This window comes from Eschrichtius robustus, chromosome 13, assembly GCF_028021215.1.
Source record: "Eschrichtius robustus isolate mEscRob2 chromosome 13, mEscRob2.pri, whole genome shotgun sequence".
Classification (NCBI taxonomy): Eukaryota; Metazoa; Chordata; class Mammalia; order Artiodactyla; family Eschrichtiidae; genus Eschrichtius; species Eschrichtius robustus.
In genome coordinates this window covers 97367553-97435771 of record NC_090836.1, presented here as the reverse complement: position 1 = coordinate 97435771, position 68219 = coordinate 97367553, and the positions used below count along the sequence as shown (strand labels likewise).

Here is a 68219-nt window from a genome sequence, read left to right as displayed (position 1 = left end):
GCCCATTTTGAGGCCTTCAGCGACCTGTCCCCTCACCATTGCTCCCTCCCAGAGGTCTCCCTTTTTAAAAACTTTTTATTGGAGTATAGTTGATTTATGATGTTGTGTTAGTTTCTGCTGTACAGCAAAGTGAATCAGTTATTCATATACGTATATCCACTCCTTTTTTAGATTCTTTTCCCATATAGGTCATTACAGAGTATTGAGTAGAGTTCCCTGTGCTATACAGTAGGTCCCTATTAGTGATCTATTTTATATATAGTAGTGTGTATATGTCAATCCTAATCTCCCAATTTATCCCCACTCCCCACTTTCCCCCCCCGGTAGCCATAAGTTTGTTTTCTACATCTGTGAGTCTATTTCTGTTTTGTAAATAAGTTCATTTGTACCATTTTTTTTCAGATTCCACATATAAGTGATATCATATGATAATTGTCTTTCTCTGACTTACTTCACTCAGTATGACAATCTCTAGGTCCATCCGTGCTGCTGCAAATAGCATTATTTCATTCTTTTTATGGCTGAGTAATATTCTATTGCATATATGTACCACATCTTCTTTATGCATTCGAGAAGTCTCCCTTTGAGGCTGTTCCGCAGTGGCCCGGGGTGGAGCCAGGCTCTGGGAGTGGGGTCCCAGCAGGAGGAGATGCCAGCGGGAGGAAGCACGTGCACACCCGGGCATACTCACACACATATACCTCTTGGCTCTACCACGCACGTGATAAGAGCTAATGCGAATCAGTCTTCCCAGCAGCCCTTGGAGACAGGTCATGATCCCATTTTACAGATGGGGACCTGGGTAGTTGCCCCACCTAAAGACTGAGCCTGACCGCAGAGGGCCAGGATCTGAAGCCGGGCTCTGGGGTCTGGTGTCTGTGGCTCTTCGTAGAGACCAGCAGGTACTGGGGACACTGGTTTCCAGTGTCTCCTGCCCATCCAGAGACCCTGTGTCCCACACGTGTGCAGCACCTCAGAGCTTACAAAGCTGTCTCCCACCCTGAGATGGGAGTAGGGTGGGTCGATTACCCGTGTTCTGCAGAAGAGGAAACTGAGGGAGAAGGATGGTTGTGGGTCTTGCTCAAGGTCACGTGGAGGTTGATGGCACAGCCAGGACTAGACTCCATTTCCCCGCCTCCTGGTCCATTGCTCTTGCCCCGCCCTCCAGGAGTGCTGAGCTGCTGGTCACTGCCAAGTGCACCGGCCTTCTGCTGAACAGACTCAGCAGGAGCTTTCTGGAGAGCTGTGGCAGAGGGAGGTGTGAGTGGGCACTGGTGGATCACGGGCACTGGGCGGGGAGCCTTTCCAAAGATGCAGAATGCCCAGCCTGGTCTTGAGGGGGCTCTGGGGTGGAACGGGAATCTGAGCCAGCCCCTGTGAGGCGCCAGATGTCCTGGGTCCTACAGTCATTCTTGGGACTGGCCCTTGTGGGGACCCAAACGCAGCAGGGGTGCCTCATCCAGGCCCATCTGATGGTGGTGGCTCGTCCCAGCCAGGGGAACAGGGACTATGGAAGACTCTGGAATCTGGACCCCTGAGGGAGAGCAAGGTCAAGGCCTGGGGCGAGAGGAACCCGAGCAGACTCTGTGCCTCCCTCGGTGGGAGGACCACGTCCCCTTGGCCCCTGTCTGGAGGTGAGCATTGCCGGCCTCGGAAGTGCGGCTTCCAGCCTATCCTTGCTCTCTGTCCTCTGCAGGAGGCCGTGCCTGGCCAAGCATTGTTTGCAGGTTTAAAAATAAAGGCATCTTGGCTTGGGCTTTTCTGGTAGAGGGGAGGAGGGGGCAGCCCTGGCCCAGGCCTGAAGGGCGTCTGGCTGGAAAAGGAGACCTCGCCAGCTCCACCACCAGCAAAGCTGGGAGTGCGGGGGGTCCCCAGAGAATTGCTGGCCCATCAGCTTTCCTGCCATGAGAGGCACTGGAGGGTGGGTGTCTGGGTGCTGGCTGCTCTCTCCGCAGCCACTCAAGTCTGCCTCTCACCCTCACCAGATGCTTCCAACAACCTGGGGCTGCTGGGGTACACTAGCACCCCAATACCCTCTTTCCCCTACCCGCTAACAATGATAGCTATGTCCCGACAGCCCTGGTGGGGAAGGCACTATTATTATTACCACTGGACAAGTGAGGAAATCAAGGCTCAGAGAGGTTTAGTAACTTGGTCAAGGTCACACAGCTCATCAGTGGAGGAGCCAGGACTCAACAGAGGTCTGTCTGACTCCTGAGCCAGGACCCTAACCAGGTGCCGCACTGCCCCTGGCCACTCCGGTGCTCCATCTCTCCCGGTCTCTGGTCCCAGCACAGCAAAGGAGCTTGCTATTCCCTCTAGGCAGCCAAGGGACACAGGGATACGGAAAGGAAACCGAGCAGGAGAGGGGAGAGGAGGGAGGGAACCAACAGACAAGGAGCGCTGGAGAGTGCCAGGCCCTGGGGGTGGGGTGGGGGTTACCTTATTACATTCTCACCCCAAGTCCTTGTGCAGGGGGATCATCTTCATTTTGTAGATGAGGAAACTGAGGCCCAGAAAGTCCATCACTGTCAAGATGGGATTTGAACCTAGATCAGCTTCGGCCCAAAGCTCTTTTCCTCACTCCTGGTGTAACAGGAATCTCAAAGAGCGCTATCTCCCCTCACCCCCAACAGGGTTGCAGGGTAAACCTAGAGGCACAGCGGATGTGGGCCTGGAGGGAAGAGTGGGATGGGGGCACTGTTGCTAGGGAACCAGCTTCCCTGCCCCTGGAGGGATGGTGAGTAGAGAGACAGCAGGTCAGCAGTTCTGGGAGCCCCGGGGGCTGCTCCAGCGCAGGATGCCCCCCACCTGAGAAGCGGCAGGCAGGGCCCAGCCCTCGCCTTGCTCGCGGCTGACAGCCACCCCATTCCAGACAAGATCCGGTGATTCCCACATCCGCCCCCAAGGCCTCTACCAAGGTTGGCACACTGCTGCTGGCACCGGAAAGCCACATTCCAGAGGCCCTCACAACTCCCTGCCAACGCCAGAGTCTTGGCAGAGCAGGAGAGCGGGGGCTTCTGAGAGGGGAGAGGACTGCGGTGGGGGAGGACTGTGGGAGGGGCTTGGCCATCCCTAGTTTACTCACCCCCTCCCCAACCAGAGCAGGCAGGGGCCACGGCACAGCCTACAGACTGGGAGAACTGGGCAGAGGGCAGCCTCTCAGACAGGATGCTCTTGAAAAAACCTATCCTTTTCAGGTGGCAAGGCACCTCTTACTACCTCCTATAAAAGGTTTTCCACGCGGAGCTCCAACTTGCTGTGTGACCTTGGGCAAGACACATACCTTTTCTGGGCCTCAGAGACCCATGAGAGGACTAAAGCAGGTAAATTTAGAAGGTGCCCTCTAGAAAATAGCTTTTATTGTGCCAAGATGTTAGGCTTCAGCATCCTCCCTGGTCTCCCTGCTGTCCCGTCTCTACCCAGCAGCCAACAGATTCTCTTAAGTCTGTGAGTCAGGCACGTGGCTCATCGTCCTGGGTGAGGGGAGCGCCTCTCACACAGGGGATGTTACCCTCGCTTCTTCTCCATCTGGCCCCTGTTGCCTCCTTTTCCTGCAACTGCCCACCCTCATCCCTACTGGGAGTGGTCTCCTGGCTCCCCGGCTGCCCCAACTCTACAAGTTTCTTCTCTCCGAGGCATCCGCCCTTGTCCTTCCTCTAGCCTGGAGGTCTTGGCACCACCCAGATCTTCGAATAGCTCTTTCTGGTCATCCAAGACCCAGCTCAAATGTCACCTCTAGAGAGGCCTTCCCTGCCCCCTTTCTCTAAACCCGGGCCCTCTGCCCACGTTTTGCGATCACATCTCTCTGATTTCTTTCCTTCATAACATGTGTCACAATGGAGACGATCTTGGTCACTTATTGTTTACTTGCTGATTGTCTTTCTTCCTCTGATCTGTTTACTCCGGGAGGGCAGGGTTACCTTCTTTCCCAGCACTGGGCCCAGCACAGAGCAGGCACGCAATACATCTTTTTTGAACGGGGTGATGAGACTTTGTGTTTCTTCCAACACATCCAGGCCCCTGGTTTGTCAACGTGAGCGCCTTCCCCGGGTACTCGCTGCTCCCTCCCTCCGTGGCCTCCCCCAAACCCAGGCTTGTGGTAAAGTTCCTGGAGACTCAGCTCTGGACCAGGCAGCCTGAAGGGCTGGGCAGGACAGGAGGGAGAGAGGGAAGTAGGACTCATGACCCCTGATCCCCTGGCTTTTCGTTCCCCAAGAGCAAAAGCGCAGCCCTGGACCTGGAAAACCCCTGGGTCTGGCTGCTGGGCAGGCGGTTCCGGGGTGACCTCATCGCCTTGAAAGGAGGGCAGCAGGGGCAGGAAGCAGAGGACGCATCAGATGGGCTAAATTTAGAGCATTTGATTCAGCCCAGGCAGGACAATATTCCTGGAGTCCCCATTGTTTGTGAGGGGCCAGAGGGCAGGCTGTCCACTGAATGGCTGGGTCTGAGCCATGCCAAGCTGTCTGAGCATGCAGGGGTGGGGGGGCGGCGGCCCCCTCCCTGCTGGAGGAGAAGCCAGGCCAAGGGTCAGCAGGGCAGAGCCAGGTGGGGTGCAGACACTGGGGGTGCTGCCCTTGGGATTAAGGCCAAAGGTGGGAAGGAGGAGGCGTCATAGATGAGAAGGGAGCTCTGGGTGGCCCTGATCGCAGCTGTTCCGCTGTGCGACCCTCTCAACAGCCAGGACAGCCATTAGTCTTCCCCACTGCTCTGCCATTTTGCAGCCAAGGTGGGGCTCAGATTTTAGGAATGAGTTGCTGAAGGCCACAGAGATGCCCTGTATCCTGACTGCCATCCAGGGTCCACAGCAATCCACTGTGCCCCCAGCCTGTGGCCCTCCCACCAGGACAAGTGCCCTCTCCCCAGCATAGCCCTCTCCCCAGCAGGCCAGGCAGCCACAGGGGGACAGGAGAGGGTGGCTCAGCCGGCGCAGGCTCCAGAACCTGTTGCCATGGCAACATGGGGTCCAGGCCTGCCCTGCTCTGGAGGTGAGCCTGAAGCTGAGGACTTCCTTGGGCTAGCAGGCAGCGTGGGCTGGGGCTGCCTTCTGACCCCCCGCCTGCCAGAGCCCGGGACTGGGCCAGCAGCCTGGCCTAGCTGCCTGGACTGATCACACTGGCTAAGCCGGTGATCCTTGAGGGTGTCCTGTTTCTGAACCCATGCCTCATGTCCACACCGCGGCCGGGCAGCCAAAAGAGGGTGGGGCTTGTCTCTCGTTCATGGCCACCCTGGTGGGGGAAGGCTCAGCAGCCCAAGTGTCCAGGAACCTTGTGCTCCCGTCTAAGCTCCCACCACCCATCCTGCAAGTCCCATTGAGGCCCAGGGAACTCCTTGGGCCACCTGCCTTGGAAATGGGGGAAGGGGACCAGCAGTTCCAAGAGACCTGCTCGTCCCACTGACTGTGACAGGTGAAGGGAAAGGACCCAATGCTTCGATACTCAGAACGTGGCCCCTGCTCCCCGTCCTCTTCCCAGCTCGGGGGGGGCTTTGGGAACGAAGCCCACCCAGTCCTCCCTGCTCCGTGTTCCAGGTGAGTGAACTGAGGGTCTGAGCTAGGAAGAGGCTTGTCTGAGACCATGCGTGGGATGGCAGCTTTGCCCATCCTCCTGGGCTCTGCCCACTGTGGGTCTGCGGGCACCAGATCTCCTCTGCCTGCAGCCCCACTGCCCTGCCCGGGGCGGCGGCCCAAGGCTGTTCACTGCTCCTCTTGATTTCACATCATGACTCATGTTATCATGTTCTCAGGAGCTGAGTAACCACCTGAGTTATTTATACCCTGGCTAAGCAGGCTTCCTTCCCTCCTCCCAGAACTCAGGCAGGCAGGACGGGTGGGGGTGGGGAGGAACCTGGGAGGGGGGATGTGGACTGGGAAAAGACAACTGAGCCCCCTCCCACCATATCCCCTCCCCTGGGGTACCACCCCCATAAAGCGCCCAAAAATAGCGGTGACTATCCCAGCACAACAGGATGGGCCTGTATCTATGGCATCGATTTATAGGTATTATGATGGTTTGGGGAGGGGGGAATTCCTTTCCAGAGCGAGTCACCCGTCTGGAAAAATAAAGAAGGAAAAAGCTGAAATTTTTTCCTTCCATCAAAACAGGAAGGAGCTGGGAGAGGTGGGGGATGGACGGAGAAATGAGAGGTGGAGGCCGAGATGCTTCCTCCACCCTGTGGTGGTCTTCTGGGAGGGGAAGCCCCCCGGATGTCTGCACACAGGGCCCCAGTGACCTTGGGGGCTGGTGCTGAGTGTCCCCCATGTGGGCCATCGCCGGCGGCCCAGGGCATTTTCGTCATCCCTGACTCCCAGGCCTGTGTGCTTTCATGGACACACACGGATGCCCACATGCACACAGACCCATGTCCTCCCCCGACATCACACAGACACACACGCCCATCTCCGTACGCCCCCCCACCAGAGCCCACAGGAGAAAAGATCTCACTCTGGGTGGGTGGAACTTGGGGAGGGGTCTGCCTTTCTGACCTTTGTTTTTCCCTCCCCTTGAGCACTGCCCTGGGAGTCCTGTGACTTAAGTTCAAATCCTGCTTTGCTCCAGCTCTAACGGGCAGGGTGATCTTAGAGAAGTCAGTTCCCCTCTCTGAGCCTCAGTTTTCTCATCTGTAATAAGGGTATGGTCATCCCCCTGGTGCTTCCCTCTGGGGCAACCTGTGGGGACCGCCTTGTCCAAGTGAGGGGCATCACAACCACAGCTCCCGTTTACCCAGCGCTCTCTCTGTGCTAAGCACCTACATTCGGTCGCTGGATTAACCTCGTGAACAAATGTGGAAGGTTCCAGAATCGTCCTCATCTATGGCCCGGAGGGCAGGGACTAGCCAAGGGTCACACAGCTGGGATGTGGTGGAGTCTGGTTGTGAACTCTGGGCTCCTCAGCACGGTTCACATCCAAGGAAGAATGAAGGGGATCCTGTCAGAGCCCCGAAGCAGGGGTGGGGGAGGAGGAGGAGAGGGAGGAGGAAGGTGGCCCAGCTTCCTTGGGCCTCAAGTTCCCACTGGGTCCATTGATGACAACTCCGTGGCTTCAGCAGGGATGTGCCTGGTGGCCAGGGATCGTTATGCCCACTGCCATGGTGGTTACTATTAAGACGATTAGTCACTCCCGCCGGGCTGCCCTCTGTTTGCTTGTTGACTTATATAAGCACTGCCTGAGGGTGTTTGTACTGTTGTCTCGGTCTTTCTGTCTTCCACCTGCCTGCCTCAGCCTGTAAGCCCCTCAAGGGCAGGGGGCTCCAGAGAGGTGAGCTGGCAATGCAACACCCAATTCCCTGTGAGGACAACTCCGGGGCACCACACGGGGCACGTCTGAACATACTCCCCACAGCCAGATTGTGTTGGGACCCCATTAGGCAGATAAGCACGTTGAGGTCTTGGACTGTTCTCCTCCAAGCCCAGCACTGGACTGGCCCAGGACGGCTACCCCAGCAGGTGTAGCTCTGAAGCCCATAGCACTGGTTTACATCTGGCTTGGCCACCTCCTGATCATGTGAATCAGGGAAGTTGTGTGATCGCTCTAGGACTCAGTTTTCTTGTCTGTAGAATGGGGATAATATACTTTGCTCTCCCTGGATTGTCAGGTGGTTCAGGGGTTGAGCAGTGAAATCACAATGTTGGACCATTTTGGACCCGTGCTTTAAGTCAGTGCTCCTCAAACTGTGCACATGGATCACCAGGGGTCTTCTTAAAATTCAGATTCTGACTCAGCAGGTATAGGCTAGGCCTGGCACTGTGCATTTCTAACAAGCCCCCTGGGGATGCGGCTGCTGGTTGGTGGGCCTCATGTGAGGAGCAACGGTGGAGGTCTAGACCACGATGAAAAGGTACTAACTGCGCTGCGTGTTAAGCAAGCGCGCGGTGCCGGGCACTGGGCTGGCGCCTTCACAGCATTTCTCCCATTCCATCCTCAGGGGAGCCCTGCAAGGCAAATGTGGCTATCCCAGACTCCAGGCGAAGAAACTGAGGCTCAGAGAGGTCGATGCCCTGCCCAAGGACACACAGCCAGTAACTGGCACCTGCAGGGTCTCAAAGGCAGGCCTGCGGGGCTTACCCAGCTGGGTCCTTGTCCATCAATCCAAACCCTTCCCTCCCGCACCCAGCACCCACACCCCCCGGCTCACAGCCCCTGCCCTCAAGAAACTCACCCTGGTGAGGACCTAAGACACACCTAAGGACGTGGCAATAGCCTCAAGTGGCCTCCAGGCAGTAGTGGGAAGGGACAACGTGCTAGGGGAAGGGAAGAGAACTCACCCCCAGGAAAAGCTCCCAGCGGGCAGGCAGGCTGGGTGAGGAAGTGGGTGAGACCTGGGATGGAGCGGAGCATGAAGGGCACTGTGGGAGGGGACACCACGAGTAAAGGTGTGATTTGGGGTCAAAATAAGCCATCGGCTATTCCTTGTGAACCCCAGCCTCACCCAGCCCTTTCCCTCCCACCCATGTGATTCCGGCCCTCTCCCATGGAACACCCTTCCAGAATCACCGCCCTGGGGGCCTTCCCCACTGCAGAGGAGGGCCAGGGGTTCCTGGAGTTGGCAGACTGTCACCCATTTCTGTCCCTGACTCACTGCGTGACTTTGGGCAAGTCACATGATGTCTCTGAACCTCAGATGTCCCTTGTGAATGCCCGCGGCTTGTACTGAGGGGTCAGGGTCTTGAACATCGAAGCCGTGTCTGACCTCCTCCCAAAGGGGAGCTTCCTAATGGCGGTGGTGGGAGATGGGGATGCGGGTGGTAAGCTGAGGCAAGGGAGAGAGGAGGGCCAGGACAGGACCATGCATGCCTCCCACGTGCATTTCCTTTCTAGCAGCCTCTAGGGTCCCCTGCCCGGTACGGTGGGGCATCATTCATGAGGCTCCTTCAGGAAGGGGTCCAGACCAATGCCCACCAGAGGGCCCTCCCCAGAGAGGGGTGGAGCTAGGCCAAAATCTGTGGGTGAGTGAGGGCAAGGCTCAGGTGAGCTGGGCACTTGGGTGTTTTCCTCTTTGCCTGGCTGGCAGATGGGCGTAGATATCCGGAGAGTGATGCTGGCACCAGCTGCCGAGGTTCAAATCCCAGCTCTGCCCTCACTCATCCCTGACCTTGCAGAGCTGCCCCAGGCCTTGGTTTCCCCATCTGTAAAATGGGGGTGATCACAGCTCCCCTCTTGAGGCTTAACTGAGTGAATACACCTGAAGGGCTTGGAGCAAGTTGCCAAGAAAGTGAGTGCCATGTAAACATTTGCTCTTATGAATATTGATGAAAAACTTGTGACTTTTACATTGTGGCTGGGTTCCCATTCTTTGGACAGGCCCTTTATGTTTCCTGCAGTTCCCAATATATTCCTCTGGAAAGCTGGTAAGGGTCTGTGTGCTGTCCTAGCTGGACCCCCACCAAGGGGGGCTGCCTGTTACCTGCCTGTCCCCATCCCTTCCAGAATTCCTAGTCAAATCTTCAGCACCCGGCAGCCAGGACACCCTGATTTGGAGAGGGACGGCTAATCCAGATCTTGCAGGCAGTTTCCCGGCCCTGGGGTGGTGGGCGGGTTCCGGGGGCCACTGTGTCCAGCCCTGCACAGTCTCCTTCATCTAGCTTGCGAAATTTGTTTACTTTTCTGCATGCAAAGTGACATGAAAAGCTGGGCGGCTCTGATCCAGGCCACACAGGGAGGCATCATGTAACAGGTAGATGGCAAAAGTGTGGGTTTTGGCATGACAGCCCTGGATTCAAATCCTGGCACTGTGACTTCCTTGCTGGGTGATGCTGGGCAAGCTAGTATCCCTCTCTGAGCCTCAGTGCCCCCTCTCCCAGGTATGAACATGATGACAAGAGCACCAGCCCTCCAGGAAGCGGGTAAGGACACAGCCAGCCTTGTTCCTTTGCTGCTAAAATGGTAATAATTGCTGTACTTCTCTCAGTGCTGTCAGTTCCGGTAAAGCTCTTGGCCCAGGGCCTGGCCCAGGGCGAATGCTCTGGAAGTGAGGTTGTCACGATTATCAGCGTGCTCCAGGCCCAGCAGGTGAGCACCAAAAGTTTCAGTGAGAATGACCCTTCTCTAAGGCAGAGACCACCAGGTCCCGGATGGGGTCATCTCCCAGCCTGTCTGGCCCAGCTCCCCTCACCCTGGGGCGCTTCACTCCATTTCCAGCCAGCTTCCAGGACAGGTAGATCAGAGCTGCCCGTCCAAACATCCTCTTCCTTGTCTGGAGACTGGAGGAGCTAAAAATGCATCGCCTTGGCCCCAGGAAAACAAACATGACGCTTCCCTTGCCTTTGTATACAGGACACGAGGCCCAAGGCCGCAGAGGCAGTGTGGTGGGCTCCTCCAGGCTTCCCTAGGCCTGGGGGCGGGGGGGTCTGTCTATCTGCCTTCCTGGGGTCTCTTCTGCCTCCTTGTTACTCACGGCCACAGTGGCCAGGGCCTCACCAGGGTGGGGGGTCTCTAACAGAAGTGGTGGGGCACTAGGTGAGGACACCCACCCCCCGCCCCAAGGTGACATGCTTGTGGCCTTCCCAGCTGTGCGCTCCACTCCTAGCCCTGCCTCTGGAACTCACAGGTGGGTGTGTGCGTGCACATACGCGTGCAGCTTGGAGTGATAATAATGATCACAGGGATAACCGACAACATACTTGGAGTGCCCACTCCTGCTTTCAACATAGGATGTGTTAACTCATTTGACTCCATGAGGTAATTACTATAGTCATCCACGTTTTACAGATGAGGAAACTGAGGCTCAGAAAGGTCGAGTGACTTGTTCAAGGTCACAGGCTAGTAAATGGTAGAGCGGGGCTTTGAACCCAGGCAAACTTTACTGGGAAGCCTTGTCCCTTGCCCTCTCTAAGCCTCAGTTTCCTCATCTGTTAAATGAGCACATGCGATGTAATACTTCTCTCCCTGGGTGACCGTGAGGGCGAAGCAAGGGCAAAGGCCTTGCTGATGGGGAGTCAGGGGACTGGCCAGTGACGGGGCTGGGGGGACTGATGGCAGCTACAGGGCGTGGGCGTAGAGGATGCACTTTGCCATCATACAGCCTGGGCTGGGGTCTCAGGCCATTTGTGGCCTGGCCTTGGACTGTTCCCAGTTTGGAGGGCCAGTTCCTCTTCCGTCAAGCTGGGAAAAGCAAACTTGCCTGGCGTGGGTGTTCCCAGGGCTCCCTCAGCAGAGTGGCGATCCCCAGGACACATCATCCCCACCCTTCTGGACTTGAGGGCACAAGTCTGCCCGCGGGATTGAAGCCAGCTCTTTCCTCAGCCCCTGGCCCCCAATCCCATGGTGTGAGATGCTTTAAACGGACGAGAGCTTAGATTGCTCTAAACACAGTCCAAAAGCCCCCAGCCTTGGGCAGGCCCCCCCCCCCAGCACCTAGCTGAGGGCTGTGGCCCCTCGGTTTTCCATGTGGCTCAGACCTACTGGGAGTGGAAGGGGTGAGAGTTATGGGAGTGTGGCCCCCCACCCTGCAAAACCTGCTCCCAGCCCTCCTGGAAAGCCGGATTCCTCAGCGGCCCCAGTGCCATAGATGGGTTGGGGTCTTCCGGGCGTCTGTGAGGGCAGTGCCCCTCAGATATCCTGTGCATCTCAGTTTAGAGGCTCATGTTACAAGCTTCCCCCCCCCCCCCTCCCCGCAACTCTTTCCACCCTTCAGGCGGGTGGAACCAACAGGCCAGGAAGAAACAGGCAAGATGTTTACTCATTCGTTCGTTCCTTCAGCAGACATTTATTGAGCAACTATTGTACGGTAGGAGCTGGAATGGGTGTCAGTCTAGTGCTAGACCCATATATAGACAATGACAATACTGTGGGGGACATGCTCTGGGGACCCAAAGCAAGCACCAAGTCTGGGGGTTCTTCCTGGAGGAGGTGTCGGCTAAGCTGAGCCTGACCGGAGGAAAAGGAGGGGGTGTTCTTCCCCCACCCCCAACATTGACATGCTGTCTGCAAGGAGAGGTGCTACAGGAAAGGGGTTCTGCTCAGCATGGCATTCAGGCCCAGGTGCCCTGTGGTCCCTGCTGCCTCTGCCGTCCCAGTCCTGCCGCTTCTAACCAGTGCGCAAAGCCATCTCAATTTGTGTCTACCTCACTCAAGAGCCTGGCGGTCCCAGAGTGCCAGGACTGGCTCTGCTTCCCCTTCCCATTTCCCAGCGCTTCACACAGGGCCCGAAACCGTAGGTGCTCGATGCTGCTGCTCCCAGGAGCCTTCGCGCGTCACATCCCCCCTGAGGCTGAGCTGTGTGCTCCCTCTTTGTGCTCCTACAGCACTCTGTATGTGAGTCAGAGCTCATATTCTCAGCTGGCAAAGTGCTTTTGCAGGTATTCGTGTGTTTGATGCTCACCGAAGCCCTGTGTGAGAAGTGTCATTGCGGTCGTCGTCATCGCCTGCCAGGACACAGCACAGCATGGGGGCTGAAGCAAGTGTGTGGGCTCTACAGCTGGACTACTTGGGTTCCAGTCTTGACTCCACCACTGTGTGACCTTGAACTCTGTGGCTATGTGACCTTGAACTAGTTGCTTCACCTCTCTGTGCTTCGACGTCTCCATTCATAAGATAAGAGTAAACATATCTCATTGGAGCACTGAGAAACCACATGCAGAGTAAGAAGAACACTACCAACCATAAGGACACCTCAATAATAATAGTGGTAGCTATTGTCAGTTATAAATAAGGATACAGAAGATCAAGGTCAAGAACACCTAGCTGTCCAGTGGAGCAGGGTTTTATCTCTAAGTCTCTAGACTTCAAATCTTGTGTTTTGGGATTATCTTCCTATCTCCCCCGCCCCACCTCCCTTGTCACCCAGTCTCCTAATTTATCTGTTTATGCATCTGTCTGTCCTTCTGCATGGGGGCTCCTCCAGGGCAGTATCAGCATCATGCCGTCTCCCCAGTGCCTGGAACAGTGCCTGGAACAGTGTCCGTTCCGGTGTCTGAGGGAACACGCAAAAGCTTTGTCGAAGGAATGATGTACTCCATGTGCCAGGCATCCTGCTCTGTGCTTCCACATGGATTACTTTATCTGAGCCTCCAGACCACTCTATGAAGTAGATAAAAATCTTTCTACAACGGTATTGAGCTACAATAAAGCACTTATCAGTCTAGATATGTGTGAACACTCGTGAACTCATCATCACCAGCAAAGATGACAAACATTTCCACCACCCCTAAAAATTTCCCATGCCTCTTGGAAATCCCTCCCTCCCTCCAATTATAGTTGTCTCTCCAGTGTATAGGGAAGGAAATTGAGGGACTGAGAAGTTAAACTTCCCAGAGACACTTGGCCAGCAAGTGGCCATTGCAGTATTTGAACCAAGGTGATCTGCCCCTGGCCTGCCTCTTGGCCACTGTGCCATGCTGCCTAGCCAGTAATGGGCAGAGGGTGGGTGCGTGTGGCTGTTTGTAGAGAGGCCCTCCTGGGACATCCTCCCTCCCTGCCGCCCCTGCTCAGGTCCAAGAAGACAATTCATGAAGCGACGGTGAGTGTGCCTGTCTCAGTGACTAAGGGTGTGTGCACATGTGAGAAGCAGGCTGCCACCCCGTAGGGATGTTTGGGTACAAAGGGCAGATGACACAGACAGCACAACGGGACCGGATAAAGGTGTCCTAAAGCCAGGAGCTGGGCGATGCGGCAAGTGGGTCTCGTGGTGGGTGCTGGGCTCAGCGTGCGAGCGTGTGACTCTGTGACTGTGAGCGTATGACTGCTGAGGGAAGGGACATAGCAGCTCCCGGAGCTGGGGGGCGGAAGGCGTTAACTGTGTGAATGCTGGCATGGGTGGGGGGCCCTGGGTCTCCAACCTGTGGGCTGAGAGAGGTAGTAAACATCAGGGTGACTGGAGGATCATGATGGCGGCCCTGCAAGGATGCTGCAGGGTTGTGGAGGTTTGTGTGACTCTGCAGTTCAACAAATTCAATTTCAGCCAATGCCAGCAACGCCTGTTGTGTGCCAGGCAACCAGCTAGGAGGAGGAGACGTGCACCCAGCTTTCAGCTGAATGGTACTGGCTGCAGGGTTTCTGTGATCACCTTGTGGCTTTTTGGGGGCTGGATGCTTTTTGCCCTTTCTGCCATTAAGTCCTCACGATAACCCTATCCCACTTTGAGGCGAGATGGAGGAGCACAGAAAGGAAGTGACTTGCCCAAGGTGACCCAGCTACTCAGCACCAGGGCAGGATCTGCAGAGCCTGAGCCTTTCACCACCATGCCTGTGCTATGGTGCAAATGTCTGGTCCTGGAGGTGCGGGCTTGCACTCCTGCAAGCCAGCGGCCTTGGAGACACCCCTGCCCCCAACCACGTGGGCTAGAAACCAGGCCACAGACACTGTGCTGAGGGGCCCAGCGTTTGGTTGCTCCTAGTTCTCCCTTTCCAGGGACCAGATTCCTGGGCGGAGGGGCTGCTGGGCTTTTGGAAGCCCCTAGGCACCCCATCCTCGCCTCAGGCCCTCCCGGAGCTCCCGCCCCCTTCCCCCCTCCCGGTACTGACTCTCGGCCAGAAGAGGAAAGGCTGTCTCCACCCACCTCTCGCACTCTCCCTTCTCCTTTATAAAGGCCGGAACAGCTGAAAGGGTGGCAACTTCTCCTCCTGCCGCTGGGAGCAGCCCGCCTGCCTCCCCGTGCGCCCGCAGCCTCCCCCGCTGCCTCCCTGAGGGCTCCCCTCTGGCCGCCAGCGCCCATCTTTCATTCCCGAGATAGGGATATTTTGCGCGCACACACAGACACACACGCGCAAAAAGGGGGGAAAAAGCCCACCCTCCAGCCTCGTTGCAAAGAGAAAGCCGGAGCAGCCGCAACTCGCAGCCCGCAGAGGACGCCCAGAGCGGCGAGCGGGCGGGCAGACGGACCGACAGACTCGCGCCGCGTCCACCTGTCTGCCGGGCCCGGTCCAGCGCGCAGCGGGCACGACGCGCGCGCGGAGCAGCCGTGCCCGCCGCCCGGGCCCCGCGCCAGGGCGCACACGCTCCGGCCCCCCCACCCGGCCCGGGCGGGAGTTTGCACCTCTCCCTGCCCGGGTACTCGAGCCGCCGCTGCAAAGCCAACTTTGGAAAAAGTTTTTTGGGGGAGACTTTGGCTTTGAGGTGCCCAGCTCTGCGCTTTCCGACTTCGGGGGCCTTTCCAGAAAATGTTGCAAAAAACCTAAGCCGGCGGGCAGAGGAAAACGCCTTTAGCCGGCGAGCGAAGACGAACCATCGACTGCCGTGTTCTTTTTCCTCTTCGAGGTTGGAGTCCCCTGGGCGCCCCCACACGGCTAGACGCCTCGGCTGGTTCGCGACGCAGCCCCCCGGCCGTGGATGCTCGCTCGGGCTCGGGATCCGCCCAGGTAGCGGCCTCGGACCCTGGTCCCGCGCCCAGGTCATCCCCAACCCCCCAACGACGGAGCCCGGGCTGGGGGCGGCGGCGCCCGGGGGCCATGCGGGTGAGCCGCGGCGGCGGCTGCAGCGGCCTGAGCGCCTGATCGCCGCAGACCCGAGCAGAGCCCACCTCCCTCCCCAGCCCCCGCCCCCCACCCTGGCCGCGGGGGCGGCGCGCTCGGTCCACGAGTCCGGGGCCCCGCGGGGCCGGGCCCGGAGTCGGCATGAATCGCTGCTGGGCGCTCTTCCTGTCTCTCTGCTGCTACCTGCGTCTGGTCAGCGCCGAGGTGAGTTGCGACGGCGGCTGGGGCTGCTTCGCTTCATTCATTACCCCCGACCCCTACCCCCCTGATCGCCCCCTCCTTTCGCTGCAGTGAACTTTGGACCCATGCAGTCCCTGGGTCTGGCGCCGGGCGCTAGGTGACCTCCGAGGGCTGGGACGCGAGGTCCGGGAGGTGCCAGGCTCTAAGAGGAGGGGGCAGCGGTGCCTTTCTTTCCCAGGGGCGATCTCAGATCTCCGAGCTTTTAGGCGTCAGGGGACGGTGTGTGTGGTCCTGTCTCCCACCCCTCAGGAACCCGAGAATAAGCCCCCTCCTAGCCCAAGGGAGAGGGGTGGGGTGGTGCCGAGGCAGCAGGCAGCGCGTCCTCCCGAGCCCACTTCGGCTACAGCTTAGGTCCTGTCCAGGACCCGGCTTGCACGGGAGGTGCGAGCTCGCGCACCGGTGGTGGCAGCCACGCCAGTCTTCGGCGGGGGTTTCCGTCCCACCCTGGCTCCAGCTCCCGGTCGGTCTGGGTGCCCTCGGGGCCCGTGCAGGTCTTGCCCGGCCCCAGAGTGCGGTGCAGGAGCAGCCTGTGTCTTGGGCGCAGTGGGTGCCGAGAGAGGTTTTGGGCACTTTGGATTAGGGGAGGAGTGGGGGTCTCAGGGAGTCCAGCCCCCGGGGCGGTGTGTGCCTGAGGTCGCGCCATACCTGCGCCCGCACCCTGCGAGAGAACGCACCTCTCTCCCCCGCTCGCAGGGTGCGGAGCGCGCCGCCTGTAAAAGCCTAGCAGAGCTGGGGTGTAAAAACGTCTGCGGGAGCTATCAGATTGTATGAGTCCCCCGCACCCCTCCCAGCCTCACGTAGCAGTGAGTTGGCAAGTCTACCCGGAATCCAGGTGGGAAAGGGGGCGGGGCAGGGAGGAAGCGCGAGGTGCCGGGGAGAAGAGGGCAGCGGGGAGCGCGGCGTGCCTGGGTCCCGTCCCGCCTCTGCTCGGCCGCGGCCGGGAGCCCGCACCTCGCCCGCTCCCGGGGAGGGCCGGCCCCTCTCGGCCTCCAACGAGGCGCAGGAAGGAGGAGGCGGCGGCGAAGGGGTTAAGGTGAAGAGCTCCGAGGCCGCGGCCGGGCCTTGGGCCGCCGCCAGCGCAGGTTGTTTTGACCACGGAGGAGCCGTCGCCGTCTCCTTTTGTTCTCGGGGCTCCTCGAGGGCCGCCGGCCGCCCGCCCTGGGGCCCCGCCCTTCCGCGGCCACCCCCCGCGGCCAGCACCCGGGAGGGAGGACGCGGGGCTCAGCCCGGCAGCCTACAGGCCCCTCCCGACGCCCCCTCCTCTCCGCTCCCGCAGCCCCCCGGGCCGCGTCCAGCTGTTGCGAAGGGGGGCGCCGGCCGGCCCCAGCTGCCGGTTTGCCTCGCCGCGGGGTCTGGGGGCTGGGCCCGGTGCCAGGGCGTCCTGGGAACGGCGGCGCCCCCGCCGCTGCTCTCCGCAGCCCACCCCGCCCGGCCCCCCGACTCGCTCACTCACCCCACGCATGCACACTCTTGGCCGGAGGCGATGCTGCGCTCCGGCGGGCGGGCGGGTGCGCAGAGCGACGGGCACGCACTACCGCGGCCGGGTCGCGCGCCCGCCGCCGCCACGCCCGTGCACACGCGGGGCACACGCGCGCGCACCGCATACACACGTACGCACGGCCCCCGAACACGCAGCCTGAGCACACGTGCGCGCACACCTACGCACGCACATAGGCACGCACGGCCCCTATACCCCCATGCACCAGGTGCCCACCCCCGCGCAACAGGTGAGCCCACCGTGGGCCTTGGAACCTAGTTCTCTCTGCAGCGACCCCGTTTCCTTCCTGGGTCCTATGAGGGAACGGAAACAGGGACCCTCCCGTCAGGTCCCGGCTCCACAGCACCCACTGGTTTTTGCCTGGTCGGGTCAGCTCGAAGCCCCTCAAGCATTATCCTTCTGTGATTGCTTTTTAAAACCATGCTCATGTGGCCGAAAATGGGGGGCGCTGTGATGTCCGGAGCGTTTCTCCCTTCAAATAAGCCCTTCTTTGAACCTCCAAGACTGGATGACCCCGAATGGCTGAGGGGGTTTCCCACCCCTGACTGTTCTGTCCTCTCTGGGGATCCCAGCCCGCTCTGGAGAGGCTGGGTGACGGCTGGAGAAGGCCTTCCCAGGCCTGCCCTTTCCATTTCCAGCTTCATCCAGCGCCTCCTCCTCCTTTTCCAGAGCTCCGGGGGTATGTGTGTTTGCTGGGGAGGCTACGGCGCGGAAGCTGGTGCCTTTCTCCTCACTTGAATCACAGCATCCTTGAACATGGCCTTCAGGAACCCACAGTTGTGTAGTGCTTTGCAGTTTACGAAGCAATTTCCTGCAGAGCCTGAGTAAGCCTCAGGAGTCTCTGAGGGAGGAGACCTAAAGGGAAAACCTATTGACATGGGAGCCAGTCCAGGAGGGCTTGCTGGCGGAGGTCGCCTTGGGGTTGGCCATGTCCTTGGCACGCTTGTACTGAGCCTCAGGTGGAGGCCTCAGCAGCTGGGAAGGAGGGATGGGGAGCTCTGAGGTGGGGCCTGGCTGAGGGTTGGCTGAGGCCCATAAGGTCCCATCTCCATCAGCTGAGCTGGCTTCCGGAAGGGTGACTCTCCTTGTCATGTGATGTCTCTGGCCTCTGCACCCTTCTGCCGAGAAGGAGTGAAGGGGCCCGCAGACCTTCAATCACCCAGCTTCTTTCTGGTTTGCTAATGGCCTTAGGTAGTGGGAGACTGACTTGCTGCAGGTTAGGATCAAACAGAATTTGGGGGCTCTGGTGCAAGACCTAGGAACAGTGTGTGTGTACGTGAGAGAGAGCGATTGGTTCAGCAGGAGTGTAAAGAGGTGCTTGCCATGGGCCTCATAAGTCCCTTTCAGAGTCTTCCCTCACTGCCCCCCCCCCCATTGAAATGCCCTTCTAGCACAACTATTTTCATTTTCTGATTTATTTAGTTGTTTATTATGTGTTTTTCGTCACCAGAGTATAAACTCCACTAGAGAGCTTTCGTCCTGGTCACCACTGTCTCCCCTGCTTAGAACGGTGCCTGGCCCATGGTGCATAATCTGTAAATATTTGTGGAAAGGACAGGGAATCCTTGTGGGGGCGGGGAGGGAAGGACCAGACATGTGTCTAGGGCTTGCTAAGTGCTTTATAAACGCGGCCTCATTCAGTCCTCCCGCAGGGCAGCCCAACATAGCCATGCTGCCCTCCAGTAGCCATCTTCATTTGCGTCCCCCTGCATCGCTCCCTCCCCACCCCCATCTTGAGAGACAAGCACTTCTTTCTTTTCCATGTCTTGGTACTTGGACTGCCAAGATTAGACTGGATAGAGAGAAAGAAACAGAAGGAAAATTAGATTGCAAAGGTTCTGGGTATCTTGAGCTGGGCTTCAGTTTCTACCACCTAAAAAAAAAAAAAAAATGAGAAGTTTGGATCAGCTCAGAGTTCCCCAAGAGCAGCAGAATTACCTGCCTTTTGAAAATGCAGATTCCTGGGCCCCACTCGGTGCTGGGAGTTGGGACCAGGGGTGGCTGGGGTCAGTGATTGCCATGCGCTGCCAGGATTGTAATTGCTGCCCTGGCCTCTCTCTTCCTGGTCTAACAGTTTTTCTGCTGGAGAGAGACGCGGGAGCCCAATGGGGGGCTGGGCTAACAGTAATAGCGGTGGGGGAGTGGGAGGGTCCCAGGAGCAGTAAGGCAGGGAGATGCTAGGTGGGAAAGGCTGGTTCTAAATGGCTTCTGTGGTCTGCCCAGAGAAGGCTTCTTCAAAGGGCTTGGCTTTGGCATTGACTCTAAATCAGGCCTGAGACTCCCAGGCAGGCGGGCGCTCCGAGGCCTTCTCCCTCTGCCAGCCACTGACAACGCCCCTGCTTGCTTGGGCCAGGCCCGTGTTGTCTCCCTCAGCTGAACGGCAGGCAGGCTGGGGAGTGTATATCTGTGTGTACAGCTGGGGCCCAGGCAGAGGGTGGGGTCCAAGCCCCTTTAATCTGCCAGCCTGGCTGGGAGCAGGTAATTCACCTGGCCTCAGCTGGCTTGTTCCCTTCCTACCTTCCGCAGCTGGCGTTAGGGGTGGGGTGGGGAGAAGGCTGTTTGCCTTGGCTCCCACAGCTGGCTGTGCCCCAGCTGCCTTCTTGCCACGCCCTCGCCCTGCCAGGAACCCCAGGCCTGAGATCTGGGGCAACTTCATCAGGGTGCCAGGCCTCCTTTCCTATCTCCGAGGGGGAGCTGCCCACCCTAAGGAGGCTTCTAGAACCTGTGCCTGGCTCCGGGCTGCTCACCCTCCCACACCTCGAGTAACCTCTGACCCCCAGCAGGTGCCCATGTGAGTCTCTCCCAGGGCATTGCATCCTGGAGCTGACCACAGGCTGAATTTGCCCACCTCTCAGCCACCCCCAGCCCCGGAAGGGACCCACCCACCAGCGCACACGGCCCCGGGCAAGTGCCAGTGTGGGGCTCAGGTGTCATTTCCTGTGGCCCGGCACAGGGGATAATGCAAAGCCACATACTCTCCACCTACCCACTGTCATCCTCAAAAATGTCCTGCACTGCAGGCCCCGCGCATGCGTGCTGCTCGCTGCTGCCCTCAAGGCGCCACACTGAAGGAATGCATGGGGATCACAGCAGGGCTCATTAACTACCCATCATTTGCTGGCTGCTCTGCTAGGTGCGATTCCGCCTCCCAATAACGCGCCGCTGAGGTATTATTAGCCCCATTTAAAAGATAAAGAAGCGGAGGTTGTGTTAGTTTCTGCTGTATAACAAAGTGAATCAGCCATATGTATACATCTATCACCATATCCCCTCGCTCTTGCGTCTCCCTCCCACCCTCCCTATCCCACCCCTCTAGGTGGTCACAAAGCACTGAGCTGATCTCCCTGTGCTATTATACTCCAATAAAGATGTTAAAAAAAAAAAAAGAAAGCAATTCCATTTATAATAGCATCAATAAGAATAATATACTTAGGAATAAAATTAACAAAAGGAGTGTAAGTTTTATACATTGAAAAGTACAAAGCATTGTTGAAAGAAATTTTAAAATATCTGAATAAAAAGAATGACATCCATGTTCATGGGTTAGAATAGTAAATACTGTTAAGATGGCATTAATCTTCAAACTGATCTACACATTCAACTCAATTTCTATCAAAATCCCAACTGGCTTCTTTGCAGAAATTGGCAATTCAGAATTCATAGAGTTATGCGACCATCGCCCATTATTTAATTTTAATTATACTAATATGCACCCAAAGAGAAATATAAGAATTTTAATAACAGCCCTATTCACAATAGCCTCAAAATGGAGACAACCCAAAAATATATCGAGTAAAACGTATAAATAAATTGTGGAATACTTATTTAGTAGAATGTAAATGAATGAACCACTACTAAATACAGCAACCTGGATAAATCTCACAAATGTAATGTTGAACAAAGAAGCCCATTACCAAAGAGAACATAGTTCAGAATCAGACAAACCTAACAGTAATAGAAAATGGGATAGTGGTTACCCTTAAAAGGAGTTGTGACTAAGAGGAGATGCAAGGAGAGCATCTCAGGTGCTGGGATGGTCTGTTTATTTCTCAAGGTATGTGTTTACTTTGTGAAAATTAATTAAGCTGTATACTTATGACCTCTGTACTTTAATGTGTGTATGTTGCACTTCAATAAAAAGTATGACTTAAAAAAAAAAGAAGCTGAGGTTTTAGGTTGTTAAAAGCCTGACTCCAAGAACCCAGGTTTCCCTGGCAGCTGAAGCCCTTGCTTTATCTACTACAGAGCTTTTCCATCTCTTCACTGTGGATGTTTGGGACCAGAGAATTCTTTATTGTGGAGGCTGTCCTGTGCATAGAAGGATGTTTATTAGCTTCACTCGCCTCCACCTACTAGATGCCAGTAGCATTCCTCTATTTATAACCACCAAAAATGCCTCCAGACATGACCAGTGTCCCCCGGGGGCCCACCCGCCCCTGACTGAGAACTGCTGCTCATGACCCCTGCAGGGTGGGGAGCTGACAGGAACTGAGGTTAATGCCCAGGCAGCTCCATGGCGCTGGGACAGAGGGGCCCACTCTGCCACTTACGAGTCGTGTAGACCTGTAGCTGTTTCCTGAATTTTTCTAAGCCTCAGCTTCCTCATCTGGAAGATGGGAACACAAAAAGCGCCAGCCTCTTGGGGTGGCTAGTGGGTACAGCATTTAACTCAGTGTCTGGCCTGTAGTTAGCACTTCACAGAAGTTAGCTGTGGTATTAGTGTCAAATCCAGGGGCTCTCAGGGTGTTCTGGGCATCCAGTGGCCAAATTACTGAAAGCACGTGCAGGAATGGCGTCTCTGCTTAGAGGAAAGTGGACTCTTTAGGAGGCAGTGTACTCAGCGGGGGTGGTCCTTCTGGTGGAGGAGGGGGAGAATCATACAGGAGACAACTCCAGAGACAAGGGGAGAGTGCTTCATGCATTTTACCAGTATTTATCGAGCACCTACTGTGTGCTTCTCCCACCTCTCCTGTCTCTATCCTGGGCTCTTCCCCACTCAGCCTGGGAGGTTGTGGGCTTGTTTCCATGAGACGGCATCTCCTTTGCATCATAGGCTGGGTCTGGGGCATCTGCTAGGTAGGCCTGTTTGGGAGTCTGCCTCCTCTGCCTTGGCCCGCAGCGGCAGCGGCAGACAGCTCTCCAGGGGGCAAGGAGGTCTTGGCACGAGTGCTATGTGCCATTTGGTCCTGGGCCTTTGGGCCCCTCTCCTGGGGGGTTAATTGAATCATTACTCCACAAGCAGCCTGGGAGACCTGGCTGGGGACCCCACCCTGGGCTTTCCTCTGCTGCTTCTCCCGGGACCCCCAGGCAGAATTAGAATTGAATCAAATGTCTTCAACCCCTTCAATTTGCAACTGAGAGCCAGGATCAGAGAGGGGCGGTGGCCAACCTGAGTTCACGGGGAGGTTAGTAGCGGGGGAGGTGAAATCCCGCTCTTTGGACTACCAGATCTGGGGCAGACAAAACCCTCAGGGGCAGTGGCCTGCCTTGGGCTTCACCGGAGACCAGCCAGCTGCTTTCCGTTCCGTGGGTTGGGTCCTGTGTCCACATTTGGAGACCACCAAAGGCGTGGTCTCTCTGGGTGGGAGGAGGCAGGCCACATGGAGGTGGGAGAGGAAAGTGAGGGGCAGCTGAGTAGACATCCCTCCCCATCTCACACACGCATCCCCTGGTTTCCCGGCTGTGCCACCGTGGACCCCAGCTCCCAGCCAAGCTTACTGCTAGACTCCCACCCTTCTCTCTCTCATACCTCCCGACCGCCCTAGGCACCAGGCAGGCTTCTAAGCTCCACGTGCCAATGAAGAAACTCAGCTCAGAGCTCTCAAGGAATTTGCTTTAAGAGGGGACATGGCCACACTCCACCCTGGCCTTCTGGCTCCAGGGCTGACTCCAGTGGCCAGGCCCGCGTGTGGTGGGGCCCCTGGAGGAGGTGTTGATAAGCGATGAGGAGGCGGAGCTTTGGGGGAGGCTAGAACCTGATCATTCACCGGGCTCCTAACAGACCTTTCGGGGAGCACCCCGGGGAATGGCCACGAGGCGGGGAGAGGGCGGCGTTCCTTCTTCGAGGCAGCCTGTGGGAGCCTCTCAGCACTCCGGTCTTTGGAGTGTTCAGTGCACCAGCTCAACCAGGGGCGCCTCCCTTCTTAATCCAGGAAAACTGAGGCACAGACTTGTGTAACCCAAGGTCAGGCAGTAGTAAGTCAGGTCTGCTGAAACCCTCCCCAGGGGCTCCTCCCACAAGGCGGAGCCCTCCTGTGTGTTTACGTGTGCACGTGCATGTGTCTGCACGGGTGTGAGTTCGGACACGCAGCAGATCTTGCGCATTTTCTTTGCCCGGAGGCACAAGAAAGAGGCCCTCACCTCTTTTTCAAGACCTTTGGCATCAGCCCCTCAGGTCTCCCTGGACCGTGGGGGATGGGGCCGTGACATTCCTATGAGGGCTGCTCTCATGTTATTGTAGGACCTGTGATTTCCCTGGAGGAAGCCCGGCTCCAAATGGGGCCTGTTAATGTGCTTATTAAGTTTCAAGTGTTTTTGGCAACAGGCCAGAGGGGCTCTAAAAATAGGGTTTGGTTGGGCATGGGGCACTGGTGAGCTTTCAGGTTTCCCAGCTGTATCTGAGGATTCCCTTCCCTCCTCTTTTGAGTGAGAGACTAAATAGATAACGCTAGTACATGTGGCCTCCTGAGACCATCCAACTCTTCAAGCATCTATTAAACACCTTGTGTACCCAGGTGGCTGGGGGTACAGGCTCTGCCATCAGAAAGATTTGGATTTGGATGCAGGTTCTGCTGATAATTGGCTGTAGGACTCCGACAAAGGATGTCGCCTATTTGAGCCTCTGTTTTTACCTCTGTCAAATGGGGATAATTCGATCTCCCATGACAAATGCTGGCTGCCTTTAGCTGTCAGGCGTGGAGGGGAAGCAGAGAGAAATCAGATTGTTGGAGCCTCCAGAACCTGTAGTGTGATGGGGAGACAGATACATACGATCAAATCTAACTTAAAGCAAGCTGAGGTTCTGTTTGGGGGTGAGGGGTGCAGATCTGAGCTGCATCTTAGAGGCTCCCGCAGGTTCTGGTCGCCGGCCTTTGTGCTCCTGGTTGTCAGGCCTGGAATCTCCCTCCGACCCCTGCCTGCCCCCGGCCTGGCTGTGCATTTGTCCGTGGCCAAGGGGCCCTATGGGAACTTGCCATAGGAGGGAGTGTGTGTGTTGGGGGGAAGAGGACCACGGCTGGGAAGCCCTTGCTCCCAGCTCACTTGGCCCCCCTGTGTCTGCCTGGCAGGGGGACCCCATTCCCGAGGAGCTCTACGAGATGCTGAGTGACCACTCCATTCGTTCCTTCGATGACCTCCAGCGCCTGCTGCACGGAGACTCTGGAGGTGAATTGAACCCTCGCCCGTGCTCTGGCCCTCTGCTGAGCCCTGGGGTGCCGGGCGGGCATCCCCGCTGCCAAGGGGGGCAGGGCATCTGGCAAGGGCATCCCCGCTCCCTTGGCATCCAGAGACCCAGAGGCCTGTGGCGGCCCCGCAGGGCTCGGCCACACCTGTCCCGGGCAGGGCTGAGTAGGCGGACGGGTTGCTACCTGGGATGTGGGGCGTGGCGGAAGAAGCTCCCACATGTGGCTCTGGCGGGGTGCAGAGGGCGGGGTGCCGGGAGGAGGGGGCAGGGAGAAGGTACCCAGGGCATCTGCCGAATGTGCCTCTGGGTGTGGACTCAGCCGGGGAGGGTGGTGCCAGAGGGGCCCTCTCCCTGCCCCTCTGGCCGAGGGCCCAGTCTCCAAGGTCTCCAGGGGACACCTGGCGCACACTAGTGGGCAGCCCTGCCCTTGCCCAAGAGCGCGCTCAGCGCATGGGCACGTGCTTGGTGGCACACACGTGGCGGGGCTGGCGGGCTGGGTCGGGAATGTATTTATAAACGCTGCCTTCAGAGCAAATTCCATTCTATTCTAACCTCTGGCCTGTTCCCTGGAGCCCTAGTCGGCAGCCCCCCTGCACCCCCAGCTCCCCTTCCCTCTGGGGTTTTGTCTCTTTGTCACTTTGTAATCCTTGCCCAGACTGCTATCTACGGGGGACAGCATTTCCTGCCTTTGTTTCCTCTCCCCGTTGGGCCCCTGGCTCCCTCTCAAAAGCATTCCCGGGCCCTTTCAAACCCGCCTGTGCTGGGGGCTGGCGAGGCAGGCGGGAGGGGGCCCCAGCTGGGCCCACCTATTGTTCACCAGGCCCCCCGCCCCACGTCTCCCACACCTCCCACCCCATGCCCGACTGGCCAGCCCTGGTCAACACAATGGGGCAACTTCCAAATTTAGCCTCTCTGCTGTTTCTTCCCAAGGCCCTTGGCCCTCACCCTCGGGCAGCCCCTGTGTACCCCGGGTGGGAGTCGGGAGCTCCGAAATGAGATTTTCAATAGTGGGCCTGTTTCAAGGCAACCGTGTGGCTATTTTTTCCTAATCAACTTAACCTTTCCACAAAGCACATCTTTTCCCCATCTCCTCCCCACCAGGGACATTCCAGAGATGGCAGAGAGAAAGGAAGGGAGTGAGGAGGACAGACAGACGTGCTGACGCAGGAGCAGTATGCTAGACGGAAAGGCACCAGTTATAGCACAGTCTCCTCCACACAGGACCCACCGGGAGCCTGCACGGATGAGCGGGGGGCTTTGTCACGGGCGGGGCCCGTGGGCTGGTGGGCTGGGGAGACAGCGGGAGCGTGAGGCGCTGCGTGCAGGGAGCAGGAGCTTGTCCTCAACCCCCGTAGTTTATTTGCTGGCGCTTCAGCCGTCAAGAGATAGAAGGGGCTGCCCGCAGTTCAGTGTGGAGCTCCAAGTCTTCTGCAACCCTCACTTCCCGCAGCCGCTTCCGGCCGCCATCTCTAGAGAGAGGAATGCCTCCGAGTAGTGCCAGTGATGCTGAGATGAGGGCCACCCAGGACAGAGAAGGGAGCTGTGGTTCGTGACTTTAGGAATAAATGGACAACATAGGGCAGAAGTGGGGCAAAAGGTTAGGGGGAGAGGCACAAACACGGTGAAAGACTGGGGGCTGGAGAGAGACCAGGGCCGAAAAGGGGGCAGGGCAAGGGCTCCCCCAACACCCCACCCACCGCCCCACCAGGCCTGGCTCTTCACCCTGTCTCTGCCTTCAGCCTCCACCCCCATCCCTCTCCTTCCCTCCCTCTTCCCCGCCCAACTGGGCCATTGTCCGGGGCTCCGGAGGGGCTGTGTCCAGGGCATGCCCGTCCCCCCTGGGGATTCTGGGAATTTCTCCATTCAGCACTTCCTATGGGAACGCTGGGTGGAGGGGCGCTGGAAACTGGCCTTCAGAGCTCTGGGTCCTCACCCTGCCCTGGAGGCCAAGGAGGGTTCTCTTACAGTAGCAAAGGGGATGGGTTATTTTTAACTCCATTGACATGGGTTCTGTCCAAATATGTGGTTGAAGGGCCCGGAGTGGGACTGATGATCCCTCGGCGATGCAGTCAGGGCCCCACCGCCCTCTGAGCCCCATGGCCACCCTGGGGTTTGTCCGGAGGGGCCCCTCCTCGGAGCTGGGACCCTCGGGTTTACAGGGAGCCAGAAGGGGAGACCGTTTTCTGGAGTGGTGTGCCAGTGGGGGGATGGGGAGGGAAGCAGTCCTCCCGCCTGCCCTGGAACCCGCATCGGAGCCCCCAGAGCCCTGGTCGAGCCAGCCAACGGTTTTCAGAGTGTGTCTGACCTCCTCTTACAGATGAAGACGGGGCTGAATTGGACCTGAATTTGACCCGGTCCCATTCTGGAGGCGAGCTGGATAGCTTATCCCGCGGGAGAAGGAGCCTAGGTAAGACTGAGGGTGAGAACGGTGGCCTCTCAAAGGTGGGAGCCAGGGAAGAATTGGGGATGCAGCCAGCCCGAGGCCGGAGGGCCTGCTCCTTCGCCCTGACACTGAGGACCGAGTGGAACTGAAGGAGCACAGCCATCCTTAAGTACCCTCTATCGAGGAGCTAAGCCATCATCCTCCCCTCCCCCAACACACACTGTTTTCTAAATATAGTTCGTTAAAACCTCATCGGTTCATTAGTTCAACCTTGGAGGTGGAGATTATTAACCCCATTTTATAGAGTTGAAAACTGGGGCCCAGAGAGGGTAAAAAAGCAGCTGAGGTCACACAGCTAGCAAGTGGTGGGGCTGGGATCCTAAGCGGCTCTTCTTGCTTGAACCCAGTGCCGCTGGCAGGCTGCATGTCTCCTCTGCAGCGAAGCGCTGTGCCTGTGACAGCAGGCGTGAAGCAAAAGAAGGTACAGGTCACTGGGTCCCGCAGAAGCTTTCTTAGGGAGGCGGGTGCCCGCTCCAAGCCCCTCTTCCTCTCTGCCCACCTGCAGTCCCCAAAATTCTGTAGACTGTGGCTGGGGGGCCCGCCACATAAGAGTCAGGTGGCCTGAGTTTCACTCTTTGCTCTGTGAATTTGGGCAGCTCATTTAGCTCTCCGAGCCTCAGTTCCTCTATATGTGAATAATGACAGATGACAGTCGCCCCAGCATTGACTGTAAGCCTGCTGTAGGCCAAGTTTCACATTCCTCCTTTGATCGGCAAGTACAGTATAGGAACTGTTATTTTCCCATTTCATAGGTGAGGAGACTGAGGCTTGAAAGAAGCAAAAACATAAGAATAGATTACAGTGTAAACAGCAATGTGAGAGTGGCTACAAGATAATACACAAGTAAGGGCCACATGCCGGGCAAACTCATAAATGTGTGAAATCATCGAATAAAATGGTTGAGGGCTGGCGGGAGGAAACTGATGTGGACCCCGCGCCAGCGCTCTCGGAATGATCTCACTTGATCCACAGTGGTTTTAGGGTGTAGATCTCATCATCCCCATTTTTATTTATTTATTTGGCTGCATTGGGTCTTCGTTGCGGTGCGCAGACTTCTCATTGCGGTGGCTTCTCTTGAGGCAGAGCACGGGCTCTAGGCACTTGGGCTTCAGTAGTTGTGGCACACGGGCTTAGTTGCTCCGCGGCATGTGGGATCCTCCCGGACCAGGGCTCGAACCCATGTCCCCTGCATTGACAGGCGGATTCTTAACCACTGCGCCACCAGGGAAGTCCCTGATCATCCCCATTTTGCACGTGGGGAAACTGAGGCCTCAAGCCTGTCAGCAGCCTGCCCAAGTCCCGTGGCTGGTAACCCTCCACGCTGGGGTTGAAGGAGATGGGACAGGCCAGCGTTTCTGAGGGCGAGCAGTCCCAGAGGGGCTCCGCGCTGAGCTTTCCTGTTGGTGGGGCTTCTGGACAGGCCCACCACCCTGATGCAGGTCCCCGCTCCCTCCAGGTTCCCCGACAGTCGCTGAGCCAGCCGTGATCGCCGAGTGCAAGACACGCACCGAGGTGTTCGAGATCTCGCGGCGCCTCATAGACCGCACCAACGCCAACTTCCTGGTGTGGCCGCCCTGCGTGGAGGTGCAGCGCTGCTCCGGCTGCTGCAACAACCGCAATGTGCAGTGCCGCCCCACGCAGGTGCAGCTGCGGCCCGTTCAGGTACCCAGGCCTCGGCCAGCCCAGGGTGGGGGGCGCGGGACTCGCTGACCAGGCTTCGGGGGGCGTCCAAGGGCCTTCCTGGCGGGCTCCGGGGCTCTGTCCAGAGAGGGCCGATCTCGAGAAGCTCCCTCCCGACAGGTGTGCAGAGGCCGCCCATGGGTCCGCTGAGGCCATCCAGGCTGCGGTGACCATGAGCCACAGACAGGCCCCCGGGGTGGGGCCATATGTAAAGGATGCTGCCTCCTCCTTTACAGGGATCAAATCCCCAAATGTCCCTGGAACAGACAGGTCCACAAACATATCGGACACTCAGAACGTTCTGGGCAGCTGTTCAACTTCCCTCAGAGATCTCCCCTCTTCAGGGCTCTCAGTTTTCTTCAGTCCACGCAGAGAGAGGCTCAGTTAGGTGCCCCAGCATCTTTAACACCCGCCCATCTCCCTTTGACAAGTCGTGTCTCTAGCAAGGAGGGCAGAGAGACTCCCTCCAGGCAACAGACCCTGCAAGAGCTGGGGCAGCCCCTAGCAGAGAGTCAGAATGCTGAATCCTGTCCCCTTTCTGGAAAGATTGGGTGTATACTCTGACTCAAGGGAAATTTTAGAGTAGGGGCCATCCTGGGGAGCTCCTGGTCTCACACGGGGCAGGGCAGGGCCAGAGAAGTCTCAGCTGTCTTCCGATTTACGTGGAAAGGTTTCTGCACCCCTGGGGGCAGCCTCACCCACACACCAGCTCAGGCTGGGCCGAGCTGCTGCTGGGCGGTGGGCACGCCTCTCCAGGGCTCAGGACTGGCTGGTGCTCCCTACCTACTCTTGCCAAGTGCTCTGCCTGCCTCACCACACTCCCCTCCCCTATGGTCAGCCGTGGCCTTGCCTCGTGCCCGCCTTCCATCCCAGGCCTGGGCCTTGGGCCCAAGATTACCAATGTCACTTTCTACCCTGGCACCCACTGTCATGGTATCTCCTGTCCCCAACACTGCCAGCTCTGTGGCTGGACACCTGACAGCTGACCTCCCCCTTCCCGCCTCCCTCCTGGATAAAGCCTCCCCCCACTTCCTTCCAGACAACCATCTCCCCGCCTCTGCTGCAGCCCCTGACCTTGGCTGGCGCTCAGGGAATGAGGACACCGCAGGCCCCACGCTTAACCGGGAAATGCCTTTCTCCCTCTCTGGGGGATCTGAGGGGGGCTGCCGGAGACCAGGTCAGGAGGGCTTGTTTTGATGGAAAAGCTACGAGAAGAGCAGAGGGCAAGGTCCTGCCATTGTTTGGGCCAAAGCGTCTACCCTGCTGCAATCCAGGCTTTCGAGGAAAGATCACCACAGGGGATGCTGGGTGGCAGAGCCGGCAGGCAGCTCTCCCGGACCCTGCCTGTGTGGTCTTACGGAGGCACTTTGGTGGTTCTGTCCTCCAGGTAAGAAAGATTGAGATTGTGCGGAAGAAGCCAACCTTTAAGAAGGCCACGGTGACCTTGGAGGACCACCTGGCGTGCAAGTGTGAGACGGTGGTGGCACGACCCGTGACCCGAAGTCCCGGGAGTTCCCAGGAGCAGCGAGGTAACCGCCCATCCAGTGTCTGCCTCTAATTGCTCAGCCCCCTTCTTCTATGGCAGCTGCCGGGGGCATGCGGGGGGAATTGGATCTGGCATGCCCTGGTTAAGTTCACCTGAAGCTTTCCATGTCACTGAAAAAAATCCAGATTCCTCCCCTGCCTGGGAGGCCTTATGTGAGGATGTAGCCCCCGGTTGGCCCTCTGGCCTTGTTACCAACCCGTCCCGCTCACTTACGCCACCCCAGCCAGGTTGGCCTGTTTGAGTGGCCAAGTAAGTTTCTGCCTCATGGCGTTTCTTTGTACATGTCACTCTGGCTGAAATTCACTCCTCCTGGCTCTTCACAAGCCTAGGTCCCTCTCTTCACTTGGGTCTAAGGTCAGAAGTCACCTCCTCCGAGAGGTCTGCTGGCCGCCCCATCCAGAGCAGCCCGCATCCCAGTCTTGCTACCATAGCCCCCTACTTTGTTTTGTGAGTGCATGAAATGGTGGGAGGAACCATGGCCTGGATGAGAGAACACCCTAAGGCATATATCGTAACCGGATATTTGACGACTTGTCCTGGGGAGGAGAAATCAAACTAATTCCTGGTAGCCTTGATGAGGGAATTAGGACCAGTGTGGGGGAAAATCACCAGAGAGAGATTTTAACTACATATATGCAAAAGCTGGTGAGCAGTCAGGAGTCCAAGATGGAATTGTCTGCCTTGTGAGGTGCTGAGTTCTGTGTTCCTGGAGGTATGCAAGTAAAGGCTGGGCAACAATGTAGCAGGGAGGTGACAGATAGGGTTCAAACGCACAGATAAGTTGGAACTGGAGTTCTGTTCCTGTCCTTAGATGTCATGAATTCACAATTTCAGGGGCAAGTTTGACTTAAAGAGTTGAAAGGGACTGAAAAAATGGTCCAGTTGCCTCTACATTTTATGGAAGAGGTGCCTGAGGCCCAGATAAGCTGAGGTCTTGCCCAAGGTCACACAGCCAGTTCCAGGTAGGGGCATAGCTAGAATTCAGGTATCCTGAAGTTCTGTTCTTGGCTCTTCCCTCACCCTGACAGCTGTCACTGACTCTTAACTTGCCTCGCCTTTTTTTTTTTTTTTTTTTTTTTAAGGATTTAAAAATTTTAGAGCTAGAGATGATCTTACAAGTCAGGCCTTCAGTGTTACTAATGGGGCTGCTGGAGCACAGAGAGGTTAAGGGACTTCGTGAAGGTAGCACAGCGGCAAAGTTGAACCTGGAACCCAGGTCTTGGAACATCTAGTTTTGGGTTCTTTTGACTGTATCTTGCTGCCTTTTCTCCCTCGAGGAGAAAAGTAAGGATCAAATGAGACTCATTAAGTTAATAGGATTAGATGAGCATAAAAAAATCATGCAAGTGACTGTTTGGATTTTCAATAACTTTCTTTGGTTAGGGGACAGGACAATCTCACTGTCATTTCTTACTAACAAGCCTCCTGAAGACAGGGCCATCTCAGCCTCTTCCTCCTGTTCTAAGAGCTGAGCTGAGTCGTGGATGACCTAGGAAGGCTGAGAATTTGACAGCTTCAAACTGACATGTTGTAAATTATTTGTAGAGTTAATATGGAGAATGACTGCTGTTCGGGAAAAATTATATTCTTCTTTATGTTTAGAATGGGGTTCTTTTCCCTGCCTTTGTTTCATGTGATTTTCTGAACCAGTTTCTTAGGAGGCATGTTCAACCACTTGATATGTAGGTCTTGCCATTTTAGTTTCAGCATTTTGGCCCTGGGTGACAGTTCCTGTGGCAGCTGGTGATGTGGCACGTGTGATAGTCAGCGTCAGACCTCCTGGGCTCAAATCTCTGCCCTGTCACTTATGAGCTGAGTGATGACCTTGAGCTTGCTCAGGCTTTTCCCAGCCCAGCGTCCTGCTGATGGCCCTGTCTCTGGCCCGTCAATGGCCCTCTCAGGCAGCCTCCCTCGAGGGGGACCTGAGACCCCACTGAGTCCCTAAATTTCCTACTTGTAGCAGTGGGGTAACTGCCTCATGGGAGCCTGTGTCTGTGAGGTGGGAAGTCAGGTGTTGGCCCCAAAGTAGCTGGGTGGGCTGGGGAGAACTCTGAAGGCTCCCAGGAAGAGGCAGGCCTTGAGCTTGGCAGAGAAAACTTTCATTGCTAGAGTGTCTACCTAGGAGCCCAGGAGGAAGAGAGACATAAGTGCTAATCTTGACCAAGACTGACAGGCACTGTGATTTACAGCCCAATGGTTGAAAGCATGGATTCCAGAGGCAGATCCCTGCATTCAAATCCCAGACTTTCTGTCTCAGTTTCCTCATCTGTTAACTGTACAAACCTATACCTGCTGTGAGGATAAATAAGCTTAGAACTTTGACAGGTGCGTGCTAGCTAAGGGTTTCTGGCGATTTCCATGTATTATCTCCTAAACCTAGGGGGCCAGGGCTGCTGTTCTCAGTTTTAAAGATGTGGGAATTGAGGCACAGAGAGTGTATGTGACTTTCCCCAAAGCATACAGCTAACACCTGGGAGAGCCCAGTTTGGACCCAGGTGGTCTGGCCCGCCCCACTGTACTGCCTCTCAGAGTGGCTAGGGCCAGGCAGACGACAGGTACAACGGGGGGGAAAGGCCCAGGTCATTGGTGGAGGGGTGTGGTTATGCCCGAAGCCTAGTGGCTCCCCCATCCCATGACCGGAAGAGCCTGAGGTTGGTGGGAGGAAACCTCAGTAGGGGGTCAAAGGAAGGAAAAAAGAAACAAGTGAATAAGAGCAGCTGCTATTTACTGATCACTTCTCTAAACTTAGCGGCTTAAGACAATAGTCATTTTCTATGCTCTCTCCTGTCTGTGGGTTGACTGCGCTCAGCTGGGTGGTCCTGGTGGCATCTCTTGCAGTTGTAGTCAGTTATCTGGAGGCTGCACTAGGAGAGCTGGGCCTCTGTCCCTCTCCCTGAAGTCCAGGGCCTCTCCTCCCCATGTGGCTCCCACATGTGGCAACCCCAGCAGGCGAACCAGACTTCTTATGGGACCGCACGGGGTTCCCCAAAGTGCAAAGGTGGGAGCTGCCAGGCCTTCTTAAGGCTCATGCCTGGAACTGACCAGCACCAGTCTGCCTCCTTAAATTGGTTAACAGATCCAAGTCCAGTCCAGGTACAAGGGGCGTGGAAATCAGGGGCATATCAGTGGGGTAATGACAAAGAACTTGAGGCCGTAGTTCATCTGCTCCCCTCTGTGTTTGCCAGCATATTGTCAGTTATTCCTTCCACTAGTCCTATGAGGTGGGCAGTTTGTTATCCCCATTTCACAGATGGGGAAGCAGAGGCACAGAATGGTTCAGTAATTGTCCCTAAGGTACAGCTGGTGAGCGGTGGAGTTGGGACTTGAACCCAGGAGGTCTGGCTGGGTTCAAATCTAGACTCCCCTCCCAACCCTTCTCTCAGCCCAGAGGATATGGGGAGGTTCTGTGGCAGGCCTTAGTCAAGGGGGATAGACACCCCCAAATCCCCGCCAGTGTTCATCCACCTGCTAACCAGACCTTTCTTTCTCTCAAGCAGCCAGGACGCCCCAAACTCGGGTGACCATTCGGACGGTGCGAGTCCGCCGGCCCCCCAAGGGGAAGCACCGGAAGTTCAAGCACACTCATGACAAGAAGGCGCTGAAGGAGACCCTCGGAGCCTAGGGGCATCTGCAGGAGAGTGCGGGCAGGTGAGGGCCCGGCGGGGAAACTGAGGCCCAGCACCCTGTGTTCCTTCTCCCCGGCCTGTGGCTTTGGCTGAGGAAGGGGCGGGGGGAGAGGCATTTTCCTGTACCAAAGCCAGGCTCTAAGCCTTGATCTCCTCTTCCAGTTATCAATGGAGTTTTTCCATGGCACAGGTTGGGTGAGGGGCTTTAGGGACCCCTGCCCAGCTGTGTCTCAGTATGCCCTAAGAGAATGGGAGGTCTAAACCTCAAATCTTCCAGCCCTGAGCGCTGCTGGAAATCAGGGGCAGCTGGTCGACCCCAGCTCCCTGCCCCTGGTTGCCTGTAAGAGTGGGATGGAGCCCTAGGCTGTTTCTGATCCCCGTGTCCCTCTGCTTGGCCTACAGGGTTATTTAATATGGTATTTGCTGTATTGCCCCCATGGGGTCCTTGGAGTGATAATATTGTTCCCCTCGTCCGTCTGTCTCGATGCCTGATACGGACGGCCAATGGTGCTTCCCCCACCCCTCCACGTGTCCGTCCACCCTTCCACCAGTGGGTCTCCCCTCAGTGGCCTCCAGCATCTTGCCCAGAAGCTCAAGAAGGAAATGAAGGACCTGGACTCCATCGCTGTCTTCCTCTCCTGACCTGGAGAAAATGGGATGAAAGTGCAAGAGAGACTGATGGGGTCGCTGTTGGGGGAAAGGAGCTTCCTTCCCCAGCGCTGTGGACTGGCCTGAAACCCTGCAAGTGGGCCTGAGGACCTCTCAGCATGGCCTGCCTGGTCCCTGGACCCGCAGCCAGCTCCGACGGGAGCACCCCCAGGCAGGCCAGGGTACTCGTACTCCTGTGGCTGAGACCGTGTTGGGGAGCATAGACTGGAGAAAACCCCCTCCTGCAATGCCCAGGCCCGGTCATATCCCCTTGGTTACCTCTGCTCACAGTGGCTTCTTTTCATTTTATACGTTTGAATTCTTTGAAGATGCGGACTCCTCCAGGCAAGTGTGGCCAGAGCACCAGGCAGCCAAGTGCCCTCTCAGACGGGTTAGAGATGAAGTTTGCTCCGGAGGTGGATGGAGATGGTGACCTGGGCATGCACTGCCTCCTTCCACTCCCCCTGTTCACTTTTTCCTCTGTTTCATCTCTCTACCTCCACCCTGTGTCTCCTCCTGTCCTGACCCTTCAGTCTGCTCCACCAAGGGGCTCTTGGACCCCTTATTGAGGCCTCAGATAACCCCAGTCACTGCTCTGTAGGACAGAAGACCAGGACCCAGGGCAGCAGGGGGCCTGCCTGTCGTATCCCAGCCCAGCCAAGACTGCCATGTAAGGTTGTACAGGGTGTGCACTGCACAAGGGCACTGCATGCAGGGAGCACAGGTCACACATAACCGTAGACATGGCCAATTTGTATATTTATTATGACAACTTTTTGGCAGATGGAGGTAAAGTGTCTTGAGGAAAGGGATCCTTTTCCTAATTGACACAAAGGCTCTGTGTGGACTGGCTGCGCCTCTGACCCAGCCCACGACTTGGAGCGGTCAGACAGGACTGAGCCCTTGGTGGGGGACAGGGGAGCAACACTTGTCCCTGTGGCCTCCGTTTCCCCAAGTCCTCAGCTCAAGCAGTCTCCCCTTTAGGCGGGTGTGAAAAACCCAAGAGAAAGTCTCCAAGGGTAGGGGGTAGCCCTTGCTCCGCCCCTGCACACGCCCCTCTTCTTAGATCTCTTTGAGTTCCATCTCTGGTGGCTCCTCCCAGGAAACCAGCTCTTGGGCTGGGAGTGGGGGAGAAAAGGGAAAAGATCCCCAGGGCCCCCTAGGGGTGGGGTCTGAGCTCCCACCTCCCTTTCCACCTTCTACTGCACTTTCCCCCCTCCCCCCATCTCCCAAATCTGCTTCCTTCAGTTTGTAAAGTCGGTGATTATATTTTTGGGGGCTTTCCTTTTATTTTTTAAATGTAAAATTTATTTATATTCCGTATTTAAAGTTGTAAAAAAAAAATAACCACAAAACAAAACCAAATGAATCCGCCAGAGATCTGTCTGTTGGCACTGCACGTGACAATTACCCTTTGCGCATTGGCAGGATTTGCCGACAGCTTACGACGGGTTCCTCTGGCTCTGGGAGACTCAGGCGCAAACTCAGGCGCGCGCGTCCGCGCGTTCACACATGCACGTTCACACATGCATGCGCACACGCCGGCCCGCTGCTCTGAGCAAGGCCTCTGTCTGGGAGCCGGTGAGAGCCAGACAGCCCACTCTGTATGGCTTGGTCCCGCTTGCAGCTCCTGATACCTGGACCCCACGTCCCTGTGCTTGTCACTGGTAGTGACAAGAGATGGGTTTCTCCAGCCTGAGAGTCTCCACAAGGGAAACGGATGCTCAGCATCGTGGGGTGGGACTGGCTGTGGGGAGGGGGTACCCAGCGTGGGGAAGGCTGGAGGAGGTCCTGGAGGGGCCATGGGGTTTAGAAGGAACACAGCTGAAAGTTGGGGCTGGGGTCTGATCTTGGCTCAGCCCTTAGCCAGCTGTGTGGCCTTGGGCAAGTCATAGCCCCTCTCTGGTCAGAATACCATGTGAAACGGAAGAAGATGGCCAGGAGACCTGTGGTCTCCAAGGAGCCAGCTGTGTGGTTCTGTGCTTCCCCTCATCCACGAAGACTTGGGTCTGATTCCATGAAAAAGATGCTAGATGTATTCTGGGTCTTACCTGCTGGCAGACGAGCGCTGACGGGGAAACCTAAGAGGTGGAGAATCTGACTCATCATACGGACAATCTAAAACTGAAACCATTTTGCCCCTGGAAGTAGTGAGCTCCCTGTCACTGGAAGTATGTAAGTGGCAGCTGGGTGACAAGTTGGCTGAGGTTAAACTGAATAACATTTGGGCTCCCCGTGATTGATTGATTGGTTGATTGATAGACTGACTGACTCATTCATTCATTCACTCACCTTGATCCCCTACCATGTGTCTGTCTTTACCAGGGGCTTTTATAGCAATTTGGTGTAAGTTCATCCTGTGATTCATAGCCCGATGCTTGAGGTGGTGGTGGTAGGCAGTGCCGATCAGAGGGATTTACCTGAAAACTCCTACCCCCTCCTGCCCGACCTGTCTGTAGGACCCTCCCCATTCCCCAAACCCCCAGGGTTCTGGGTTCCAGGGCACTAGAGAAGGCTCAGGCTGGGAGGAGGAGGGGATGGAATTTAGAGGGCAGCTAGGGGGCCAGTGCATGTGGCATCTTGGCATCTGCAAACAGCTGTGCTGTTCCATGGATGGCTGCAGGAACTTCCTGGGTGAAACAGGCAGAGCTGCCTGCATCTTTCCCTTTCCCGGACACCATCCCAGGCAGGTGCCAAACCAGGCAGCAGCAGTGTCCAGCCTGTAGGCCTCCAGGGTCCTGGTGGGCCCTCTCTGGGCTTTAGAACCACCAACCTAAAATGGCATTCTTCCAGAATCCCTTCTGCTGGGAACAAGGCATTCCCTTCTTCATCCCTTTTTCTGCCCTGTTGACTGTAATACGGGCATGATGTCTGGCACTTAAGCAGCCATCTTGAGCACTGAGGTGAAGGCCAAATGCTGAGATTGGTGGAGCACAGTGGAAAGGGCTGGGGTCCCTGACACCTGACTGACTAGCTCAGGAGTTTTTACATAAGAAAGGAGGAAATACCTCTATTTGAGCTACTCTCATTTGGGGTTTTCTGTCCTTCGTAACCCAACCCAATCCTAATAGCCCCATTCACTCTGGGAAAGAGATGATGTGGCCTCCACGCTGGTCCATTTATCTTCCACAATCCTTGGGTGCTTAGCATCATATTATGAACTCTCCTTTATTCAAGGCCCACTCAGATGTCAGATCTCACTGCCCCCTGCCCTCCCCACCCACCCCGCCCCGCCTAGGAGCCTTCTCTGTCCCAGCCAGCAACCCTCCTCTCTCAACTAGAGCAGAACTGTAGCCCTCTTTGGAGGCTTAACGTCGACTGCCTCCATAAAATAACAAAATGATGGCCTCTTTCGCTTATAAAGTAAAATATCTATAACCTCTTAATACTCTCAGGTTTGTTTTCAGGAATGGAGGAGAAAATGAAGGGCAAAGTGATGGCAAACAGGCTTAAGAGAGATTAAGTGACCTGCCGAAGACCACATAGCTCCTGAGTGGCTGGATCCCAACCCCATCCTCCTCTGCTGACACCACATCTGGTGTGTTTCCACTGTTTTGTAGCATCAGACCAGGAACCCCAGAATCCTAACACCTGTACATATCCTGGGGTATAGTCCTGATTCAGGCATGTAGTTACCATGTGATCCTAGGAAAGTCACTGCTCCTTCCAGATCTCAGCCTTTCCTTCGGGCCTTCGTGCAAGTGTCAACCCACCAGTGAGGCTTGCCCTATCTGACCTTTCCAAAAGAGCAGACCCCTGTCCCATAGCCCTCCTTTCTTACCCGCTTTATTTATCTCCATAGGACTTATCCTCTTTTGGCTCACTCTGCAGGTATAGTTGACCCCTGAACAACACGGCGGTTAATCCACATATAATTTATAGTCAGCCCTCCCTATCTGCCTTCCATCCACGTTCCTCCTTATCCGTGGGTTCAACCAACTACGTACTACTGTAGTATTTACTATTGAAAACTATCTGTGTATAAGTGGACCCACACTGTTCAAACCTGCATTGTTCAAGGGTCAACTGTACATCTTTCCTGTCTCCTCCCTCCCCGCATGGAGCTATTTTGTTCACCTCTCTGTCCCCAGAGCCTAGAAGAGTGCCTGGTACATAGTAGGTGCTCAATAAATGCCTGTGGAATGAATGAACATGAAGGTCTGTTATTGGAGCAATCAAGTGTGTCTGCCCCATGTCTCAGCTTGCCTGGCTGATCTTCATCGCACATGCTGTGGTGTGGCTGGGAAATTGCACTGACTACAGATGAGATATTTCAACTTCTCAGCCAGCTCCATGCTTAGTGCTGCATCTTCCTTGATTGGAAGATCCTTGAGAGCTGGGGTCATGTTGAATCCATCTCCTAAACTATCCAGCGATCGTCTCTCTCCATATCTACATCTCTCCATCCATCTGTCCATCTATCTATCTGCCCACCTACCCTTCCATCCATCTACCTATCCTTCACCCATCCACCCACTCACTCATCCATCCATCCACCCATCTATCTGTCCATCCATCCACCCATCCACACACCCATCCATCTACCCATCCATCCATCTGTCCATCCATTCATCCATCCACCCACCCATCCATCCATCTACCCATCCGTCTACTCTGCCATTCACCCATCTCCCTCCTTCCTCCCCTATTTCTCACTTTTACCATGTCCCAAGCTCTGTACTTGCCACCTCATTTTATCACCTTCCGAGGAGTGTGGTGCCAGTGAAGAGAACAGAGGTTTAGCACAGAACACAACTAGCCCCATCCCAGCAGCGCTAACCCCACTGCATGGCCTTATAGAGCATCTGCACAGGTTAGAGACACTAGAGCCAAGCACTGCTCCTGGCACGTGCCTCACCTCGGTCAACGGCAGGGGTGTTATTAACTCTCAGCAAACGGCTGATCATACTCCGCTACAGTGGAGTAAAGATGCAAACAAAGAAAGAATGAGCACAAAATCACACAGGGATAAAAAGTTCAGCTGCAGCCAGCGCGTGCATTTATATTCCAGGCACTGCCCCATTATTCTACTCAATTAACCCCACAATCCTTTCAGGCAGATATTATTGTCCTCCGTTACAGATGAGGAAACAAAGACTCAGCGAGGTTCAGACCTCCCTCCCCACTGCTCCCCAGGGCATAGTTCTTCCACAAATGGCCACGGTCCCCTTGGGGGGATGTTGCAGGGAGGTTCATGGGGACAGACTTGGAATGTAATGTCAGGTCCTTTCCTCACTCAGGGAGCTCTGGGTCTGCGAAGGGACTCAGGTTTGGGATGGGGGAGGGACCACACATTGTCTCCCGTCAAGTCAGACCTGGTTATAAAAGCCTTAGGTCCTTGTGGGTTGTTGATCCATTTTTACCCTGGGGACTTTGGAATCCATTAGCCCCACCCTTCCTCGCTGGTCAGACCACTGGGACGACCACCCGGTCCTGCTGTGATGGTAATGCACCCGCCCCACCCCTGCCAGTCACTGCTGCCGTGGCCTCTGCCCTCCGTCGGGCTCTATCCCTCCCACGCCCCCCCACCCCCAGAAATCAGGAGTCAGATCACTGGTAGGACCCCCACCTGGACGCTGAGGGCTTTGAAGGCTGTTGGGCGGCCTCAGCGTCGTGGTTCTTACCCTCTTGGTGAAGGAAGGCACGATGGTATTTTGGAGCGTGCTTGGGAGCAGCGGGTCACCCATGGTTAATTCATACAACTCTGTCTCTACATTACACCTCAGCATTTCTGTTATCCCTGCCTCAGCGAGCGCGGGCCACCGCTGAGTCAGGCTTCAGCGTACCCGCCAACCAATAAGTTAACCCTGGAGACAATTAGAGCCACCCCAGCTGATCAGCCTGACACCCTGAATCCAAAACTGCTGCTTGGTACGTCAGTATTAAGTTCAGCTCAGTCGGTCCATTCACAGATTGTCTCCAGATTTTTGATGATATGTAATAGCAAAGCTTTGCCCAGATTTTGATTTGGGGTTGATATTCAATCCTGCCCCATCCCACTGGCCATCTGGGGACCCCACTGTGATCTGAAGACACTGAGGGATGGTGGGACACAGGGAGCTCATTAAAGGGGCCCTGGGCAGGGCCAGCATCATCAGATAGCAAGGAGAGGCTGCTTCAGCTCACAAGGGGGCTCAGTGAGTATGGGGGTTCGGGGGGGTTCAGCGTCACCCCACACCCTCCCGCATGGCTTCATGCAAAGGCTGAGCTCACTCTTTCCCAGTCAGTGGTCTGACGTCCATGGAGCAGAGCTGGTGAAGCCACGGCATCAGTGAATGATGTAACTTGCCATGCTGCTGGCTCAAATTTTTTTTTTTTATATTTTTAAAATTTTTACTTATTTTATTTTTGGCTGTGTTGGGTCTTCGTTGCTGCGCGCGGGCTTTTCTCTGCTTGCGGCGAGCGGGGGCTACTCTTCGTTGCGGTGCACGGGCTTCTCACTGTGGTGGCTTCTCTTGTTGCGGAGCACGGGCTCTAGACACGCAGGCTTCAGTAGTTGTGGCACACAAGCTCAGTAGTTGTGGCTTGCGGGCTCTAGAGTGCAGGCTCAGTAGTTGTGGTGCACAGGCTTAGTTGCTCCACGGCATGTGGGATCTTCCCAGACCAGGGCTCGAACCCGTGTCCCCTGCATTGGCAGGCGGGTTCTTAACCACTGCGCCACCAGGGAAGCCCCTGCTGGCTCAAATTTTGAGTGTCATTTTTGGCTGTCTCACTCTTATGGCTGCAAGAATTGAGATACTTTCAGTATAGATGTCCTCGGGTTTTGATCTGGCTCTTGAGCCAAGAATTTAGGATTTAGGAGATCATCTTCTGTTCCTTCAACTGTCCAGCACTGTAGGAAACAGCAGCCCATTCCCACAGTCTATTTCCTCATTCCTCACATTCTCTTCTAAGGCAATGGAGTCTCGGTCCCAAAACCCCTGCTCTCAACGGTCTCTTCGTTCCAGGTGATTCCTGGTGGCAGACTGGAATTCCCATTTCCCTCTGCATGCTGTAGGATTCCAGGTCTGCTCTGAATTTTTAGTGTCTCCAGTCCCAAGCAGTCCAGATAACCAACCTCAGCTTCTCTAAATATCCTCCAACGTCCATAGCCTGTAACACCTCCTGGCACCAGTTTCTACATAAGGCAACATTCTTAGTTGCGGGCAATAGAAACCAACTCAGGTTAACTTAAGCAGAAAAGGATGTCAGAGAACAGATACTCAAAAGGATATTCAAAGAATGTTGGGTGACTCATGAATCATGAGTGAACTGGAGAGCGGAGCTTGTGGTATGCAAAAAGGATCAATACTCCCAGACGACCCATGAGGTCAGCCCTCCAAACACCTGCTGAATGCCACAGCCCCTGTGACCTGCACGTCGCACACCAACACCCAGCCCTGGGTACTGCTGTCCTAGGGGCTCAGCAGGGAGGGGCTCTGCTTCTTGGGAGCACGAGTTTTGTTTTTAAATCTTGGGTTGGTGCATCTGATGGGTGAGCCTTGAAGGCCTCAGCTGTAAGGAGTCTGAGAACGTGGGTGGCTGGTGGTTTTAGTTTCTATAGAGGGGGGTGGTCCATGGGCCTAAGACCCATGGGTTCAGGGAGTGGGTGGGCAAAACACTGAAGCATATCAAAAGTCAAATGTCTGTCTCATTCTGCACCACACTTCATTCATCTCTTCCAGGCTAGCCCAGGAGGACTCTACCTGCCCAAGTCTCTCTCCCCTCTGATTTATTATCTCTATTTGGCCTTAAACTTGAGGACAGAGAACTACGATTATTTCACTGACTTTTGGATCCCCAGATCCTATCACAGGTGCAGGCACATCACAGGCTCACAGCAAGTACTGCTGGATAATTGGATGAATCTGTCCCACGGCCCAGGGTGGGGTGAGTGAGGTGCTCCCCTCAGGTGCAAAGTTTCAGGGGGACCCAAAACTTAATGATCAAGATAAGTAATATTTCAGGGATTTCCCTGGTGGCGCAGTGGTTAAGACCCTGTGCTCCCAATGCTGGGGGCCAGGGTTCGATCCCTGGTCAGGGAACTAGATCCCATATGCATGCCACAACTAAGGAGCATGCCTGCCGCAACCAAGACCCAGCACAACCAAATAAATAAAATTAAAAAAAAAAAAAAAAAGATAAGTAATATTTCAACACAAGTTTAAAAAATTTTATTGAAGTATAGTTGATTTACAATGTCATGTTAATTTCTGCTGTACAGCAAAGTAATTCAGTTATATATATATATGTATACTATTTTTCATATTCTTTTCCATTATGGTTATCACAGGATATTGAATATAGTTCCCTGTGCTATCCAGTAGGACCTTGTTGTTTATCCATCCTAGATATACTAGTTTGCATCTGCTAATCCCAAACTCCCAATCCTTCCCTCCCCCGCAGCAACAACAAGTCTGTTCTCTGTATCTGTGAGTCTGTTTCTGTTTGGTAGATATGCTCATTAACAGAAAAAAATTTTTTAATCAAAATGAATGCAAAAACATATCCACGATGAACCAAATATCAAATTTCAGTTAAAGACAGGATCCAGCCCTACACTTGCAGGATGCTTCAACTGCCTCACCTTAATCTTGGCTGAGTCAGATCCTTTATTTAAATTAAATATAAATATTTTTATTTAAAATTTTGTGCCCAAGGTGAGTACTTCACCGGCCTCACCCTAGTCCTAACCCTGCTGTGCTGGCTCCACGTTCACTGCTTTTGCTTCTTCTTTTTGTGGATTTGGTTTCCTATCGTCACTTTCTATTGCACCAACCATCAGAAACCTCCTCCTGGGTTCCCCACCCCCAGAACATTCTGCCACAGTCCACCTCACTCTCAGCTGGCCCGTGAAGTTTGCAGGGGGCAGAGTGATCAGGTCACTGCTTTGCTCAAAGCCTTCTGTGGCTCCTGTCCCCAAACAAGAGTCACACTAACGCATACAATGTGCAAAGGCCTCTGCCCTGATCAACATTCTGGCCTCTTCCTCCCCAGCTGCCCTGTGCGCAGCCCGCCCTCCTGCCCACAATTTGGGCTGCACCTTCTCCCTTCACCCCTCCTGTGCCGTGCCTTTCCCCACATCTAAACCTCACTGACCATCTTCAAGGTCAACCTCAAATTTGCTGTAAAACTGCCCCCGCAGGAATGTAAAATAGTGCCACTGCTGAGGAAAAGAGTACGGCTGTTGCCCAAAAAATTAAAACAGAATTACTGTATGACCCACCAGTTCCATTTCTGGATATACACACAAAAGAACTGGAAGCACATTCTCGAAGAGATGTTTGTACCCCATGTTCACAGCAGCACTATTTCACAATAGTCAAAAGGTGGAAGCAACCCAAGTGTCCACTAACGGATGAATGGATAAGTAAAATGCGGTGCATACACTCAGTGGATTATTATGCAGCCACTTTTTTTTTGGCCATGCAGCTGTGGGATCTTAGCTCCCTAGTCAGGGATCGGACCCATGTCCCCTGCAGTGGAAGCGTGGAGTCCTAACCACTGAACCACCAGGGAATTCCCATATTCAGCCTTGAAAAGGAAGGAAATTGTGACACATCCTACAACATGGACGAACCTTGAGGACATTCCGCTAAGTGAAATAAGCCAGTCACAAAAACACAAAAACTGTATGATTCCACTTCAATGAGGTCCCTAGAGGAGTCAAAATTCATAGAGACAGAAAGTAGAATGGTGGTCGCCAGGGGCTGGGGAAGGGGGAATGCGGAGTTAGTGTTTAATGGGCATAGAGCTTCAGTTTTACAAGATGAAAATGTTCTGGAGATGGATGGTGGCGATGGTTGCACAACAATCTGAATGTACTTAAAAGCACTGAATTGTACACTTAAAAATGGTTAAGGTGGTAACTTGTATGTTATGTGTATTTTACCACAATTTAAAAAACAAAACAAAAACTGAGGGAAAAAAGACTGTCCCTGTGGCCAGAAGTGAGCTTTCTCTCCGCTGAATCCCTTAATCATTCTACCCAAGACTTCTTTAAAGTAGGAGAGACAGGGTAGCAAGGTCTCTCCATGAGGGCAGGGTCTGTGCCGAAGCCACCCATCTGCTCCCCCCGAGGTCTGGCTGGGTGCCTGGCACCAGCAGATGTTGGATGGATGAAGGAACAAGATGGGGGCGATGGGGGGGAGGGTCAGCCTATGCCTCTGGCCAAAGCACAGTGGCTGCAGTGAACTGTGGGCACCACCCCCCAGACATCGGTGCAGTCACCTGTCAGTACCTGGGCACCCAGGTACTCTAACCCTGCACACTTGGAGCCAAGGGAGGGCAGGTGTGTGACGAGGTTGGTGGTGAGTGGGGCCTGATGTGGTCCCATTGGACTGTCTCCTGCCTTCCCGGCATTCGAGTCTCCCCATGCCCGGCAGTCTGGTAGAATAGCTAAGAACACAGGCCAGCTCTGCAGCTCGCTAGCTTTGTCTCTTCATTTGATAAATTGGCATAAAACAGTCCCAGCTTCATAATGTTGTATGAGGACCAAGTGAGATGTTGTATGTAAACTGCTTGGTGTCATGTCTGGAGGAGCACACCTTGCCCATCGCCTCACCTGCCCAGAGGCCATCCTCCCTTTTCCCGATAGACAGAACTCTGATCTGTTCATGGAGCCGGCAGAAATGCTGTGATCTCAGCACCAGAAGATGAATTGTGATTGGTCGAACCCAATCATGGACATCTGATCCCACTGGATCAGTGATTGGTCTAAGTGTGGTCAGGTGACCCTATTTGGACTACTGAGATGTAAGAGGAAGCGTGTTAAGTATGGAAGGAGGGTGACAGTGGAGGCTCTTCCTCAATAAAAAGAGATTTTGAGGGAGAGCGCCCTTCCCTAGTCTCCCTTCTTCCTGCTTTGAATGGAGATGTGATGCTTAGAGGATCAGCAGCCATTTTGCAGTAATGAGGTGATGAGGATGATGACAAGGCCAAGGGAAGACTAGGAACTCCAGCCCTGACCTTGACAGGCTATGGAACAATGCCACGGTTACTGTTACTACCTCTTGATTTCTTATGATGGAAGAAAATTAAACCCCTGTTTTTCTTCCCTCAGCTGATGTGAATTGGATTTTTCTTTCTTTTACTTACAACTGAATTTATTCTTACAGAATACACTGTCACATAGCCCAATATACGTTAGCTTTTATCTAACCTCATATTCTTTTCTATCCTTGGGCAAGATGTACAATTCTCTGAGCGTCTCATTGTGTATAAATTGGAGGTAGAGACACCTGTCTCCCCAGGCTCTTGTGAGGATTAAATGAGACACAGGCTGTGAAATTACTCTGTGGACTCTGAAAGCTTCAGCTGGGAAGGAGGGCTGCTGTGGGCCTCTCTCCTTGAGACCATGGCTCCCCTGGGTGAGGAACAAGTTGACTGTAACAAGAGAAAAAGCAGAGCCCGGCCCCAGCCAGTGGGTGGCCTCACCCCTGTTTCTGGGGCAGGAGGTTTGATGACAGAGCATGATGGAGTGGTTAAGCACTCAAGTTCTGGAACTTAGCTGCCTCTGCCCCTCCCTTAGCCTTGTGGTACCCTCTCTGTGCCTCAGTTTCCTCATTGAAAAAGGGGGCTAATGATAATAGTGAATCAAATAAGCTTAATGAATCAAGTGAAAAAGTACATGTGAGTTCAGCCAACATCAGCTGTTTCAGTCAGCAGTTGACATGCTAACACCATGTAACAAACTCCAAACTCAGTGGTATAGCGCACTGAGCATGTGCATCTCCCTTACCGGTCTGAGGGACGACTAGACTTGGTTCCAAGCTGCAGGTCGGGTCTAGATTCCCTCCCCCTGTCTCTCGTCCTCTTTGGACCACTGGCCATCTGGTCTTCCTTGGCGAAAGGCAGGAGTGCAAGAGGATAACTGTCAAGCACGTTTCAGACTTTTGCTCATGTCCTGTCCACTGACATCCCTCTGGTCAGAGCAAGTCCCGTGGCCAAGCCCACAATCCAGGTGCGGGGAAGCCATGGCACAGGGCAGACATGCAGCCCTGCTGCAGGGCGGTAAGAGCTGAGGCCAGCACTCCAGTCTGGCACGTTCGCTGTGTCATACAGAGTATGGCATGTAGTGGGCACTGGGATAGCAGGAAGCTTCCGGTGACCAGGTGAGGAACTGTAGCAGAGACAAGATTAAGTGAAGACACCATTACCCTGCCCATCCCTGAGGACCTGACACCAACATTAATTTGACTCCACTATGTGCCGAGCCCTCGGTGGACCTCGCTGGCACTGGGGACATGGAGACCAACAAGACAGAGTCCTGCCCTCAAGAAGCTCATGGGCCACTGGGGTAGACAGGCAGGCAAACCAACTCCAGATGAAGAGACAGGGCTGTGATGGTGGGAGGCGGGGAAGCTGTGGGCACATCAGGATGGTCTCTAACTTTGCCAAAGGATGGAGGGGGTGGGAGAAACTGGGAGAGAAAAGACGCCTACATTTAGGCTTTAGGGGATGGGGTGAACATTAAGCAAGTGGACAAAGGAAGAGGACATGGACAGCACGTGCAGAGGCACCTAAGAGGGAGAGAAGAAGATGCACATTTAGGAGCTTGGGGAACAGAGTCCTGCATGGCTGGAGGGCCGGGTGTGGGAGGAGACGGGGCTGCGGGCGGGGGGAGATGCCATGACACTCACGGACATGCAAAGTAGGGGCTCAACGAAGCAGTCCATAGGAAGAGACAAAGTAACTCTTGAAGTGAGCTCTCTCTGCTGGGTGTCACCTCTGCAGGACCCCACAGCTGCCTGCATGTCCCCCATCATGGCACTCATCTGCATCCTGTATTGTCATAGCCTGTTTGCCCTGAGACCCTAAGGCAGTGACTGAGGATGTCCTGTTCCCCGCACAGGGGAGTTTGGAGCCTGGAGGGAGAAACTGACATGGCCTGCCTTGATTGGGGAGGACCTGATCTGTGGATCAGGACGCCTGGGAATTGAGTGCGGCCAGGGGCAGGAGGTGGGGTTGGCAGGACCATGTCCTAGGGGAGGGGTTGGGGGCTGGCAGGGGAGATGAGGATAGAGGGGTTGGGGGGGTCAGATGGGGGTCAGATGGTGGCACCTCTGAGCCGGGTGATGGAGGAGGGGCTGGGGCACCCTGGGTTCTGGGAAGATGTTGAGGTTACATCTGCTCTCCTGGAGAATCAGGCAGCTACTTGGGAGCCTGGCTTGGAGAGGAAGGCAATGACTGCAGGACTTTGGGCGGGGTTGGGCCTGGGGTGGGGCTGCCCAGACATTCATTCAACAAACAAATGTTTAATGAGCACCTACTGTGTGCCAAGCCCTGTGCTGGATGCTGGGACACAGCTGTGAAAGGGAGAAAGATCCTGCCCATGCGGAGCTCATATCCTAGTGGGGGGAGAGGGCAATGGAAGCAGGTGGAAGAAACAGGTACACCACACCAGAGGTCCAAAGGTGAGGAGTGCCGAAGGGCCACCTGATGTGGACCTATTGTGCGCTACTGTGTGCCGGATACGGGAGAGCTGAGATCTCTGCTGCAGGCACAAAACTGTGTGTGTGCATTTGCACCCCCTTCTCTGTAGGTCTGTGGTCAGTGGTCTGTGTGTCTGTGTGCGTGTGCACAGCTGTCTGTGGGTGTGGCTGTGAGTGGATCCGTGTTTTGCTGGCAGCTCTGTGTATTCGTGAGTGTGTGTGTGTGTGTGTGTGTGTGTGTGTATGTAAGGAGGTAGGCGTGACTCAGACCTTCCCCGGCTGTGGCAGAAGCTGAGATCTGGTGGGGAGCTTCTCCCACACGCCTGCTCCCTGGGGGTGGGGGCCCCCATGGTGCCCATGACTTTGTAGGAAGACGGTCTGGGCACAGTCAGAATGTGTTTGCGTTTCCTGGGTGATTGACGATGGGGAGCAGGCTGTCTTCCCATGACAGATGTAGGAATGTTTCTGCTTATCAAGGCGGAAAGCAGGGGCATGGGGGTTGCCTGAGCACCACCCAACCCCCAGCCTTGCTCCATGGCCACCTGTTTGGGGCCTGGGAAGCAGGTGGGCAACACGAGGGAGAAGCTCCCAGACCTAGGGCGACTCGGCAGCCCACCCCTGCATCCCCGTTCAGACACCACTGGCTTGCCCCCAGCTCCCCCCAGGGCAGCTGGGAGAATGGGGTTGAGGCTTCAGCCCAGAGGACGATCTGGACTTGGAGGGGGTTTTGAGTGGGGGAGGGGGACATTGGGCCCCAGCAGATGGGGGCGGGGCAGGGAAGGAAAGTGTTCATCTTTCCAAGGTTCCTCTGTGTGAGCCCTCTCCCCCCAGCCCACCCCCCTCCCCCATTTCTTTTCTGAGTCGTGGGATAATAGAACCCCAGAACATTACGTGATGGCAGGAAATTACCCAAATAGGGAAACTGAGGTGACCCCAGGTCTCAAGGGGGTGGCACTGTTGTCCCAACCTCAGCGTTGCCCCCAGGGCCCACGTCCTCCCAGCCCATGGCTCTCCTGCTCCGGTACTCATGAAGCTTCCGTGCTGAGCAGGGGCGGCTGTAAACACGATCCCCCAGACCAGTGTGGTCTAGGCCCCCGCCACTCACCCACGAAACAGGCGACTCCCTGCCCTGTCTGTACACATCCCTGGGGACGGATGTGGGCCCCCGGATATGTGATGCCCTCTGAAACTGAGGGCCGGTGGCCAGTCTGAATGGCTCCCACCCCCAGGAGCCACTGGGAGGCTGTAGGTGGGGCGTGATCCTGGTGTCTTGTGTGTGTGTGTGTGTGTGTTTACGCGCGTGTGTGTGTGTCCTCTCTTACCCGTCGCCCTCCCCCCACTCATCCAGTCTTAGCACAGCCCTGTGGGCTCGTGAGGGAGGGAAGGACTTGCTGACCCAGTGACTCGCCTGGTTTCCCAGGCAGGACCCCTTGGGACCCAGACCCAGCCCCAGCCCTGACCCTGGCAGTCCCTTGGCCCAGCCGGTCCAAAGTCACTTTCTCACGTTTGGCTCAGAGACACCTCTTCTCCCTCTCCCTTTCCCAGTCAGGGAGGGGAGATGCGCCTGTGAGTCACCCCGTGACTCACAGAGACACAACCAGGGCCTGGGAGGGGTGTGTGTGTATGTGCACTAGGGCAAGTGTGCTTGCATGTGTGTGCATTCAGGTAAGTATGTGTGTTCACGTGTTAGGGGGAGGAGCCTGAGCTGGGGTGGGAAAGGCACAAGCCTTGGCTTTCTCGCCTTTAAAATAGTTGAGGTCATTGCAGCTAGACTGCCACTTAGGGGGTCACTTGGTCACAGTTAGGACAGGACGGTCACCTCCAGCAGATGGGTGAGACCTGGGTACCAGGTCTGCTTTGCCCAGACAGGGGCTGACCCTGTGTACATGGGAGCCCAGTGGCTGCTTGGATGGTTGCCTGGGGAGTATTGGATTTGTCCCCAACGGGAGGCACCGGCAATAAGAGGTGCTAGAATTCACTTAACAAGCATTTTACTGATTGATTAATCTATCGATTGAACAAATATGATTGGGCCGCGTAGGGGGATTTGGGGTTCTATGCTATAAGGCAGTGTTTCTCAAACATTAATGTGCAAAATAATCCCCCGGGGATCTTGTTAGAATGCAGATTCTGCATCAGCAGGGCTGGGTAGGGCCCGAGACTCTGCATTCTAACAAGCTCCCAGGGGAGGCCAACGCTGCTGGTCCAGGAACCACATTTTGACAGACAAGAATGGAAGGGGGGGGGTGGGGTTCCCTGGTGGCGCAGTGGTTAAGAATCCCCCTGCCAATGCAGGGGACATGGGTTCGAGCCCTGGTCCGGGAAGATCCCACATGCCGCGGAGCAACTAAGCCCATGCACCACAACTACTGAGCCCACATGCTGCAACTCTTGAAGTCCGCACGCCTAGAGCCCGTGCTGCACAACAAGAGAAGCCATTGCAATGAGAAGCCCGTGCACCGCAACGCAGAGTAGCCCCAGCTCGCCGCAACTAGAGAAAGCCTGCGCGCAGCAACAAAGAACCAACGCAGCCAAAAAAAAAAAAAAAAAAAAGAATGCAGAGTGTTAGGAAGGGAAACTCTAGGTCAGCTCAGCAAAGTGCCTGGCCCTATGAGTCTTCCGGCAGGCCCTGCACCACAGCTGTGGGATGGGGTCACCCAGCTCATGCCTGAGGTCCAGGGGTCCTGGCTCAAGAGCCATGAAGGTGGCCAGAGTTCCCAGAGAATAGCAGCTTGTTCTATGACTGAGCCCTGACAGCAAGTAGGTTAGGTGACTTGAAAACTCTGTGTCCTGCACCAGTTTCCTGAAGACCTACCGGATGCACCTGAGGGGCATGAGCTGGGGGGAGTCAGACCTTGGGAGTTAAAATCTGGTAGGGGAGCTCCTGGAGTTGGTGTTGGCAGGAACCATTGAGGCTACTACTCTGCTCCCATTTTACAGATGGGGAAACCGAGGTCATGGGGGCGGGAGTAGACTCAAGGTTTCATGAGTAATTGACAGAGCTAGGACTTGAACCCTAGCCCTCTTGCTCTTGGGGCAGGATTCTTTTCGTCCCCAGAAGAGAGCTCAGGGGAGGGACGGGGGCCATGGCAGGGCCGGCTGGGGCCAGATTAGGATGGAGCTGGCGACCTGGACCTCATGCAGGTCCAGAGAGGCCTAAGAACTTCCATTTTATTGAGGTTTTTGGTTATATTGAATGCATGAAGAAATATCCAGGGACTTCCCTGGTGATCCAGTGGGTAAGACTCCACGCTCCCAATGCAGGGGGCCCAGGTTCGATCCCGGTCCGGGAACTAGATCCCGCGTGCATGCCACAACTAAGGAGTCCGCATGCCTCAACTAAGACCTGGCGCAGCCAAAATAAATAATAATAAAAATAAAATAAATAAATATTTTAAAAAGAAATATCCAAATAAGGTTAGCAAAGTCAGGCTGTGTTTTAAATATTTTACATTGATCAAACTAACACTTATGAAACAACCTACCACGTGATGATTGTATGTAGATCCTTATTTAGAAATAATCTCAAAAGTCAGTGTAGGTCTTCCCTGAATATGAGGCCTAAGCCCACAGGTCTCCTGACCCTCACCGGTGACAGGCGCCTCTGTGTACAACCAGGAGTCTGGGATGGATGCAGATGGAGGGTGGGGAATGGAGGGCAGGAGGAGGTACCAGATGCTGGGCGTGAATGTGAGCTCCCAGGAGCCAGTATATCTGTGTCTATTTTGGCCACTGTCCTTTCCTCAGAGTCTAGAATAGTGCTTGGCACACAGTAGGCTCTCAACATGTATTGTTGGGTGAGTGATGACTGAGCTGTGGTTTGGCTGTGGGCCATGAAGACAGGGCGCAGGTGCAGAGAACTCTGGCCGTCATTTGTCCGGGTGCAGTGGGGCCTCTTGTTTCCTCCAACTCTGGCCAAGTGAAGCCGGGCAGAGCCCAATGCCTGGGTTCTGATCCGGGCCTGCCATGTGATAGGGCAGCTCACTTCCCTTCTCTAAGCATAAGTGTTCTTGCCTGTAAAACGGAGGTGTGTCACGTCACACTTTTGGGGTCTCAGACAGCATATTCAATGCTTTGAGGTCCTTTTTAGCTCGAGGATCCAGAGGAAAGATTTGGGAAAGGAGGGCCCAGAGACAAAGGGGACAGAGGGACAGTTTGTGCCCCAAACCAAGTGTCTTGCAGATGCAGAAGTTTTATGGTAATGATTGATCAACGGAGAGCATGTGTGAGGTCCCACACGGACCAGCACACACCAAACATGGCTACAGTTTTCATACCATCCCCACAATTCGATCTCACATTTTCAACAGTTATAACCCCCCAACCCACCCCAAGCTGGGCTGTTAGCCCCAATTCTTCATCTTAGCACAAGGATGTCTGAGAGTGACATACACATGCTGCAGCAAAATTTCCACGCAGGGTCCCTCACTTTTCCTTAGATCCCCAGCCAGCTGGTCCCGCACAAACCCAAATATTTGGCCTGCCACCCAGAGCTCGAGTTGGCTCCTGTGATTTAGGTATCCCCGCTAGTCCTCATCCACCCTGGAAGTCTGCCAGGGCTTGTGTCAAGCCCTCCAGTTTATATTTTCTGGTATCATTTCTCCTGTTTTCATGTGAAACCACATTTGCCTGCCTTTAGCATCTGGCTTCAGTCCCTTTCTCTAAGCTTCCTCAAAGATGACAACAGTGGTGCTGGCGCTCTGGTTCCCCAGCCACAGCTGGTTCCCGGAAGCTGAGCATCAACTACAGCTCTCATGGAATGGGGGCTGGGGGAGGGGAAGAGGGAGGCAATTCTGGCTAAAGTCTCTTTTTTCTAAATTAAACTTTTAATTTTGAGATAATTGTAGATTCACATGCAGTTTTAAGAAATAATGCAAAAAAAAAAAAAAAAAGGAAAGAAGTAATACAGATGGGACTTCCCTGGCAGTCCAATGGTTAAGACTTCACCTTCCAATGCAGGAGGTGTGGGTTTGACCCCTGGTGATGGAGCTAGGATCCCACGTGCCTTGTGGCCAAAAAGCCAAAAACATAAAACAGAAGCAATATTGTAACAAATTCAATAAAGACTTAAAAAATGGTTCACATCAAAAAAATCGTAAAGAAAAAAAAAAGAAGTAATGCAGAGATACCATGTACCCTTTACCTAGTTTCCCCGAATGAGAACATCTTGCAAAACTGTAGGACAACAAAAACCAGGATGTTAAGATAGATACGGCCAAGGTAATGAACATTACCATCCTCACAAGGATCCCTCCTGTTGCCCTTTTATGGCCACACCCACTTCCCTCTAATCCCTACCCTTTCTTAACCCCTGGCAAGCATGGAATTTTGTCATTTCAAGAATGTTATATAAATGGAATCATACAGTATGTAACCTTTTGGGGTCGGCTTTTCTCACTCGGCATGATTCTCTGGAGACTCATCCAGGTTGTTGTGTACATGAATGGTTCATTCCTTTTTGTCACTGAGTAGTTTTCCATAGTGTGGATGTCCCCTAGTTTGTTTAACCACTTATTCGATGAAGGACATCTGGGTTGTTTCCAGTTTTGGGCTATTATGAATAAGGTTGCTATAAACATCTCAGGACAGGTTTGTTTGTGAACATAAGTTTTCGTTTCTCTGGTATAAATGCCCAGGAGTGCAATTGCTGGACCATATAGTAGCTGCATATTTAATTTTTAAAGAAATCGCCAAACAGTTTTCCAGAGTGGCTGCACCATTTTACATTCCCACCAGCAATGTATAAATGATCAAGTTTCTCTGCATCCTCTCCAATGCTTGGTGTTGTCACTATTTTTTATTTTAGCCATTCTGATAGGTGTGTAATGATACCTCATTGTGGTTTAATTTGCATTTCACTAACAGTTAATGATGTTAAACATATTTTCATGTACTTATCTTCCATCTGAATATCCTCTTTAGTGAAGTGTCTCTTCATGTCTTTTTCTGTTTTCGAGTTGGATTTTTTCTTTTTTTACTGTTGACTTTTGAGAGTTCTTTACATGTTCTAGACACTGGTCCTTTGTCAGATAAGTGGTTTGCAAATATTTCCTTCCAGTCTGTAGTTTGTCTTTTCATCTTCTTAACAGCTTCTTTTCAAAGGAAAAGTTTTTTTTTTTAATATTTATTTATTTATTTATTTATGGCTGTGTTGGGTCCTCGTTTCTGTGTGAGGGCCCTCTCCAGCTGCGGCAAGCGGGGGCCACTCTTCATCGCGGTGCGCGGGCCTCTCATTATCGCGGCCCCTCCCGCTGCGGAGCACAGGCTCCAGACGCGCAGGCTCAGTAATTGTGGCTCACGGGCCCAGTTGCTCCGCGGCACGCGGGATCCTCCCAGACCAGGGCCCGAACCCGTGTCCCCTGCACTGGCAGGCAGATTCTCAACCACTGTGCCACCAGGGAAGCCCCAAAGGAAAAGTTTTAAATTCTGATGGAGTCCAATTTATCAATCTTTCCTTTTATCAATTATGTTTTGGTGTCAAGTGTGAGAAAGTTTTTCTCCTGTATTTTTTCTGAAAGTTTTACTTTCCCTTTTTTTTTTAAAGGCCATGCCGTGTGGCATGTGGGATCCTAGTTTCCCGACCAGGGATCAAACCTGTGCCCCCTGCATTGGGAGTGCATAGTCTTAACCACTGGACCGCCAGGGAAGACCCTAGTTTTACATTTTACATTTAAGCCCATGGTCCATTTTGAATTAACTTTTGTATAAGGCATGAGACTTAGGTTGAGGGTTTTTTAAATTAATTAATTTATTTATTTTTAATTTTTTCCTGTGGATATCCAATTGCTCTGACACCATTTGTTTAAAAGTTTGTCTTTCCTCCACTGAATTGCTTTTGTGTTCTTGTAAAAAAATCCATCAGGAATGTTTGTGTGGTTTCTGGGTTCTCTAACCTGTTCTACTTGCTCAGCCAATACAACACAGTCTTGATTGCAATAGGTATATAATAAATCCTATATGCCTTATAAAAAGTTATAATAAATCAAGTAGACTGATTTCTCTCATTTCGTTCTTCTTTTTCAAAGTTGTTTAAATGATTCTGGCTCCTTTGCTTTTTCATATAAATTTAAGGATAATCTTGTCTATAGCTATAAAAAATCTTGCTGAAGTGTTTAAAGGAATTGCGTTAAATCTGTATATCAATCTGGGGAGAACTGACGTCTTTACTATGTTGAGTCTTTCAATTAATGAACATGGTATGTCTCTCCATTTATTTGTCTTCTTTGATTTATGTGACCAGCATGTAGTTCTCAGCATGCAAGTCCTGTATACATGTTTTGTTAGATTTATACCTATGCATTTTATTTATTTATTTTGAACGGTTGTAAATGCTATTTTAAATTTTGGTGACCACATACTTGTTTCTAGGATATAGGAATCCTGTTGATTTTTGCACATAGATCTTGTATCCTGCTACCTTGCTGAATTCACTTATTAATTCTAGGAGGTTTTTTTTGTAGATTCCTTGGGACTTTCTATATAAACAATCATGTCATCTGTAAAGAACGACAGTTTTATTTCTTCCTTTCTGATCTGTATATCGTTTATTTATTTTTCTTGCCTTGTTGCATAGGTTAGAACTTCCAGCACTATGTTGAATAAAAGTGTGAGAGCAGATATCCTTGTTTTGTACCTGATCTTAGGGGAAAGGCATTTAGTCTTTCATTATTAAGTATAATGTTATCTGTAGGGGTTTTGTAGATACTTTCCCCCTCTATTCCTTTTTTTTTCTGAGAGTTTTTATCATGAATTATCATAATTTTGTCAAATGTTTTTTCTACATTGATTGATATGATCATGTGATTTTTCTTCTTTAGCCTGTTAGTATAGTGGATTACACTAATTGCTTTTCAAATATCAAACCACGGTTGCATCCTGGAGAGATTTTGTGAATGAATGAATGAATGACGGGAGGCTGGAAGAGACGGGCCAGGCGATCATAGGAAATGGTGGCCTTTCCTTGGTCATGATGTATAATTCTTTTCATATTTTGCTGAACTATATTTGCTGATATTTTGTTAAGGATCTTTGCACCTACTTTCATGAAGGGAATTGGCTTATAGTTTTCTTTTTTTGTACTGTCTTTGTCTGGTTTTGATATTGGGAGAATACTAGCTTCATAAAATGAATTGGGAAGTATTTCCTCCTCTTCCATTCTCTGGAAGAGATCATGTAGAGTTGGTGTTAATTAAAACGTTTCGTAGAATTCTCTGGTGGAACCATCTGGGCCTGGAGACTTTGGAGGGGAGGTGAGTTTTAAAATTACAAATTCAATTTCCTTGATGGTTATAGGATTATTCAAATTATCAATTTTATATTGAGTGAATTGTGGTAGTTTATATTTTTCTAGAAATGGGTACATTTCATCTAATTTGGCAAATTTATGTGTGTAGAGTTGTTCATAGCATTTCCTTATTATCCTTTTGATGTCTATGGTGTCTGTAGTGACATCCCCTGTTTCATTTCTGATACTGGTAATTTGCATCTCCTTTTTTCTTCTTCTTTTTTTTTTCTCTTTCTTTGTCAGTCTTGCCAGAGGTTTGTCAATTTTATTGATCTTTTCAAAGAACCAGCTCTCTGTTTCATTGATTTTCTCTACTGTTTTTCTGTTTTCAATTTCACTGATTTCTATTTTTATCTCTATTATTTCCTTGCATTGCTTGTTTTGGTTTTATTTTATTCTTCTTTTCCTAGGTTCTTGAGATGGGATACTTTTCCTCTTTTCTAATGTGTGCACTTAGTGCTATAAATTTCCCTTTCAGTACTGCTTTAGCTGTGCCCCACATTTTGCTGTGTTGTATTTTCATTTTCATTCAATTCAGTGTATTTTTGGAATTCCTTTGAGACTTCCACTTTGATCTGTGGATTATTTAGAAGTGTTTTATCTAATTTTCAACTTTTGGAGATGTTTCTGTTACATTTCTGTTACTGATTTCTAGTTGATTCCATTGTAGGCAGAGAACAACTTTGCATGATTTCAATTATTTTAAATTTACTGAGTTTTTAAAAAAGTGATCTATCTTGGTATATGTTCCAAAGGTACTTGAATGTGTATTCTGCTATTGTTCAGTGGTGTGTTCTACAAATGTTGATCAGATCCTGTTGGTTGATGGTGCTGTTGAGTTCTATATCTTTGCTGATTTTCTATTTGTTCTATCACTTATTGAGAAAGGGTGTTGAACTCTCCAACTATAATTGGGGATTTGTCTATTTTCTCCTTTTAGTTCTGTAAGTTTTTTCTTCACATATTTTGCAGTCTACTGTTTGGTGCATGCATGTTTAGGATTGCTGTGACTTCTTGGTAGATTGACACTTTTATCATTACAAAATGTTTCTCTCTGCCTCTGGCAATTTTCTCTGCTTTGAAGTCTACTTAATCTGATGTTAATGTAGTCACATCTGCTTTCTTTTGATTAATGTTTGCATGATATGTCTTTTTCAATCCTTTTACTTTCAAAGTGCCTATATCATTATATTTGAAGTGAATTTCTTGTAGATATCACACAGCTGGATCATGTTTTTTAATCCACTCTGCCAATCTCTGTCTTTAATTAGTGTTCTTAGACTGTTAATATTTAATGTAATTATTAATGTGGTAGGGCTTAATTTTATCATTTTGTTTTGTTTTGTTTTCTGTTTGTTCTGTTTTTAATTTCTCTGTTTTCTTTTCCTGCATTCCTGTGGGTTACTTGAACATTCTTCAGCATTCCATTTTGATTTATCTATGTTGTTTTTAAGTGTACATCTTTGTATAGCTTTTTAGTAGTTTCTCTAAATATTATATTATATATACATAATATATCACAGTTATACCAGTGTCATTATTTTACCAGTTTCAGTGAAGTATAGAAATCATACCTCCCTTTAAGTCCTTTTACTTTCTCCCATTTATAATATAATTGTCTTAAGTATTTCCTCTAGATACATTTAGAGTCATGTCAGACAGCGTTAAAAGTTTTTGCTTCAATTCTCAAACCCAGGAAGAGAAGGAAATTCTAATGTGCTTACCCATATTTTTTGCTTGCTGTGTTCTTTTTTCCTTCCTTATGTTCCAAGATTACTTCTTTATCATTTCCTTTCTGTTTAGAGAAATTTTTTTAGCTATTCCTTTAGAGTGGGTTTGCTGGTGACAAGTTCTCTTGGTTTTCCTTCACACAAGAATGTCTTGATTTCCCCTTCATTTCTTTCTTTTTTTAAAAAACATATTTATTTATTTATTTATTTTTGGCTGCGTTGGGTCTTTGTTGCTGTGTGAGGACTTTCTCTAGTTGCGGCAAGTGGGAGCTACTCTTCATTGTGGTGTGCGGTCTTCTCTTGTTGCGGAGCACAGGCTCAAGTCGCACAGGCTTCAGTAGTTGTGGCTCCCAGTCTCTAGAGCGCAGGCTCAGTAGTTGCGGCACATGGGCTTAGTTGCTCCGCGGCATGTGGAATCTTCCTGGACCAGGGCTCGAACTTGAGTCCTCTGCATTGGCAGGCGGATTCTTAACCACTGCGCCACCAGGGAAGTTCTTCTCCTTCATTTCTAAAGGATATTTTCTCTGCATATAGGATTCTGAGTTGAAAGTTCTTTTTTTTTTTTCTGCAGTTGAAAAATGTTGTGCCACCACCTCCTGAACTCCATAGTTTCTGAAAGAAAATCCACTGTCTTTCAAGTTGTTTTTCTCCTGTGAGTAACATGGCATTTCTCTCTTTCTGCCTTTAGGACTTTTTCTTTGTTTCTAGTTTTCAGAAGAAGTTTGACTGTGATGTCTTCGTGTAGATTTCTTTAGGTTCTTCCTGTTTGGTGTTCACTGAGCCTCTTGAATCTATAGGCCTACAGCTGTGGCCAGATTGTCAGCCCTTATTTCTTTGAGCACTTTTTTAGCCCTGCCCTCTTTCTCTTCTCCTTCCAGGACTCCAGTGCCACAAATGTTAGACCTTCTGTCATAGTCCCACAGCTCCCCGAGGCTTTTGCCCTTTTGTTCTATTTACTCTCTGTTGTTCAAGTTAAGTAATTTCTATTGTTCTGTACAGATGGTCCCTAGCTTATGATGGTCCAACTTATGACTTTGACTTTATGATGGTGCTAAAACAATACACATCTGGTAGAAGCTGTACTTTGAATTTTGACCTTTTCCAGGGCTAGCAATATGCAGTACAATATTCTCTCATGAGGCTGTGCAGTGACAGCAAACCACAGCTCCCAGTCAGCCATGTGATCACGAGAGTAAACAACTGATATACTTACAACAATTCTCCAGACCCAGACCCAGACCATTCAGTGTTTCACTTTCAGTACAGTATTCTATAAATTACATGAGATAGTCAACACTTTATTATAAAACAGGCTTTGTGTTAGGTCATTTTGCCCAGCTGTAGGCTAATGTAAGTGTTCTGAGCGTGCTTAAGGTAGGCTCGGCTAAGCTATGATGGTAGGTTAAGTGTATTAAATACATTTTTGACTTATGATATTTTCAACTTACAATGGGTTTATTGGGACATAACCCCATCATAAGTCAAGGAAGATCTGTCTTTTGCTGGTTCTTTTCTCTATCCCCTACTTTCTGTGGTTGACAGTCTTCTTTATACTTTCTATTTCTTTGCTGAGGATTTTGATTTTTTCATTTGTTTCAAGTGTGTTCCTAACATTTCTATTATCCCAGTTTTGGCATTTGTTTTCCGTTTCGGTTTTTGTGTGTGTGTGTTTTGTTTGTTTGTTTGTTTTGGCTGTGCCACGCAGCTTGTGGGATCTTAGCTCCCTGACCAGGGATCGAACCCAGGTCCTGACAGTGAAAGCACCAAGTCCTAACCACTGGACTGCCAGGGAATTCCCTTGGCATTTGTTGATTGTCTTTTTTCATTCAGTTTGAGATCTTCCTGGTTCTTGGCATGATGCGTGATATTCTACTAAAACCTGGACATTTTCGGTATTATGTTATAATAACTCTATATCTTATTAAACCTTCTGCTTTAGCTGGTTTCCTCTGATGCTGCTGCAGCCGGGGAAGTGGGAATGCTTCCTCACTGCTGCCAGATAGGGTTAGAAGGCTAAGTTCCCCACTTGACCTCTACTGATATACGAGGCGATGGGGCTCCTTATTACTGCTTAGGTCAGGGTGAAAGTCCCGGGTCCCTACTTGGCCTTCACCCCCGTGGGGAGATTGGAGCACCTACTGCAACCTTTCGAGGGTGGAAGTCTAACTTCCAAACTTGCTCTTTGCTGGCATGGATGGGGCTACAGATTTTTCTGAGGTGTTGTTTGGCTGGAATAGAGCAATTAATGTCTAATTTTTTTCCGTCTTGCTAGGCTGCCTCTTTTCTGTTTTTTTCTTTTTTGACTAGAGAGAATAGGCTTTTTTGGGGGATGGAGGGCTTTTATTGTCTAGGCCTCTTGGCGTTTCCAGGTTGCTGTCTTCTTCAGCTCCAAGTCTGGGATGTAGGAGACAAATTAAAAGAAAGAAAGAAAACAACAGCAGCCAGGAAACTCGTCACTGTGTTGTTCCTTGGGTTTTTGTTTTTTTTTTCAAATTTATCTATTTATTTATTTTTGGCTGTGTTGGATCTTTGTTGCTGCGTGTGGGCTTTCTCTAGTTGCGGAGAGCAGGGGCTACTCTTCATTGTGGTGCGCGGGCTTCTCATTGCGGTGGCTTCTCTTGTTGCGGAGCACGGGCTCTAGGCACGTGGGCTTCAGTTAGTTGTGGCGCACAGGCTCAGTAGTTGTGGCTCGCGGGCTCTAGAGCACAGGCTCAGTAGTTGTGGCACACGGGCTTAGTTGCTCCGCGGAATGTGGGATCTTCCCGGACCAGGGCTTGAACCCGTGTCTCCTGCATTGGCAGGCAGATTCTTTTTTTTTTTTTTTTTTTTATAGATAATGCGAACTTTTTTTTTTTTCCACACACACACACACACACTGTCTTTTATTTTTACAAGAGATAAATAGACTGACACCAAGCATTGTAAATGGATGACCACAACAAAAGCAACAATGATTGCAATTACCAAACACGAAACACACTCATACTATGTCATAATATTGACATTCAGTCCAGTAACCCTTCACTGTAACAGCTCCTTTACTTTGCGCAGGCGGATTCTTAACCACTGCACCACCAGGGAAGTGCCCTTGGGTTCTTTGATCCTGAGCTAATCTGCCTTCTTCTCCCCTCCTTTCAGAGTCTCCTTGTGCTTGTTTTATACATTATGTCTATGGTTTCTAGTTGTACTTAGTGGGAGGAATAGGGAAAAGAGTGTGCCTCCTACATCTTCCCTGAAGATGTAAACTTTTAAAATTTAAAGTTTAAAATTTTAAATTTAAATTTTATTTTTACCTCAAGTGGAGATTGTTGAATTAATTAAAATCCTTTGTTCTTAGTATACTTTCATTGTCCATGCAAGGCTCTCCCTTATTTTATATAAAGTATACACATGCGTGTGCGTGTGTGTGTGTGTGTGTGTGTGTAAAAAAATCTCTGCTCATCCCTGAACCAACTTCTATTCCCCTCCCTCCAAAAGCTCCACATCTAGTGTACTCAGTGTATGTCCTTAAGTATGTATACAGCTTCAAAAGTATATAACTTTGGTGTGTGTGTATGTGTTTTATTTTATTTTATTTTATTTATTCATTGGAGTATAGTTGATTTACAGTGTTGCACCAATGTGCAACAAGTGACTCAGTTATACACAAATAGACATTCTTTTTTTTTAAAATATTCTTTTCCATTATGGTTTATGTATGCATGTGTCTTAAGTTTACAAAAATGGTAACATGTCAGACATCCCATTTGATTTTTTTCCCTTTTTACCCAAAATAGGTCTTTTTGGTTTGACCCATGTTATCCTACAGATGGGCTACTTCTAACCACCACGTGTATCCACCACCACCTTTTACTTACCTATTTCCCTAGTTGGGGAAATCTGAGTTGCCTCTGCTTCACAGCTGCTGCAACAGTGTTGCCAGGGATATGTTGGGCATGCCCCTATGGACCTGGGTGTGAGGTGCTCCAGGGTTTACACCGAGGTGAGGGCGGTTAGTTCACGTGCACATGCTATCGTAGTTGCTCCAAATCCTGGCACATTGCTTCTAGGAGGGCGGTACCTGTTTATGCAACTGCCAACAGTGTCTTGAGAAATCCTGTTGGGAAAACTAATTAAAATAGCTTTGAGAATTCTTTGGTAAAGCAGACGTTATTTTGGCAAGGTGAACACTGCCCCCACTAAATCATGTTTGGGCTTGTAAATAACTAGGTAGCATAACCCAAGTTTCCCCTGGATTTCCCCTGGTGATCAGGGGAGAGTCCTGCTTGGCCAGTGGAGGGGGACTGAGGTTTGAGGTGGGGAAACAGTTTGAAGCAGGGAGAGACTTGAACCCTCAGAGATCCCAGAAGTTAAAATAGCCGCTGGGAATTTGGCATCACTGGGAGGCAAAGGGGACAGCCCCTAGTATGGGGCCTGGCACTCAATTAATATGTATCTACTGAATGAATGAATAAATGAAGGAGTGATTGGCCTGTGTCTCTGTACACTTGCTGGGGGTGTGGTCTGTTCTCCTGGGAACCCCAAACTTTATTTTCCACATTGGCTCTGCCAGTTGGAGGTGCACACTGGTGAAAGGATACCCTGTGTCCTTGAGGCCACCAAACCCTTTCCTATGATCACCCTGCCCATCTCTTCCAGCCTCCCGTCATTCATTCATTCATTCATTCATTCATTCCCAAAATACTCCCAGACACCTAAGGGGCCAATCCTTGCGCTAAGCACCTGAATGGCACAGTCCTGACCCCAGGACATTCACAGGTTATTGCTCTCCATTAACATGGTGCCCTCGGGCTGGATACTCCTCCCGAGTAATCTTGGCCTGGCTTCCCTTTGTTATCTGGGCTTCTGCACTGGAGACCCTTCCCTGATCATCCAGGGTAAACAACCCCTCCCACTCCCCCATCCCCTGCATTATTCAACACTGCTTGTCTGGACTTCCCTTTGGGGGCATTTATTGCAATTTGTCCATGTCTATTTATTTCTGTAATTATTAAAAAAATTTTTTTAATCTAACCTGCTTATTCACAAGTGTATGTGCCTGGCACATAACAAGTGCTCAGTAAATACTGTGAAGTGACTGTCAGATGAATAAGGTCTGAAATGAAGGTAGCTGTAGCTTTTTGAGGAGGGAGAAACCACCTCTGTCTGTGGCCAGAAGGGAACGCTTCCTGGTGGTGATGGTGACCCCAGAGCAGAGTGTTTACCAACTGGACGCAGGAGTTCCAGATGGACAGAACTACATGGCATGTCCAGGGAACCGAGGATAAGCTGGTGGGAGCCACCACAGAGGACTTTGGGCAATGCAGGTGGAGGGTTTTGTTTTGTTTTAACTTTTTACTGAAGAGTAATATATGTAAAGAAAAGTGCTTAAACTGTAAGCGTCCAGCAGGATGAATTTTCACCAGCTAAACCTACCTGTGTAACCAGTGCCTAGATCAGGAGACAAAACATTACTGGCACCCAGGAAATCTCCCTTGTGCCTCCCCTCATTCCTCCTTTTTCCCCAAAGATAATCACTGTCCTGATTTTGGTGCAGTTTCATCTGTTTTTGAAGCTCACATAAATGGAATCACACAGTGTATACTTCTTTGTGTCCAGCTTCTTCCCCTCAACACTGTGTGACACACATCTAATCCCATCCTATTCCATTGTGATGGACATTCAGGTTATTTCTGGGTTGTGGCTGCTTTGAATAAAACAGAAGAAAAACATCTTGTACATGTCTTTCAGTGGACATATGCATGCATTTCTGTTGGACCTATGCCCAGGAATGGAATTGCTGGAAGTAGGGTAGGCATATGCTCAGCTTCAGTAAGACAATGCCAAACAGTTGTTGTACCAAATATGCTCCCTGCAGCAGCAGTGCTCTGAGAGTTCCAGTTGCTCCACATCCTCACCAACACTTGATGTTTTCTATGACTTTAATTTTAACAATTTTGGTAGGTATGTAGTGGTATCTCGTGGTTTTATTTTGCATTCCCCTGATGACTAATAATATTTCCATGTGTTTATAGGCCACTTGGAGAACCTCTCTTGTGACAGGACTGTTCAAAGTCTCTTGCCCATTTTCTACTGGTTGCCTCCCTTTTTCTTATTGATTTGTAGAAGTTCTTTGTATATGCTGGTTATGAGTCCTTTGTCAGCTACATGTTTTGCAAATATTCACTGAAGGATTCAACACCAGGGGACTGATGTGGTCAAACTGTGTTTCTAAAAGCTCCCCCTGGCCGTGGATGCAGGGCAGACTGTCTGTGAGACGGGGAGGAAGGGGTGCAGTGGTGGAGGTGACCAGGGTAGCGGCTGTGCGGCTGGATGGCAGGGACCAGGGTCTAGAGACACTTCAGAGGCAGCATTGACAAACAAGCAACATCTGTCATGTCATGTCATGACAAAAACAAGATATGCGTGGTGACAGAGAGAGGGGGTGCTAAGGCTGGCTTCCAGGTCTCTCTGGCTGGCTGACAAGCTGACGCACTCTGCCCACCCGCCCGACGGTAGCCAAAGGCGGCTTTGTCCTCCCAGGCCCCACCCAGGCCTGCTGGTCAGAGATGCTCTGGGGTCACAGTCGGGACACTGGAGAGAGTGCCCAGTATAGAATCTGGGTCTCCCATGGCAACTGGGGGATAAACACCCCCCAACACACACACACATGGCTGGGCTGGTCCAAGAAGACTCTGAGCCCCAGAGGAGTTGGCAGCTGCAGGATCTGGGCCCAGCCAGGGGGGACAATGACCCCCTGTCTGCAGCCTCCTCGCCCCTGCTGAGCCCAGGCTCAGGGGATAAGGGTCCTAGTCCAGTCCCTGGGGAAAGAGTGGAAACAGATCCTGCAAGGTCTGGGCTTCCGATGAGCAGCAGGGACAGCGCTCTGAGTCCCTCCCAGAAGGCCAGGACCCCCACATCTGTCGCCCTGGTTAATTTCTTGACAAATGCCCCACCCCCACTCTGTTTCTCAGGGTTTACTTAGGGTAGCCCCCCACCCTCTGCATCTTGCAGCATTGGGTTCAGCGGATCACGGCATTTCTGCAGTTGTACAGTAATTAACCCTGACCAACTCTTTCCTTCTGTGACATGAGGCATGGAACATTCACCATGTGCTGCACTGTGCCAATTGCTTTGCATATGTGATGTCAATCACTCTTCCCAAAGACCTCTAATGAAAATATTCGTTACATTTTTTTAAAAATTAATTTATTAATTTATTTATGTTTTGGCTGCGTTGGGTCTTCCTTGCTGCACGCGGGCTTTCTCTAGTTACGGCGAGTGGAGGCTACTCCTTGTTGCGGTGCATGGGTTTCTCATTGCGGTGGCTTTTCTTGTTGCGGAGCATGGCCTCTAGGAGTGCGGGCTTCAGTAGTTGTGACTCGTGGGCTCTAGGGCGCAGGCTCAGTAGTTGTGGCGCACGAGCTTAGTTGCTCCACGACATGTGGGATCTTCCCGGACCAGGGCTTGAACCCGTGTCCCCTGCATTGGCAGGCGGATTCTTAACCACTGTGCCACCAGGGAAGCCCAGTATTCATTACATTTTGTAAATGAGGACCCTGACTTGCCCAAGTTCACACAGCCAGAGTGGCGGAGGCAGGATTTGAGGTTGGGCCAACTTGGGCCGATTGGACCCTGCAGCCCCCTTCCTCTATCTCCACGGCCTCTGGGATAGTGGGGGTCGTGGGGGGGATTTGGATGCCCTCCCAACCAGTGGCCTCACCATCATGTTACTCTGTGCGTGGGAATGGGCCTGACTCATCTGTGCCAGGCAGAGAGGGGGAGCCCTGAGAGTGCTCAGGGCCGTACCCTGGCTTTGCCCTGCTTCTCAGGGTGAGTCACGTTTCTCGGGGCCTCCACCTTCCCATCTGAGACAACGAGGTCATCCCTGCGCAGCCTTGCTCCTGGGCTTCTTGGGCGAGCCAGGTAAGGCAGCACCCAGCAGAGCTGAGCCCAGGTGGAAGGGGCTGTTTGTTTCCGTCACATGCTACTTGTTTGGCTCTTTCCTGGTGCCTGAGCTGACCTTTTTTGTTCCCTTTTTTGGTGTTAGGGAAGAGTCAGATCACTTCCCCACCCTAGCCCTCTCCAGCCTGCACTTTTCCAGCTTAATTAGTCTCCAGCTGCCCAAGTGTCCCAGGCAGGCCCTGGGTTCCGGCCAATGGTGGCTGTCCCCATCCCAGGGCTCCAGGCTGGCCAGATGGGCAGCTGGTACTGGAAATAGCCTTGATGGGAGATTTCCACCCCCCACTTTCCGGTGCTCAACCACTTCCTCTCTGACAGAGCACACAGTCTCCAGAAGGTTCTGCTGGGTGGACAGAGGGACCTGCGTTGGGCCCTTGTCCGTTGTTCTCCAATGTCCTGTAGTAGCAGACATTGGGGGGCTTCCTCTTGGCACCCAGTCCCTTTCCTCCCTCCTGCCAGGACCCCACAATTCCCAGCCCACGGCTGGTGGGGTAGACAGCATCCCAGCTCCAAGTGGGCCCTGATTGGTTTAAGCCAGTTACTACATCCCATCCCGTGGCTGCTGTGATTGGTTCAAGGATAGACCCATGACTCAAGTCAGGCCAATCACAGCAAACGCCTCTCCCTGAGGTCTTCGGGAGGTAGACTTTCTCTCCGCTGGACCTGAAGAGAAACAGGTAGACCCAGACCTGATTGGGGGACATACTGAGACCCCCAGGGGAGAGCAGCAAATGTGAGAATGCCAAGTTGAGAGACGGAGGCAGAGAGACCTGGTCCCGTCACCCTGTTTGCATGGCTGGATCAAGCTTTGCCTGAAACCTCCAAAACTCCTATGTTTTTCAGTTACTACACAGCCCATAGATTTTAGTTTTTAAAGCCACCTTAAGTTGGATTTTCTGTTCCTTGGAACCTAGAAATCCTGAACAAGGCCTATAGCATGACAAGGGCCAGGCCTCAAGTCCTTTTCCTCATGTCCTGCTCACAGGATGGAACCCAGGGCCCAGCCCAGTGCCTGTTCAAACCGCAGGCAATGCTTGTGTGGAAACAGGACCAAAAATGTCCCTGTCCCATCTTTAGTCTCAGAGCCAGAAGACCACTCAGAGGCCTTAAGTCCAAGGCCCCCATTTTTCAGATGGGAGCACTGAGGCTCACCACTCCCCACCCTTTTTCCAGTCTACTGGCCAAGGCCTCAGGCCGATGGGAGGAGCTGAGGATCCAGCCGTGCCCAGAGTCTCCAGGCCTTTCCTGCCCCAACTCCAGTCCCTCTGAGGATGGTGGCTGTATTCTATATTGCTAAAACCAGAGTGGGCCTGCGTGTGCACAGAATGTAAGTAGCTCTCACTGGGGCACTCTCAGTAGCCTACAGGGTCAAGACCAAACACTTTATCCTGACATCTGAGACCCAGTCCCCTCTACCTTTTCTTCTTCATCCTGTTTACTCCTCCCTTGAGGCAAGGAGAGGAATCTTGTGGCAACTGCATAGGCTTTGTCCCTGCAAAAAATGTGTTGGATACCGCTGAGCGGAAGGGGTGCGTCACTTTCGATTCATGACCGTGAATCTCTAGGTCCTTGGTGCTTGTTCCAACTATTTCTGCTTCATAAAGCAAAAGCTTAAGACAACACTCATTTTATGATCTCTCAACGATTCTGTGGGTCATGGATTTGGGAGGGGCTCAGCTGGGTTGTTCCGGGTCTCCCAGAGTGGCTGGGGCTGGAGGACCTGAGCCCTGTCCGGGCATCTCTCTCCCTCCATGGACCTCTCTCCTCTCCATGTGGTCTCTTCCTGGGCTAGCTTGGGCTTCCTCACAGAATGGCTGCTCAGGGCTCCAGCATGGGTGTCCTACAAGGTGGAAGCTTTTCTTACGTAGCTTCAGAAGCGTTACACTGTCATTTCCATCCATTCTGTTGGTACTGAGCAAGTCACAATCCTGCCCAGGTTCAAGAGGAGGGGAATTAGATTCCACTTCTTAGTGGAGGGGTGGAAGGTTCTAGAAGAGCTTGTGGGGTGGGAGGTGTTCCCATCTTGGGAAAATGCCATCGGCCAGAGTGTCGATGGGTGACACTGCCGCATTTCTCTGGTCCACGTGCTTCCCCTTCCATGTGAGAGGGCTCTTTCACACCCGCTCCTTCCTCTGCAAACATCCAGGGCCCTCTTCCCTTATTTATCACCCATTGCCTTGCTGCTTTGTCACTGTAGTAACAGAAGGAATCATGGGCGAACTCCCACATGCTCCTACCACTGGGCCCTGCACCCGCCCACACTGATGTCCCCCCAGTCTAGTGGGTGGAGTATCTGAGAGTCTCCCTTAAGACCCACCCGTCACGTGTGCCCTGGATCCCATCCCTCCTGCAATTTGCATCCC

General features: G+C 52.6%; 1 protein-coding gene across 3 annotated transcripts; it reads left to right on the top strand.

Annotated features, from left to right (window-relative positions):
• Window positions 1–15542: 15542 nt before the first annotated feature.
• PDGFB (platelet derived growth factor subunit B) lies at window positions 15543–35804 on the top strand. 3 transcript variants are annotated; one of them, XM_068560557.1, is made up of 7 exons: window positions 15543–15610; window positions 24431–24527; window positions 26864–26953; window positions 28446–28651; window positions 30057–30198; window positions 33713–33863; window positions 34244–35804. In XM_068560557.1, the coding sequence occupies exons 1-6, from the start codon at window positions 15548–15550 to the stop codon at window positions 33835–33837; spliced, it is 723 nt and encodes a 240-aa protein (XP_068416658.1). In that variant the 5' UTR covers window positions 15543–15547; the 3' UTR covers window positions 33838–33863; window positions 34244–35804. The 3 variants fall into 3 exon arrangements, with proteins under 3 accessions (XP_068416658.1, XP_068416657.1, XP_068416656.1); XM_068560556.1 differs by having other exon boundaries at window positions 33710–33863; window positions 34393–35804; XM_068560555.1 differs by having other exon boundaries at window positions 33710–33863.
• Window positions 35805–68219: the final 32415 nt, after the last annotated feature.

Coding starts and splice junctions, on each gene's coding strand:
- PDGFB (XM_068560556.1), top strand. CDS start 15,548: ATGAATCGCTGCTGGGCGCTCTTCCTGTCTCTCTGCTGCTACCTGCGT. Junction 15,611..24,430: donor TGCGTCTGGTCAGCGCCGAG/GTGAGTTGCGAC, acceptor TCTGCCTGGCAG/GGGGACCCCATTCCCGAGGA. Junction 26,954..28,445: donor CCGCGGGAGAAGGAGCCTAG/GTAAGACTGAGG, acceptor CGCTCCCTCCAG/GTTCCCCGACAGTCGCTGAG.